This window comes from Amblyomma maculatum, chromosome 10 (genome assembly GCF_055883805.1).
Source record: "Amblyomma maculatum isolate TAMU_Amacu chromosome 10, ASM5588380v1, whole genome shotgun sequence".
NCBI lineage: Eukaryota > Metazoa > Arthropoda > Arachnida > Ixodida > Ixodidae > Amblyomma > Amblyomma maculatum.
Window position 1 is genome coordinate 102,100,597 of NC_139353.1, and position 72,089 is coordinate 102,172,685.

At 45.0% G+C, this 72,089-nt stretch overlaps 1 long non-coding RNA gene across 1 annotated transcript; it reads right to left on the reverse strand.

Moving 5' to 3' along the window:
- Nucleotides 1–17,800: 17,800 nt before the first annotated feature.
- Nucleotides 17,801–41,389, reverse strand: LOC146177151 (uncharacterized). Its single transcript, XR_014701264.1, has 3 exons — nucleotides 41,259–41,389; nucleotides 20,130–20,278; nucleotides 17,801–17,819 (listed from the first exon to the last, which is right to left on the reverse strand). It is a non-coding gene; the product is annotated as an uncharacterized LOC146177151 (long non-coding RNA).
- Between the last annotated feature and the right edge of the window lie 30,700 nt (nucleotides 41,390–72,089).

The following is a 72,089-nucleotide window of genomic DNA, read 5'->3' on the forward strand; positions in this document are numbered from 1 at the left end:
ACAATTGTCCTCGGTCGCTTAGTTGACAAAGAAGGTGTTCGACCAGGTCCCAAGAATATTGAAGCCGTCAAAAGTTTTACCGTGCCCAAATCAGTAAAACAGCTAAAGAACCTATGCTCGTACTTTCGACGCTTTATACCAAGGTTTGCAGACATCGCTTACCCACTTACGAGTCTACTGCATAAAAATTCACCATTCAATTGGACAAGCGAATGTGACTCAGCTTTTCGTCATCTGAAGGTTCTTTTGACCTCGGGCCCAATCCTCCGCCACTTCTGCCCATCAGCTCCAATTGAAGTACACACTGTCCCAAATGGTATCGGTATCGGCGCTGTACTTATACAACGCCATGGACGCGATCAGCACGTGATAGAGTATGCCCGCCGCTCGTTGAGTAAATGTGAAAGAAATTACACGGTTACGGAGCAAGAATGTCTACCCGTTGTTTTCGCTGTACAGCGCTTTCGTTCCTATCTGTACGGGAATGCTTTCACGATTGTGACCGACCACCACTCCCTTTGCTGGTTCGCGAGTCTTCGTGACCGCTGTGGGCGGCTCGCTCGATGGGCTTTACGCCTACAAGAGTTTTATTTTACTGTGGTGCATAAAGGCGGCCATAAACACTCAGATGCTGACTGTCTTTCGCGGTTGCCGCTTCAAACGACTGATAACGATTCAGACAATTTCGATGAATATTTGGCTCCAATTTCACAAACCTTCCCCGATCTCCGAGTTTTCCGAGCAACGCAACGACAACACATTAACTTCACTGTTTGATTCCGCCAACGATCCTATGAAGAACACATTTAGCATTCGCGAAGGAGTGCTTTACAAGAAAAATTTCGCCTCCGGGGGAGCACGTATGCTTCTTGTCGTTCCGGAAAGCCTACGTATCACAGTGCTAGAAATGACGCATGATGACGCCACGTCTGGTCACCTGGGAGTGGCCCGAACACTCCACCGCACAGAGCAGCGATTTTACTGGCCGAAGATGCGTTCAACGATCAAGCAATATGTAGCCAGCTGTGTGCAATGCCAGCGCTTTAGGCTGTCGACTTCAAGCCCACATGGAAAACTGCAGCCAGTCACACCTCCAACAGCCCCGTTTGAGCAAGTCGGCATTGACCTTCTTGGGCCTTTCCCACGGTCCTCTAAAGGAAACCGATAGATTCTTGTGTGCGTTGATTATTTAACCCGCTACTGTGAGACAGTCGCGATACCATCCACTACGGCGTCTGAAGTATCAAATTTCTTACTTCGACTCGTCATTCTTCGGCACGGCCTCCTGCAGTCATCATTAGTGACCGTGGACGCCAATTCACAGCGGACATTGTCGAAGAACTTCTTCGCCTCAGCGCCTGCAGTTTTCGCCACTCCACGCCATATCATCTCCAAACGAACGGTGTGGTAGAACGAACTAATAGGGCGCTTACCACCATGTTGGCTATGTACGTCGCTGCAGACCATAAGGATTAGGATGGCGTTCTACCGTTCATTACTCATGCATATAACACAGCGGAACATGAGACAACAGGCTACAGTCCCTTCTACCTTCTCTATGCTCTCACGCCTCGCTGTGCCCTCGACACCATACTGCCATTTTTCATTCATGACGAACCTTCTCTTGCTACCGCACTCTGCGGAGCTGAAGAAGCCCGCCAGCTGACCAGAGTTCGAATTTTATCTTCACAAGAACGTTCTAAGAACCGCTACGACGCCCGACACCAACAAGTTTCTTATGTTCCTGGTGACTATGTGTGGTTGTGCACACCTTTCCGTAAGCGTGGTCTTTGTCAAAAGCTGCTGTCACACTATACTGGACCGTTTGTTGTGTTAGAACGCATCAGTGACCAGATTTACGTCATAGCACGCATAAAGGCGAATGGTCGACGGTCACGGCAGTCGCAGGTGGTGCATGTAGCCCGCCTCAAGCGATTTCATTGCAGAGGATCTCTGTAACTCGCCCGACGGGCTTTGTCTTCGAGGAGGGATATGTCACGCGTCTTCGTAGAATGTCGCCGGAAGATGAAAAAGAACGGTCGGGTAGATCGGTGAAGAAGAAAAAAGAGCAAGGGCAGACAGAGGGACGTTTGTACACTTCGCCGCAGTCCTGTTTGGACCGATCCCTGTAAATAAACCCCCCGTGCGTACAAAACACGTAACAATATATATGTATATGTAGTGGAGACACAGGCAAATAATTTGGTACAACTATATACAAATTGTCGAAGACCATGTATATATATGTATGTTTGTATATATATATATATATATATATATATATATATATATATATATATATATATATATATATAGAGAGAGAGAGAGAGAGAAAGAGAGGAAACAGACATATATTTATGAAATTACATATAAAGAGTTGAAAACCATTTAAATCTTCTCTTGTACTTCAACAACCGCCTCCGGCGCGCTTTCTCATGACAGTGATTTTAGCGCACTAATAAGTTTTGTGTTCTTGGTTTCTGAATGCTCGTTAGCGGGAAACACGTCTTCATCGCTAGGTTTCTAGCATGAGATGCTCACGAATTAGTTATCGTAGGCAATCAGAACAATTTTGGTACTATTCCGGACTGTTCCACATCATTTGCCAAATTCATGCCAGTGTTTTAGCGCCGACTGTAAATTGAGTACTGCCAAGTGTGACGGGCATACGTAGTCCGACGACAGCTTAGTACGCTTGCTGTTATTGACGAGCCCGATTTCAGTGTTCTTCTTCGGGGCAGAAGTCAGTCCAATAAAATGCTTATTTTAGAGAAATACAATTCTCTTCGATTGCCGCCCACTGCCTTGTCACTATCACGTGGCAATATTTTGATGACAACCGTGATGGCGATTCAAACGGCGACGCCTAAGCTAACGTCAAATTTTCGTGAGAAATGAGCCTTACACATATGTGTTAGAAGCTAGTTTGTTGCTTCATGAGTGGAGACTGCTGTTTCTATATTCGAAATCTAATAGAGAGCATACATTTGCGTTTAATCATTCCTCTGCTTCCCCGAATTTCAACAGAATGTCCCATCAAGCCAATTGGGTAGGACAAAGTGTTTTGTTGCCCTGCGATTGTTCCCCGGCACTTAACACGCAACCCAGTCCTCATCGCAGTGCCGTACTTGGAAGGCTTTTCGGTTTTGATCTTTAGCCGTTCAGAGCTTTTGAGCGCGGTGTTGTGAGCTTAAAAATATTGGAGAATTTTCTTTTTTTAAGTTTTTTTTTCTGTTTATAGCTTGACAAAATTTACCCACTTATACAGGAAAAAACTTAGCAGAAACTGTAACAGAATTTCAACGCCTCTTAATACGTAGCCATGATTTATACGGCGCTATATTTCATACACTCTGGCATGCGCGCTTTTCATATATGACGTACTTTTAAAGAATATATAAGGTAACGGCACACAAACAGATTTGAAGCGATTATGAAATATGTAAAGTAGTTACCATTCTCTCGTGGTTCTCCCAAAAGGATGCAAGAGGGATGTGCAAAGAGGACTTGGAAAACGTTAACCCCTTTATGGTACAGGATACCTGTTGACAACACGGAGGAAACAGATAAATTATTTGAATAAGTATCAGTTGCCGCATTTTTGCCGAACATTCCATACTTCTAAAAGCCGAAGTGCAAACTAAAAGCGCCTGAAAGCCTTTGATATGTTTGTGTTTTGTGGATTCTCGGAGTTCACGGTGTCATACACTACACACAAACATCTTTCTTGCAGATGCGCCATGTAGGGAAACATACATTTTTACTAGCATCACATATTTAGCCTTGTCATTATGGCCATAAGACGAGTAGATTTCCCGCTTGAATAAATGTGGCACCGCATCATCATCATCATCATCACCAGCCTGATTATACCCAATGCAGGGCGAAGGCCTCTCCCATATTTCTCCACTTAACCCGGTTCTGTGCTAGCTGCATCCACTTGACCCCTGCGAACTTCTTAATCTCATCCGCCCACCTAACTTTCTGCCGTCCCCTGCTGCGCTTTCCTTCCCTTGGAATCCAGTTTGTTACCCTTAGCGACCATCGGTTATCCTCTCTTCGCACTACATGTCCTGCCCATGTCCATTTCTTCTTCTTAATTTCTACTAGAATGTCGGTAACTTCAGTTATTTCTCTGACCCACTCTGCACGCTTTCTGTCTCTTAATGTTACCCCTACCATTTTTCGTTCCATAGCCCTCTGGGCTGTCCTCAACTTAAGTAGAACTCTCTTGGTTAGCCTCCACGTTTCAGCCCCATAGGTGAGTACAGGCAAGATGCAACTGTTTTATACTTTCCTCTTGAGCGATACCGGTAAGCTGCTAGTCATAATCTGCGAGTGCTTGCCAAATGCGCTCCATCCCAATCGTATTCTTCTTGTTATTTCCTTTTCGTGGTCCGGATCTGCGGTTACTACCTGTCCTAAGTAGACATATTCGCCTACTATTTCCAGTATTTCGCTGCCTAATGTAAACTGCTGTTCCTTCCCGAGGCTGTTGAACATTACCTTAGTCTTCTGCATATTGATTTTCAAGCCTACCTTTCTACTTTTCCTGTCTAGGTCATCAATCATTATTTGCAGTTCATCCCCCGAGTTGCTTAGCAAGGCAATGTCGTCAGCAAATCGCAGATTACTGAAGTATTCTCCATCTACCCTTATCCCTAACTGCTCCCATTCCAAGTCTCTGAATACTTCCTCTAAACAAGCTGTGAATAGTACTGGGGAGATTGTGTCTCCTTGCCTAACACCTTTCTTTATGGGAATTTTGTTGCTTTCTTTATGCAGAACTATGGTTGCAGTGCAGCCACTATATATATATCTTCCAGCACTTTCACGTACGGCTCGTATACCCCCTGATTTCACAATGCCTGCATCACCGCCGAGGTTCAAACTGAGTCAAATGCTTTTTCGTAATCAATGAATGCTATGTATAAGGGCTGGTTATATTCCGAGCATTTTTCTATCACCTGATTGATGGTATGGATATGATCGATAGTAGAGTACCGTTTCCGAAACCCTGCTTGATCCTTTGCTTGATTGCAGTCTAAGGGTGTCCTGATTCTATTAGCGATTACCTTAGTAAATACATTATACGTAACAGACAGTCAGCTGATTGGTCTGTAATTTTTAAGGTCCTTAGAGTCCCCTTTCTTGTGAATGAGGATAATCTTTGCATTTTTCCATGCTTCCGGTACCGTCGATGACACCAGGCACTGCGTATACAGGGTGGCCAGTTTTTCTAGCACGATATCCCCCCCGTCCTTCAGCAAATCTGTAGTTATCTGATCCTCTCCAGCTGATTTCCCCCTTTTCATAGTTTCTAGTGCTTTCTTGACCTCGTCCTTCGTCACTGGTGGAACGTCTGACTGTTTTTCCCTACCGCCAATCTCATTACGGTCCTGACTACTTTGGCTACTGTAGAGATCTGTATAGAACTCCTCGGCTACTTTGACTATCTTGTCCATATTAGTGATGACGTTGCCCGCCTTGTCCCTTATCGCATACATCTGGTTTTTGCCTATGCCCAATTTCTTCTTTACCGCTTTAAGGCTTCCCCCGTTCTTTACAGCATGCTCAATTTTCTCCATGTTATACTTCCTTATATCGGCCACCATGCGCTTATTGATTAGCTTTGATATCTCGGCCAATTCGATTTGGTCTGTTGGATTGGAAGCTTGCATACTCAGGCGTTCCTTAATCAAATCTTTCGTCTCCTTAGACAGCTTACTGGTATCCTCTCTAACTATCCTACCGCCTACTTCTACCACGCACTCTGTAATGATATCTCTGAAATTATTGTTCCTTGCCTCTAGGGTAATGTCGCCATCCTCAGTTAGAGCTGAAAACCTATTCTGTAGCGAGATCCTGAACTCTTCTGCCCTCCCCCTCACCGCTAATTCGTTGATGGGTTTCTTTCTTACTAATCTGTTGCGTTCCTTCTTCAGCTTTAGGCTAATTCGGGACCTCACCATCCTGTGGTCACTGCATCGCACTTTTCCGATTACCTCTACATCCTGTACAATGGCGGGGGCGGAACACATTATGAAATTGATTTCATTTTAGTCTCTCCGTTAGGACTTTTCCATGTCCATATCCGGTTCTTCCGTTTGCTGAAGAAGGTATTCATGATTCGTAAGTTATTGCGCTCTGCAAACTCAACTAGTAACTCCCCCCTGCTATTCCCACAACCAATGCCATAGTCACCTACTGCCCTGTCTCCTGCCTGTTTTTTCCCTACCTTGGCATTGAAGTCGCCCATTAGTACAGTATACTGCGTCTTTACTTTTCGCATTGCCGATTCTACATCTTCATAGAAGCTTTCAACTGCCTGGTCATCATAACTACATGTAGGTGCATAGGCCTGTACAATCTTCAGTTTATACCGCTTATTAAGCCTAATTAAGATGCCAGCAACCCTCTATATTACCCGCTATATACTTATTGACAAGAAAACCTACTCCTAGTTGTCGCCTCTCTGGTAAACCTCGATAACACAGTACATGCCCGTCCTTCAGTACAGTATATGCCTCATTCGGCCTCCTAACCTCACTAAGCCCTATGACATCCCATTTCATGCCCTCTAGTTCTTCTAACAGCACTGCTAAACTGGCTTCACTAGCTAGGGTTCTAGCATTAAACGTTGCCAGGGTCAGTTTCCAATGGCGGCCTGTCCAGCGGAGCCAGGCTTTCTTAGCACCCCCTGCTGCGTCACAGGTCTGACCGCCGCCGTGGTCAGTTGTTCCGCAGCCGCTGGTGACTGAGGGCCGGGGTTTTATGGAGCTTATCATAGGAGGTTGTGGCCAATTACTGCACCAGGGTGGCCAACTCCTGTTCTGGTGAGGGAGTGCGTTGCCGGAGGCGTTCACCGGCATCAGGTCGCACCCCAAGCCTTTATATGCAATTCCATCGACACGCGGATTTTTTTTTTGTCCTCCGGTGGAGAATTGCGCGGCACCGGGATTTAGCCCCGGTCCTCTTGCATGCGAGGCGGATGTTCTACCGCTACGCCACCGCTACGCTGCACCGCAATAAAGGTTTAAATGTAAATGATATGAAATTGTTCCTTACCTGCACCCTCTATACTTCGGAATACAATTCTTGCCGGCCTACTTGGTTTAGACGGTCTTTGTTCTGGGTTTTGCTGCTCAACCGGCGGAAAAACTTCGAGCTCTGTAAGCAGTGAATTTTCTAAACCGAGAATGTTTTACCAATATATCTTTGAAGACCTATATGAGCCCTGCGGCTTAATAATATGTTATTGTTCCATCTTTACCAAAGCAGGTACCAAAGCATCTTTATACCATAAATATAATTTTACAGGACCATACTCCAGTTGCGGCAACCAGTAGGTTCAGAATATCTAAGAAACCAAACTTCTCAAAAGTAAAATGGGAAACAACATTTAAAAAACAGATTTTTCGAGAGCAGTTCTACTAAAGCTAAGATAAAAACCCACATGTTTGTCTCAGTGCTTTCCCATTGTTTTTATTTTTCTAGTGGGAGTATTTGTGCTTGGTTACCAGCCATTTTCTTCGTGATGAGACGATCGCTTGTCACGAAGCTTGCAACGAGTCTGCTTCATGCAGATTGTCAATGGTCAATAACTAAACCACTGTACTCATCACACGCATTTTGTTTGCCCGACTGCCCGCAACCGACTTCTCAAACATCATATTAGTAAAAACAATACATATATGTATGAAAACGAAATAACAACATTGCGATCCATTTGGTTAGCAAGACCTGCCTGAGAGTTCAAGAGATGTATTCAGTATGGTATAAGGCGAAAAAATTCACTTGCGATGTATAAACATTTCAATTGCGATAATAAAAGCAATTGCAATAAATGAACGTTGAGCGAAGAGCCACAAGGACGGATGATCATTAATAATTACCAGTAGTATCGGTGACTAGGCTTAACACCAGCCTATCTTCCCTGAAGGACGAAGGCCTCTCCAATTTTCCTCCAATTATCGGGCATCTATGCTAACTCCATCCAATTGGCCCTTGCAAACTTTTTAAACCTATTTACCCACCAAATTTTTGGCCGCCCCCTACTACACTTTCTTTCCCTCGGCACTGAACTGGTTAGTCTTGGTGACCGTACTCGAAGCCCACCCCTCATGTAATACACCTTAAATGGGGCCTTTGAGGATTCAATAAGTAAATAAAAATAAATAAATAAATTAGTTATCCTGTATTCGCACTACGCGCCCTGCCCATGCTCATGTCTTCTTGATTCGACTAGAATATCAGCAGCGCGAGTTATTTCCGTCGCTCCCTCTGAGCTTGATCCTAACGGACTATTGAAACCACCTTCATTTTATTCACTTTGCCCGGTCATCATCTGATTACTGTAATTTGGTAATTTATTGTAATTACGCTTTAGAAGAGTTTTAAATGAGCTAAAAACAAATTCTAAATTATGTGTTGATCTGCCCATTAGGTACAGATCTGTTTCGTTTCTTAATATTTTATTGCGGAATCATTTCATGCGCCTTAAGTAGCATCATTAGAGCCTATAGCAAATCATCTCGACAAAGCTTGCTACAACAGCATATCCTAAAGGCTTACATTTATACGCAAACTAACTTGTCCACGCCACGAATCGAATCACCATCCTATCGTGTGCCTGCCTAACGCGCTAACCACTACTCTACGCCAACTTTTTCTTTTTTGCCTGCCAACAAAGTACATACTTGCATAAAAGTTACTAGCCTACATTAGCTAAAGCGATTTATCAAAACTTTTTCATTTTGATGAATCCGTCGACCACATCCATCCACTGAGGCTGCTCAAACTGAATTCCGATAACATCTCTTAGCAATGTTATACTTTCAATGAAGTTGTCCCTCACCGATCGTACATTTTTTTCTGCGTGCCTAAATGTCATTTGCATTTTCCATGTGTCGTGGAGGCCTTGCACCGTAATTACGGCGTACGGCACCTCGTCACTTTGTATGGGTAGAAGCCGGATGCCGTAAGGATTAATGGGAAGTTATCATTCTTTATACCCTTTATCATTCAGCCACATTTTCACTTAAATGGTATAAGTGTGAAGCTTGAAGAAAAACGATTTGACAGTCTACTTAACCCTCTTCCTAACTGTCTTTAAGACGTCGTATCCTGGGCATCCACAATATATGTATTGGTGTATAGGTACAAGTACAAAGAGGTTGGCGAAATCCTGATACAAATATTTCCTCTGTACAATGCTAAGATATTCCACCAGAAATGGGCACCCAAAATTTGTAGAGCAAAAAGCATTTCTCTTAGAAATTCAGTGACAGCGCGGTTTTTGGCCGGATAACTAGCCACAACAAAATCCGGAATCACATTACTTAAGCGCAACTGCAGCATTGTGCGCAACAAAGGGTCTGTCTTATCACGCAAAAAAATCATAACACAAGTTGTCCCAGAAACAATTTCGTAAGGCCAAGGCCACCACTTTTCATAGGAAAAAACTAATTAGTGCGGCAGATTCGCTATCAATTTCAGCTCCAAATAAAAACTGCAAATATCCTGTGCAGTTTCTGCACATTCGAGCGGAAGATGTATAAAAAGTGCAGAATTGCTGAATAGCAAATTGCACAAACTTGCACGTGCGAACAGTAAGAGGTCGCGCCCTTCCCACCCATCCGCTTTATGCTTAGTCTTTTACGTTGTGTCGTTCCACAACTCTCTGCTGCTCTTATAATGCTTTAAGTGCTTCCCCAGAACCGTCGTCCACCGGATATTCACTGTGCCAACAACCCATGCTCTTCTCCCGATAGATTTCGCACCCTGTCTTTTTGCAGCAGTCGTCCGCAGCTCGAACGACGTTTTTTAGCCCTTTTTCAGATCAGTGCTATAAACGGCGTTACCGTCTACGTAAGCAATAGGGGGTTTTAGATTAGGGGGCCCCAAGCTTTGGTGTCCCCAAGGAGCTTGGGGCGTCGAAATGCGCATGCGCAGAACGTAAAGTACGCTTGGACTCTGGTTAACGCTTGGGGCGGCCTCTATTTTTCGAAAATAGCGTTCGCCCCAAGCCGCTGTTCGGTGCCTTGGGTTACGGCAACATGGCGGCAATCGGCCAATCGACGGCCGCTCGCCACCGCACACATTCGTCGTCGCCGCTCCTTGGTGTCGTGCGTTCATGGCAAGCGAAACACTAACGAAACTTGTGCTATGTATCATGATGCCAACATGACCAAATTTTAGCGATAAAACGCACCATATTATCTGATTGCTTCAGTATTTACCGAGCAGCTAGGCTTAGCGAGTTCACCTCGTTTGGTTGTCGTGGGGACTAGACGTCCTAAAGCGCGGAAGGTTCAATGCGGTTTCCCGGCTCAGCATGCATTCAGTATTGGTCGATTTGGCTTGTCTAACGAAAACGGTTTATATAATTGGTAGTTTTAATATAGCATTGTACAACGAATAGCACTTTTTAATGAACAAAATAGCGTTGTTGGCTTTTATGCACTTAAATGCTTTTTCTTGGTTTACCGCCGGGCGCTGGAATCGATTAACGCAAGCCTGGCTTCGCTGTGTCGGGAACACCCCTATTCTAAAACTGGTAATTACTTTTACATGCGTATACTGGAGAGTGAAACAGCAGACACGCTCATTATGGGTCAATGATAACAGAAGCGGCTCAATATAAACAGAAAAACGCAGACGTGAGGAAAGACAACCTTGCCTAACTTAAGAAGAAACAGGCAGACATTCGGATAACCGCTTATTCACGATGATACGTGCAACACAGTTTTCATACACCATCCGCAAATCTTGTGATATCACCGAGCCAACATTTACATGCTGCAACATTGCGAAAGGACTTTTATGCGACACTCTATTGAACGCCTTCGCAAGATCAAGCTGCGTCATAGCAACTTGTTCTACGAAGGCGTCACATCATTCAAGAACAGTTCTTGCAATGTGCATATTTTTTCCGATGGTGCGGCTTTTAATACCGCACGTTTGATGTGGCCCTACAAGGTTGTTTTATAATATTTGCACTCTTATGGCAAGAATCCTAATGAAAACTTTATAATCAACATTTGTAACGCTTATCCAGCGATAAGGCGAGTTCCAACGAACCTGTTTAAAAATCTGGTTGCACAAAGTAATGGAGCTGGAGTTCATTAAGATAAATATGCAAATGAACTAATAAAAATCAATAGAAAAATAAAACAATCACTAAAGATTACATAAATAAAGGAAAAGTAGACAATGATGTCGTAAAAGAACATCGACGACGATAGCGGTTTCGCATTTCTACAGTGCAGAATATGCAGTGCTCTGCCATGCTCACAATGTAGCGTTCAATACACACCAAGAAGTACGTAACACAAAGCGTTTATTCGGGAACAGTTTTAACGTTGCTTCTCCGTTCAGTAGACCTTTTTCTGCATATTGTTGGAAATGTTTACTCGCATAAGCAGCTTTATTTTTTATCTGTGCATTCTGTAATATATTCGCGGATTACACCTATATGTTTCGCATTTATCTTCGAGAAAGTGCTTAGTATTAAAAAATAAAAACTAACAACGAAATTACTTAATATCAGAGCATGGAAGCTCTTTCAGACCGCTTCGAAAGATTTCGAGCTGACATTCTGGTAGTGGCCCGCACAAAAGCTTCTGTTATTCGCAAGTTGAGGATTACAAATGGTTGGTTGGTTTGTGGGGTTTAACGTCCCAAAGCAACTCAGGCTACAAATGATATTGTGTAATCCTGGCTTATACTTTTAGAATACAAAAGTTTTTGTTTTGATAACTCACCTGCTGGAATCAACGTTCATTACATTTCCGCTTTAATATTCAAAACTTTCTTCAAATTCAGACATCATGAATGTTCAAAATAACATCATCATCATCAGCCTGACGATACCACTGCAGGGCGAAGGTCTCTCCCATACTTCTCCAATTAACCCGGTTCTGTGCTACCTGCCTCCACTTGACCCCTGCGAACTTCTTAACCTCATCCGCCCACCTTTCTGCCGCCCCCTGCTACGATTTCCTTCCCTTGGAATCCAGTTTGTTACCCTAAGCGACAATCGTTATCCTCTCTTCGCACTACATGTCCTGTCCAAGCCCATTTCTTCTTCTTGATTTCCACTAGAATGTCAGCAACTTGAGTTATCTCTCTGACACACTCTGTATGCTTCCTATCTCTTAATGTTACCCCTACCCATTTTTGTTCCATAGCCCTCTGCGTTGTCCTCAACTTAAGTAGAACCATCTTGGTTAGCCTCCACGTTTCAGCCCCATAGGTGAGTACAGGTAAGATGCAACTGTTGTATACTTTCCTCTTCATCGATGCCCGTAAGCTGCTAGTCATAATGTGCGAGTGCTTGCCAAATTCGCTCCATTACAATCTTATTCCTCTTGTTATTTCCTTTTCATGGTCCGAATCTGCGGTTACTACCTGTCCTAAGTAGACATATTCGCCTACTACTTCCAGTGCTTCACTAAATAACTTACTGCTGCTCCTTCCCGAGGCTGTTGAATATTATCTTAGTGTTCTGCATATTGATTTTCAAGCCTACCTTTCTACTTTTCCTGTCTAGGTCATCAATCATTATTTGCAGTTCATACCCCCAGTTGCTTAGCAAGGCAATATCATCAGCAAATCTCAGATTACTGAGGTATTCTCCATCTACCCTTATCCCTAACTGCTCCCATTCCAAGTCTCTGAATACTTCCTCTAAACAAGCTGTGAATAGTACTGGGGTGATTGTGTCTCCTTGCCTAACACCTTTCTTTATGGGAATTTTGTTACTTTCTTTATGCAGAACTATGGTTGCTGTGCAGCCACTATGTATATCTTCAAGCACTTCCATGTATGGCTCGTCTACCCCCTGATTTCGCAATGCCTGCATCACCGCCGAGGTTTCTACTTAGTCAAATGCTTTTTCGTAATCAATGAATGCTATGTATAACGGCTGATTATACTCCGAGCATTTTTCTATCACCCAGTTGATGGTATGGATATGATCGATAGTAGAGTACTGCTTCCGAAAACCTGCTTGATTCATTGCTTGATTGTAGTCTAAGGTTGTCCTGAATCTATTAGCGATTACCTTAGTAAATACCCTATACGTAATAGAAAGTAAGGTGATCGGTCTGATTTTTTAAGGTCCTTAGCGTCCCCTTTTTTATGAATCAGGATAATGTTTGCATTGTTCCATCGTTCCGGTACCGTCGATGACACCAGGCACTGCGTATACAGGGTGGCCAGTTTTTCTAGCACGATATCCCCCCCTTCCTTGAACAAATCTGTAGTTATCTCATCCTCTCGAGCTGATTTCCCCCTTTACATATTTTCTAATTCTTTCTTTACCTCGTCCTTCGTCACTGGTGGAACGTTTGACTGCTTTTCCCTACCGCCAATCTTATTACGGTCCTGACTTCTTTGGCTACTGTAGAGATCAGTACAGTATAGACCTTCTCAGTTACTTTGACTATCTTGTCCATATTCGTGATGACCGTAATGAAAAATTTAGCATGCTGTGAAGAATGGGGGAAGCCTCAAAGCGGTAAAAAAGAAATTGGGCATAGCGAAAAACAAGTTGTATGCGCTAAGGGACAAGGCGGGCAACGTCATCACGAATATGGACAAGATAGTCAAAGTAACATAGGAGTTCTATACTGATCTGTACAGTCAGTTCAAAACATACGAAGTTTAATATAATTTACTCACCGTTGTCACTGATCTCCAGGGCGTCTAGGAAGGTTTCGTGCTGTGAATTTTTACGTACTCTCAAAAGCACTTTTAGTGTCCTGTAAAAAAAAAGACGTATTTCTTACGTAAGTCTTCCGAAATTGACACTACTCTGTTGCTCCACTGGAAGTTAATCGTTTCCCTATTCCACCAGCTTTCTGTGCCAAGTGCATACAACTTATCCCTGAAAAATATGTTATTCTATCTGCATGCCTGAAACCCCAAATTGTTACACCAGCCTTCTTTTGAAGTCCAGGAAGTTTCACTTAACGATGACCGGTTATGTTGTCTTCGCATTACAAGCCCCTTATGTTTCGTGAAACTGACGAAAGTGTCAGTCAGTCCAATTATTTTCATCCCCTAAATCGCCCCCTTCTAGTTCCTAAAGTTTTGTATAAATATTCGTTGTGGTACAAGTTATAGAGTTTTTTATTATATGTCCAGCGGCTTCCAATAGGTCCCACATTTCGCTTTTAATGAATTACATCACTAAGAGGCATCTGTTATGCATTTGTTCTTGGTAATAGGGAACTCAAACACAGCTTTTGTCGCACAAGGATACCACCCCATATCTCCCATGGTGGAGAACATTGAAACGTTGTGATATCTGCGGCGCAGGCGCTCCACTAGTTTCCATGCAAGTGCAGCGAAGTGGTGATGCGAGGCAGCTTTTTCGCAAAGCAGAAAAACCCCTGCGCCAAAACAAAGCGCTTACGAAGTAGTGCTGTGTTTTTGACCACCACAATATCCCACAAAGCGCTACTATAGGACAAGTTCCTTTGTGATATTATACGTATTAAACTGTAAGCTTTTAATAGTAAAAATTACAGTGTTAACAAATTGATACTCACAAATAAGCACAGAGGACAGGCACTGACAATCCAACTTCCTTTTCGAAACAACACCACATATCATCATCATCGTCATCAGCCTGATTATACCCACTGCAGGGCGAAGGCCTCTCCCATATTTCTCCACTTCACCCGGTTCTGTGCTAGCTGCATCCACTTGACCCCTGCCAACTTCTTAATCTCATCCGCCCACCTAACTTTCTGCCGCCCCCTGCTACGCTTTCCTTCCCTTGGAATCCAGTTTGTTACCCTCAGCGACCATCGGTTATCCTCTCTTCGCACTACATGTCCTGCCCATGTCCATTTCTTCTTCTTAATTTCTACTAGAATGTCGGTAACTTGAGTTATTTCTCTGACCCACTCTGCACGCTTTCTATCTCTTAATGTTACCCCTACCATTTTTCGTTCCATAGCCCTCTGGGTTGTCCTCAACTTAAGAAGAACTCTCTTGGCTAGCCTCCACGTTTCAGCCCCTTATGTGAGTACAGGCAAGATGCAACTGTTGTATACTTTCCTCTTGAGCGATACCGGTAAGCTGCTAGTCATAATCTGCGAGTGCTTGCCAAATGCGCTCCATCCCAATCGTATTCTTCTTGTTATTTCCTTTTCGTGGTCCGGGTCTGCGGTTACTACCTGTCCTAAGTAGACATATTCGCCTACTAGTTCCAGTATTTCGCTACCTAATGTAAACTGCTGTTCCTTCCCGAGGCTGTTGAACATTACCTTAGTCTTCTGCATATTGATTTTCAAGCCTACCTTTCTACTTTTCCTGTCTAGGTCATCAATCATTATTTGGAGTTTATCCCCCGAGTTGCATAGCAAGGCAATGTCATCAGCAAATCGCAGATTACTGAGGTATTCTCCATCTACCCTTATCCCTAACTGCTCCCATTCCAAGTCTCTGAATACTTCCTCTAAACAAGCTGTGAATAGTGCTGGGGAGATTGTGTCTCCTTGCCTAACACCTCTCTTTATGTGAATTTTGTTACTTTCTTTATGCAGAACTATGGTTGCTGTGCAGCCGCTATATATATCTTCCAGCACTTTCACGTATGGCTCGTCTACCCCCTGATTTCGCAATGCCTGCATCACCGCCGAGGTTTCAACTGAGTCAAATGCTTTTTCGTAATCAATGAATGCTATGTATAAGGGCTGGTTATATTCCGAGCATTTTTCTATCACCTGATTGATGGTATGGATATGATCGATAGTAGAGTACCGTTTCCGAAACCCTGCTTGATCCTTTGCTTGATTGCAGTCTAAGGTTGTCCTGATTCTATTACCGATTACCTTAGTAAATACCTTATACGTAACAGACAGAAAGCTGATTGGTCTGTAATTTTTAAGGTCCTTAGAGTCCCCTTTCTTGTGAATGAGGATAATGTTTGCATTCTTCCATGGTTCCTGTACCGTCGATGACACCAGGCACTGCGTATACAGGGTGGCCAGGTTTTCTAGCAAGATATCCCCCCCGTCCTTCAGCAAATCTGTAGTTATCTTATCCTCTCCAGCTGATTTCCCCCTTTTCATAGTTTCTAGTGCTTTCTTGACCTCGTCCTTCGTCACTGATGGAACGTCTGACTGTTTTTCCCTACCGCCATTCTCATTACGGTCCTGACTACTTTGGCTACTGTAGAGATCTGTATAGAACTCCTTGGCTACTTTGACTATCTTTTCCATATTAGTGATGACGTTGCCCGCCTTATCCCTTATCGCATACATCTGGTTTTTGCCTATGCCCAATTTCTTCTTTACCGCTTTAAGGTTTCCCCCGTTCTTTACAGCGTGCTCAATTTTCTCCATGTTATACTTCCTAATATCGGCCACCTTGCGCTTATTGATTAGCTTCGATATCTCGGCCAATTCGATCTGGTCTGTTGGATTGGAAGCGTTCATACTCTGGCGTTTCTTAATCAAATCTTTCGTCTCCTTAGACAGCTTACCGGTATCCTCTCTAACTATCCTACCGCCTACTTCTACCGCGCACTCAGTAATGATATCTCTGAAATTATTGTTCCTTGCCTCTAGGGTAATGTCGCCATCCTCAGTTAGAGCTGAAAACCTATTCTGTAGCGAGATCCTGAACTCTTCTGCCCTCCCCCTCACCGCTAATTTGTTGATGGGTTTCTTTCTTACTAATCTGTTGCGTTCCTTCTTCAGATTTAGGCTAATTCGGGACCTCACCATCCTGTGGTCACTGCATCGCACTTTCCCGATTACCTCTACATCTTGCATAATATATAAACACCACATATAAACTTCAACAAACAAATGCTGCAAAAGCGTCACAATATATGCATAGCAGATTAGGCCTACTCTTTTTTAACAAAATTCAAAAGTCGACTTTATCTGCTAAATATCGATACAAATGATTCAATGATACATTTATAACCTAGTATGTGTATATAAGAGGCTTCTAGCAGCTCACTTCAAAGAGTGTTCCTGCTCCTGCCTGACATCTTAATTTCTTTTAACTTCTGTTCACAATTTGCCTTGAGATTGCACGGTTGGCAATGGACTGGTAGATGTAATTTCTGACTGTTTTTCAGAGAACGAGTATGTTCTATAGCCCTATAGTTCAGACATCGGCCAGTCTGCCCGATGTATACCTTTCCACGTGTTACGGGGATTTGATAAATAACCCCTGTGGCGCATTTGTCGTAGGGCTTTACATGCGTTTTGTGCCGCCTTGTTGTTTACTGACATTGCCCGTGACTCATCCGCACATGCCAGCCAAATTTTATGGGGCGGGGAGACCAACCTGACACTGTGTTTGAAGCGACGTTCTCTAATTTCTCACATGTCCGCACGAGGCCGAGGGTGTATCTAAGTTGCAGAGAAAGTCACATACCTTGTGCATTTTTTTTCCTTCCTACAATCGTAGAAAGAACAGCTTTCGCTTCAAGCGACGAGCACAGGAGAACAGAGAAGCTAATATGAAATAGGCTGGGCTACCAAGTCAGTTGGAAATCATTTGTAGCACAGCATCCTTCATGTCTGCTGCTATAATTTTCTGTGCGCGTCATGTTGGCTTGTTTGTCCTTAATTCATACAATGCACAAACTAGCCCAAAAACATAGTCTGATGAAGTCCTATCTGCGTTTTTGTACACACGTTTGCAGGCTAAGAATGCTATGCTCATCAATGCTGAATACTTTCGCAGCCGCTATTTTCACACCAGCAAACTTATTATCAAGTCAATTACGCTGTGCCGCAAATAAGTGAAAATCCACTTACACGAGGCCGTAGTTTTCTCTGTATCTGAAAGTAAAAATGCAATAGTAAAATTTGACATATATAAATATAAATTCAGAATGTAATGTCCCATTATTTCTAATTTTGAACCGTGAGGTCCCTAAATATTTTAAAATATAGGATGTAAGATTGCTAACTAGCTGTCTAAACTGCCCCTACGTGGATATTATATGATTAACCCTATTTCTTACGTTTCTAACTCTGGCGGAAGGTTATTCTTGTTATCGCTTGAGTAACAAGCATTCAGTATCACCCGTCACTTAAATTTGATAGTTTCATTCAAAACATTATAAACAGTGATAAAGCGAAGGGTTAGAATTTATAGACTTATGCCTACTTCAGGTAAGCGTAAAATTATGTGGTCATATACCCAGTATTTACCTCAGTATTAAAATGTGTGAAATTCAATGAACGTATTGAGGGTACAATGGTGGCAGCATGTAAGGTGCACCTTATTGCAAATCACATTTAAAAGCCCAGAGAGTCGAGTTTTGCACCTCTTATAATGTTTTAATGATGTCGTAGTGTTTGGAGTTCTGCCACAACCTAACCATCCAACGCACAAACGGTGTTTGTATTCAGTGTGTAAAACTTGAATAAACGGTGCTTTCTGAATACGAATTGCTAGACAGCACACCTAATAAGCTTTTAAATAAGTATTTTCAAATACGTTTGAATATATGTGCACCATACGCTTAACAGGTAGATACATAAAAAGGAACCACAGTAAGCGCAGCTAACCAAAACAAGGCACTGGCTTTGTGCATTTGCCGAATAAATTATGAGAGTATCGATGTCGAAAAGATATCAAATTGGCCTCGGTTCAGCTCAGCTAGGCAAGAATATATTTAGGGAAAGCATGTGTGCGTGATGCTGGGCTGCCTACTCCTTTCTAATATAATCTAATAACATTCAATCCTGTCTCATGCAACCCAATTCAGTCAAATTTAATCTTAGAAAAAACCGTGTAGTCTAATCAAAATTTGTTCAATCAAGCACAGATCATTCCATAAAGATACAATCCAACCAATCCTGTCCAGTTCAAACAAAAACTGTCCTATTGAGTCCAATCCAATGCAGGTCCATCTAATCTAGTTCAATGCAATCCTGTTCAATGCTGAGTACACGCTCACCCGAAATGCGCCGCTGACTAGCCTATTATCACCACGACTATCATCCTCGCAGTATAAAAGTAAATTTAAGAGGCGTTACTCACGATCCCACGCTGCGGTTACCCTTCAGTGCGGACGCAGAATTATGACCTCCAATAGAACGGCGGTAGCGGCCGTTGCTGTCCACGCAAACAGAATCAACGCCAACGATGAAGGATTACGAGAGTGTGCTACCTACGCTGCCCATCAGACGTGTTATTTCAAACACGATTTTTGTGCACGGGGACGTGCATATGAGGCCCTACAGGGTCGAGGACTTAAGAGACGCCCTCGCTGGTGCTGGTGCGTTCCCCGATATTGTGGTTTAGGGGGCGTACCAAATTAACCACATGTGGGTGGTAACCTTGGGCAGCGCGGAAGCCACAAATAATCTGGCCGCTCTGAAGGAGCTTCACGTCAAAGGGCGCCACTGCGTCATTTTTGATCCCGATGACCAGCAGGTGAAGCTGCGTCTGCATTGGATGTTGCACGGCGTCGCTGAAGACAGCATTCCCGCTGCTTTCGTGGTGTTCGGTTACTTGACTTAGGAGAAGCAGAAGCGCTTCCCCTCGGTCAAGCGCTTCACCTCGGTCGCTTCACGTCTACGTATTTTGCTGTGATTAGTGACGCTTCAGGCTTTTCGGCTGGTTGTATTCTTTTTCTTAGCACTTTGCCTCGTCTGTAGCTTCAGGCTCATCATCCGTGTGTGCTTGGACGTTGTGCGGTTGTCGACTGTAAGCTGAATTGCATTGAGCGGTGGTTTGTCTGTGTGTAAGGGCCTAATGTGGTTGAAGACCGAGCAATTTTCTTTCAATATATTGAAGAGCGAACCTGCCCAGACAGACAGCTTGTAGCCATTTGTGATTATAACTGTAACTTCAAATGGACAACGCAAGAGAATTGGGACCTTAGAAGGTATTCTGTATGGTTAGGCCATCCCTGGGGGCTCGTGACGTGAGAAAACCTAAAGAGCAGTGTTTGCCCGAAAGTTTCATCTACTAGCTTCGAAATGTCAACAGAAAGACCGTGATTTATACTTCACTTCATCACGATAAAACGCTGCGATGGGCGCAAATGATAAATCTAAAAATTAATAAAGAATAAAAGTTTCCTCGAATACATTGCATTTTTCGCCTGGCTGATGCGTAATTGCATGTTTACTTACATGCCTTGACCATAAAAGGAAATTGTTCGTATCACTGTTCCGTCTTCTCGAACTTTCATAAAATCTGACGCCATACACCGTGTGTAGCTTTGTTCCCAGCCACTTGGAGGTGCTCTAAAGAGGACAACTCTTTCTTGGGAACGAAGAATCTAGAAAAATGAGTACATTGATATAAATTCATAAAGCCTCAAACGGAAGAAAATATTTCCTTTGGCGTATCCACAATACCTCATTTCGTTTCAAAGGTATAATTTATAGCACAATTTATACAACCCAATCATATAACAAGCGCGATGGTAAATTGTGTATGGTCCAAGAAAAACCTGTACAGGGCTTTCCTGAACCGTATACAATTTACCATCGCGCACTAAATCCCTCCAATATAGAACTAATATTGATTATACCCAAAGCTGAGACAAACCTCTTAATGTTTCCTTCTGGAAGGTTTGCTGCCTACGTTAGTACGTGATGAAATTATACTAGTTATTGAAACAGAGAGTAGCGCAAATGAAACCGGCTGAATGATTTATGACCACGCTGCGGCGAAAATTCAGATCTTTATGAAGCAAATTATTTGGTTTTGTTCATACATTCAATGTTCAAAAGAACCTAACGCTATCAGAGACGCCCTAGCAGAAGGCGTCTGTGATTTGACCCCCTCTTACGTTGCAGCTATCAAGAAATAAATAATTGGTGCTGTCAGTCAGAAACTGCATTATCTTTGCTACAATAAGACGATGATGTAGAATAAATTTGAATATATAATCACAACTACCCTTTGCAATAAAATGAATGAAACTAGAATTACACTGTGCATAAGGTGCATCAATATTTTTTTCATTGTGAGGTAAAGTTCAAATATAAAACAATAAAAACTAATTACCTATCCTCAATTACTACAAAATATTAGTCAATCGGTAAGCTAGACGTGTTTTACAGAAGGGCTAACTGAGACATATGATGGTTCAGCATTTCACCATAGCACACTGTACTGAGGAAGACTTTATGCTATGCAGTATAATTCTCAGTTTGATCTTGGCTGAGATTGAAGGCTCATTCCAAGATAGCGAAGCAGTTCTGGTCTTTACACTTGGACTATTAGAGCTTCCGCTCTAAACTACTAGGGTTTATTGGAGTTAAAACGATCAATGCATAGAAAGCTTCTCCGCAGATACCGAAGTAAGCACGGACGACGACGGGTAATGCACACGGCAAAACTTTGTGGCAGTCTGTGCACGCGGTGAACCCCTGCGTCATATCTAGAACAGTCAATATTACGTCCCAAAAGAAATTAATCGGCTTGAAATCGATCCGCTTTTACTGTGTTTTTCCTTCTAAGATTCGTTTATGTCAGCTAAGACGCAACGCTCTTTGTGAAACGTTCACAGTGATTGCTTTTCCACTTCTCTTCTATTTTGGTATGTATCTACCTGCTGGTCAAGTGGAAGGCGAGTTTGCGATAGGGATTCAACCCGATGACTTATACCTTCATACGTATGCTGGTAATTAAATGTGTGTATTTGAGCAGTGGAAACCAAGCCATCCAATTTGGCTACCCTTCCCTAAGACCACCGTAAAGAAATAAATGTCTTCTATTTATTTTGCATTTATTATAATTTTATCGTTTTAAAAACAAGATTTTATTCGTGGAATAAAAAGACGGTAATAAAGTGACTTTTTGGTACACTCCTAGTGAAAATTGAGAGCTTCTCCTTCATTTTAAAAGCAAAATATTTTACTAGTGCGAAGAGAGGATAACCGATGGTCGCTGAGGGTAACAAACTGGATTCCAAGGGAAGGAAAGCGTAGCAGGGGGCGCCAGAAAGTTAGGTGGACGGATGAGATTAAGACGTTCGCAGGGGTCAAGTGGATGGAGTTAGCACAGAACGGGGTTAAGTGGAGAAATATGGGAGATGCCTTCGCCCTGCAGTGGGTATAATCAGGCTGCTGGTGCTGATGATGATGATGATTTTACTAGTTCCCTCTGTAGCGCCTTCGTTATGTGTGCCGCGCTCGCATGTTGGCCTTGAAACAAGGAGAAACTACGTGGCAGCTATGATGTAACACAGCCGCTGCCGCCGGAACCGAGTACCCACGCACTCGCTTGTGCCTAAGCCCGTGATAACCACGTCGTCACAGAACAGCAGCGACGCTGGAGCCGTAGATCTTGCTCTGTCCGATAGCTTCCGTTCCTCTTCGCAAGTTCCAAAGCATCGCAACACTTCTTGACATTTCAACGGCCGCAGTCGTCATGGATCATCAATGCGAGACGCCTCGTGAACTGTCCGAATCCCATAGGTTTTAAAGACGGCAGGCCCAGTCCGATCATTTGGTGGACGTAGCTTGCAGAGAGGCTGCCGCATAGACAAAAAGAGGCGAGTCTAGAGAAACTGCCGTCCATTTTCTTTTGGTTATTTAGGTTTAGCAAGGTTAATCGTTTTGCCTTAAATAAATAAAGAATGCATTTCAGGTCTGAATTGGCAGCCCCCATTGTCCGTTATGGTCTAGTCCCAAAAGCCAGATCGACCTCACCACGCCGACCGGTTACTGAAACATAATATCTAAAAACCGTGTGTGTGATGCTAGTAGTGTTATTTCAAAGTTATGTCAGTTCAATGAGTTTTAGTTTTGAATAATCTTTTTATTTATTACCTTCAATAATACATTGTGAAGGTGCAAGATTTTAGTGTCGGAAAGATTGAAGCCCGGGGTAAGGATAATTTAGTGGCGCCAACTGGCGCAGTTAACGTGCCACACAATTTTCTTTCAATTGTATTAGCGCCCCCATATGGTGCCACATGACCACAACATAGTCCCATACTCGTGTATAAACGATCACGACCAATTTGCCTGCTGCAGATCCTACTTGTAAACTGCTCTTTTTTCCTAAGACACTATGAGCTCACATAATGGATTCGCCAGCGGATGAACCCGACACGAGCGCAGCTACCAATCGTTGAGAAAGCTTTCGGCGAGAACCCGACCACCTTCAGATGCAAAAGGGGAGAATACTAATGTCAGAGGAAGACCAGGACGCTCCCTTTATCACCTGCGGCGACTTTACTAAAGGCGCTCAGAAATAGCAGCAGTTTTCATTCTTCGAGCTAAAAGTTCTTTGTGTCACAAATGGCGGAAACTCACTTGAAGTCCCTAGCAGAAGTGTATCTTCTATTGATAATATATTTGCGCAAGGCGATGTAACCAGCATCACCTATTTGCATACTACAGTTATCACATGCGGCTACTCTGCCGTCCTGCGAGATAGCCCAGCAGCAGCACACAGGATTAGATATAACTTTGCTTACAGTCTTTACGTTTTTGTGCCCATAGAATACGGGACACGACGCAGCATTAACGCAGGTAAACACAAGGCGTTCTAACTTTTTATGCTGTAATTTAGATGTACGCACACCAAGAGTGGATGTATTAGATATTTACAGAGGCGTATCTGACAACCGCGCAGAAGAACAACCTCAGGCCAGCGGCGCCCAGCACGAATCATACACACTTCATCGTCCTCGCGTTCGACACGTGCCACACACGAGCACAGCACTTTGTCCCCATCGTTGTCCCTTAGCATTACTCCCGGTGGTGAAAGCACCGTCCCGGTACTAAGTGGAAGACGGAGCAGGCGCACGGTATAGAAAAAGCGGGAAGACACCAGGTCGCCTCTCACTTGATTTAATCCCGGCTCTCCCCATTACTGTCAATATGCCAATATAGCACTTAATCTCTGACGTGCGCGCCCCGTCGTTCTGTTGCAGATTCTTGCTTGAATCTGCAACATGCTCCATGATCCGAGGTGAGAGGGAGCTCGAAGCTTGAACTGTGTCACCACAATGGCCTCAGATAACCACCATACGGTTGATGCGATGACTCAACGTATGGATGGGGTCCAAGATGCTGTCGTAAGAACTGCATATTCCGGTTGTTCATTGTGCTCGTCCAGTGTCTTCTTCAGCTTCGCGTCGTGGTTCCGTTGGTGATTCTAACGGCTCAAGATATTACATTCATTGCTGATCTTCTGAGCGTCATTCTAGCCATGTGTCTTCTTTAATACTGCACGATGTCCAGAGGGTTCGTTTCTGTTGGATGCAGACCAGTGCATCAGCTGTGACAAAGCTAACACAATTTTTAGGGATGTTTCTAGGGAAGGTTGATTTATCGGTTCGGTGTTTTCTTGAAGCGTGATAGCCTCGCTGCCCAAAACACTGATGTTTTCACGCAGCTCGTGCTGTGCGTCTAGCTTGAGGCTCGCTTCGAAAAGCTCCTGCTTGCTCTCCGTCATCTTGGTTCCGGTAGTGTAGGGCGCGCTATACTAATGTGGAACAACTGCCGCAACACAGACGGGGGGCAGGACATGGACGCCATCTGCTGGTTGGAGCCCTTCTCTCCGGCATGAAGGTTTTATTGTGGTTTCGTCCCACTACACTCCTGCATAATTGTCATTGATCTTGTTCATCTCAACACTCACGCATCTCACAAGTCTGACAGAAAACATTATTCTAACACAACACATGTTTATCAGCTGTGTTCTTTTTTTTTGCGCACTGGACGTTCTTTTTACCGATGCTTGTGAAAGAGTGGCCGCCAATTTTTCAGGCTGTTTGAAGATTCGTTGCCTGTCTTCATCAACTCTTTGCACTGTAGAAGTGTTTGCAGCATTGCAAGACTCAGTTCTCGCGCTTGCGTAGTAACATCGTATACCCTCTGCTCGAATTTCAACTCGGCATCTTTCGTGGGATCTACAGAGGTCGCAATGCCAAATAGAATCACTGCTGTGGGGTCCTCCTCTCGCACGTGCTATATAGAAGCCGCACTGCGAAGCTCTTCGACGGAGACAGGTTTTAGGCTGTTCACTGTCTGTCATATTTGTATCAGGTCTACTGTATGCGTTTCCATCGTTTTCTTTTTGTGGCTTCTGGGGGCCTCGAATCAAGTCGCCATATTTCATAAGCTCTTCCTTGCAAGTCTCGAACCCCCGCAGGCCGATAAAGTCCATTCGCTTTGATGGTGTCTCCGTGTGCATTTTGTCAGGCACACGATCCACACCTTGCACTCGCTCGTAATCTTCATTCGTTGGAGGCCCGAAAAGAGACTTACTTTCAAACAGCACAGAAGCCCCTGCTCGCCCTTGAACTTTCGTAATTAGCTCGATGCTTTCTTTACTGTCGGTGAGCCCCGTCTGGTAGGTTCATGATTGTAATACGTCTCACCCAAAGGTCTTTCTCACCGTGTAACGGGCACTCCTGGGTGGGCGGTGACATCCCTCTGCGCCGTAAAATCACCACTCCTAATGATTAATTCCGGCGATTCTTCACTGCGCTGTGCTTGCACCATAGGTTCTTTTGAGGTTGATTGGAATAAACGGAAATCGCGCACCGCTGTTAAAACGGTGGCACTTATGACTTTCCTCTCGTTAAGCTCAATGGTAGGATCGGCGGTTAAGTCGAAAGGTGGTTCGGTAAAAATTTGCGATAAAGCTGCATTCGCAGCCAATGTGGCTGCTGCAGGTGGCTCACCTGCGGGCTTCGTAAAACGGCTGCTGTCGAAAACGGAAGTAGGCGCCTCAAATCTAGGCAATAGCCTCGTACTCCTGTACAGTTGTGATGTGTTCTGCACAAACTGCACCTTTGAAAGCATGCATGTTCTCATTCAGAACGCGCAGACCGTGGTTGTAGCTTTTTACTCTGGCGTGAATATGCTTTAAGTCAATAGTCCATTAGGTCGATTTTAGTAGATTACTTGCCTCATGGCAGAGCCGGGACTGAAAATCTTTGAATCACGCGCTTCGCTATGATGCGGTTCATGGCGTATCGCTGAAGCCCTCTTTCCTCTGTCCGGCATGGTTCGATGGTGGAGCTCCTGGCATCTTTCTGCAGAATCGGCGTTCATTTAGCAAACTCCAGGAAGGATCGTTGGAGAAGCTCACAATAGCCTTCCGGGTTTTGGCACCATAAATTGTAGAAGGAACGCCCACCAGCCGATCATAGCCGTTCATTACTGAGGTCCCATAATGGCGCACACACTGCTCCTCGAGCCCCACGCCCTCGCGCTTCCCCAGTCCCAATCCTCGCCTTCCTTCTCGTCGTTCTGTTTGCAGATTCTGGCCTGAGTCTGCAATCCATAATACGACTTGAGGCGAACTACGTGAACAGCGGCAACGGCAGGGCGGGTGGATGACGTCAGAGAATCGAGGGGGCAACCTTATATGTCACATCGGTCACCTCACGGAGCACACGATAAGGGTCGTTGTACTGACGAATTAATTCCTCGGAAAGGCCGACACGCCGAGGAGACCAAACTAGTACGAGTGACCCTAGGTACTAGGCGATGCTGGCGGTCGTACACAGACTTCTGCTAAGTCAGGGGGCGGTGACACGGTTGCGAGCAATTTCGCGGGCCATAGTTGCTTTGGCGTTGGCGAAACGTGCGTACTCGGTGGTAGAGGCCAAAGATAGCGGCAAGTGTATCCAATGGCAATGCAGCATGTCGACCAAATAGAAGATAGATAGGCGAATATCCTGTGGTTTCATGCCACGACGAATTAGAAGCAAATGTTGTATAGGGCAAGACTCTCCCAATCACGATGGTATTATGCGACGTACATAGATAGCATGTCAGTCAGGGTCCTGCTCAACTGCTCGGTAAGCCCGCTTGTATGAGGGTGGTACGCGGTAGTGAGCTTATGCTGCGCGGAACAGGACCGGAGTATGTCGTCAAATATACGGGACGAAATGTAGAGGCCGCGGTCCGCCAGCAATTGGCGTAGAGAACCTTGATGAAGGATGATATTCTGTAACATGAAATTGGCGACATCGGTGGCGCGACCGCCATCAAGCGCTTGACAGAACTGAACTTTGGAAAAGGTTCGAGGAAGCCTAGTCTTACACGATGGGTAGGTTGCAGGGGTACGTCTATATGCTACAGAATTCCAGCAGGTAAAGTGGATGGTCGCTTCCGGCGTTGACAGAGGTCACAGCTGCCAACGTAACCAAGAACACTACGGTATAGACCGGGCCAAAAGAAGCAGCGTCGGACCCGATCGTATTTTTGTGAGACACCAAGAGCCCCTCGGGATCACATCGTCTAATTTCCTATGGACAGACGAACGGAGGAGCTGGATTGCGACGAGAAGGAGCTGAGGTCCGTCAGGGCGAAGGTTTCGGCGGTAAGGGATGTCATCGCGAAAAACACGAAGAACAAAGGGTTGGAGTGAAGGGTCTGTGGTGGCACTGTTGAGGCGATCGATTGGTGGACCCGTGGAGGTGGATTGCCGCTGCTCGTCCGCGATGTTAAGCATATCAGAGATAGCGACCAAGCATGGGCCGAAGTCATCTCCAGGTTCTGGCGGCTCCACAGCGTTAGGAGACAGGCAGTCAGCGTCTTTATGCAGACCCTCTGACTTGTAAAAAACGGTGTAAGAATACTCTTGGAGGTGCAATGCCCAATGACTAAGCTGGCTTGTCGGGCCCTACATTGAAGAAAGCCAGCCAAGAGCGTGGTGGTCGGTCACAAGCGAGAAAGAACGGGCAAAGAGGGAAGGTCGCAATGTAGGCATGGCCCAAACAAGAGCTAAGCACTTGCGATCTGTAATGGAGTAATTGCGCTCGGCGATGGACAGAAGGTGGCTAGCATATGCGATGACACTGACACGGCCTTGACCTTTGAGACGTCGGGCGAGCAAGGCGCCGATGTCATATCTACTGGCATCTGTGCGAGCTTCAGTTGGAGCCGACGGGTCGAAATGGGCCAATACAGGTGATAAGGTGAGCAAGTAGATCAGTGAAGAAAATTAGTTTTCTTGGGCTGGGCCCCTGATAAAAGGGGTGACTTTCTTAAAGCTTTCGGTGAGGGGACGCGCGATGGCAGCAAATGTTTTAATGAAACCTTGGAAATAGTAGTACAAGTTGAAAAAGCTTCGCACATCCCTAGATGATCGAGGAAGGGGGAAGACCTTGAAAGCTTGAAGTTTAGAAGGATTCGAAGGGCACGAGAAGCTTTAAAGTCTCGAATAGAGGAGTACATCATTCCCTTGAAGGTAGCTTGTGCATTGCAGAGACCGAGCGGCATGACTTTAAATTGATATTATCCGTCCGTTGTGAGGAATGCGGTCGTTTTGCGGTTTTTGTCATCGACAGCAAATTTACAACTCCCCGGATCAAAGGTCGATCCAAGTGAAAAATGTGGCTCCGTGAAGGCAATCCAAAGCGTCATGGATACATGTCTTGTATTCGTGATGTCACTGAGGGACAGGAAAGCAATGCAGCAATGCAGGAAAGCAAGGCTTAACAAGGGCTCTATGATGTCTTTAGTGTCTTGTCTACCTCCTGCTGAGTGATGCGTTCTGTACCGGACACTCTCTACGCACGTCTGTGGATAGAAGCGGCGTAACCGGTGTCTATACGGTGCATACCCACCAAATGCCGTGCCAAAGGGCGGTTATCGATGTCACAAATGTTACGAAAGGAGGAAAGAAGACACCTAGATTGTGAGCTTATGCTGGTAAAAGATCTAAAGCAATCCGTTTTGCGTGTTCGTCAGATGGTGAACGTCTGACATGTGGCGATGCGCAGAGGATTGTACACAACCTATAACAGCTGATGCAATGCGTTCGGAAGCAAGATACAGCGTAGAGAGCGACAAGCCTTGGCGAAGCGGCTGAACGTGTCATTCAAAGTTCAGGACTGGAAGGGACCCTTGATTGGCAAGCATAGTGACAACTGTAACCGCAAGGGCAACGTTCCCTGTGAGAGGTACAGTCGTGAGCAAAAGTGGTATACAACACTCAGCCGGGGGCGGAGCTCGAAAAAACTCATCCCGACTTTATCTAGGAATAGCTATACAAGATCGAGACAATGGTGGCGGTGCCCAACTTTATCTACATGCATGTGCCGATGTCGCTGTTCTTTACGCTGTCAGTAGATGGCGTTTAGATGCAGTGTTTGCGACCCTGTCACTGGCTGAGTGTTGTATACCACTTTTGCTCACAACTGTACATCAAGGGCTGGGGTAACTATGTACTCGCCATCGGGTACTAGTGAGGAAGCCGAGAACGATATATAGGTTGAATGTTTTTGCGGGTTACACAGGTTACAGCTTCGGGGCCCAGGCCGAGAAAAGCGACTGTAGATAGGCGGTGAACACCTGGATCCGGTGGATTCTCCGTAAATGGTAGGTCGTGTTGAACAACACTTGTGACACAATCCACGAGGTTATAATGTTCAGAGAAAGTCAAGGCCGATGATTACGACATGAGGGCATTGTTCAAGGACAGTCAAGAGAATAGAAGTATGGCGACTGGCATTTGCACGCGAGCTGTACACATTCTGACAACAGCAGAAGTACCGCCATCAGCAAGACGGACAACCGCTGAGGGGGCAGGATATGGCATCTTCCTTAGGTGACGGCGGAGACGGGCCTTCATTACGGACGTGCGCTCCCCTGTTGAGCAGAGCTGTGACAGGGATCCTGTTCACTTCAATGCTCAGCATGTGCAGTAGGGCCTAGAGAGTTGGAGAGTTTTCCGGTCGGATCATCAGAGCAGCATCACCTCATGACGCGGTAACTATCAGTTTTTCATCGGCATCTAGCATACGCGTACGGGTCAGGAATTGATGTGCGGCGATATCGGGGTGACGGCGAACGTTTTATGGGCATGATCTAAGCGTCGGAGCTTGTGAATTGCGGTTCAAAGTGCCATGAAAAGCAGCAGGATTAGACAGAGTTCGAATAGCGGTGGTAGGCCGATGACGGAGGAGTTTGGTAAAATTGAGAAATCTGGCCAACTCGGAAGCACTAAAAGCAGTTAAGCTTGTTGTAAAGTGTTATCCACTCATTTGGATTGAGGCTGCGGCGAGGATAGTACGGATGTCCAAAACCGACTGCCGGAGACACTGTGGGCATCTGGAGACCTAATGGTGCATATAGGTTGTGTCCCGAGATAGGCGAATTTGTACCGGACAACAACCTGTATAAGGAATACTGTAGGGATCCCGTCCGGTGCCGGTAGTTGGGAAACTGTTGGAGAGACTGCTTCTAGTTACGCCGCACAAGTCGTGTCCACAATATTTATCCTCCTTGCTCAACAAATTTCTCAGCACATAAATTCCTAGCCACACGATGTTGCCTTCAGCCTCAAGAATATATCTTCATCATCATCATCATGTGCAGAAGCAGCAGCAGCCTGATTATACCCACTGCAGGGCGAAGGCCTCTCCCATATTTCTCCACTTAACCCGGTTCTGTGCTAGCAGCATCCACTTGACTCTTGCAAACTTCTTAATCTCATCCGCCCTCCTAACATTCTGCCGCCCCCTGCTACGCTTTCCTTCTCTTGGAATCTAGTTTGTTACCCTAAGCGACCATCGGTTATCCTCTCTTCGCACTACATGTCCTGCCCATGTCCATTTCTTCTTCTTAATTTCCACTAAAATGTCCGTAACTTGACTTATTTCTCTGACCCACTCTGCACGCTTCCTATCTCTTAATGTTACCCCTACCATTTTTCACTTCATAGCCCTCTGGGTTGTCCTCAACTTAAGTAGAACTCTCTTGGTTAGCCTCCACGTTTCAGCCCCATAGGTGAGTACAGGTAAGATGCAACTGTTGTATACTTTCCTCTTGAGCGATACCGGTAAGCTGCTAGTCATAATCTGCGAGTGCTTGCCAAATGCGCTTCATCCCAATCTTGTTCTTCTTGCATAGCCTCCTTTATACACTCTGTGCCTGGCAACTCCGCGCTCCGCGGCCGTACCGCCGCTCCTCCTCTGTTGACAAGTTACGCCGCTGGCTAACGAGAGATGGCGATAGCGACGTAGGGTCGCCCTCACCAGGCGAGTGCCGGGTGCGCCGTGTTGCAAAGCGCTCCGGATAGCAAAGCGCTGCCGCTTTCTCGCTGTTTCGTGGACTGTTTTGCTGTGTGCAAGGTCATGCTTCTACTTTTCTCTGCCTCTGGGTGCTGCAGGAATACAGCATTTCACCAACTGGTAAATGCCAGATTTGCTTTGTCCTTCTGGCGATCGCTGCGTAGTGTTCAGCTGCTTTGAGGCTTGTAAAAAAAAGTGACAGCACCAAACAATGTGCTTATTAATTGTCAATACTGCAAGAGTAATGTTAGATGTGCGCCTGTGCTTTCTGAACTGCAATGCTAATTGCTTCCCTCCCTAGCTCCTCTGCGTAGTGTTTTAGATGTGCTCCTGCGAAGTTTTTTTTTCTGCATTATACGCTCGTTACGAAATTTTGGGATCAAATGGAAACACATGGTTTACCTTCTGTGAAGATGACTACTTTAAAGTGAGTTAAACCGCATCGTGTAAAGCCTGTATTGTTATTCTTGTCAACTAAATCGCTGTCCCTCTCTAGCATCGGAAACCGCAAAACTTTAAGGCTTGTGAAAAATATTGACAGCACCAGAAGTGTGTTTATTACGCGTCAGTAAGGTAATATTAATATTAAATGTGCAGGTGTATTTTCTGGACTGCGATGCTAACTTCTTCCCTGGTTAGCTCGTCTGTGTGGTATTTTACATGTGCTCCAGCGCAGTATTTTTTGTTTCTCTAACTGCGCAATTCTGTGAAAAATAAAAACACAAGCTTTGCTTATTGTGACGATTATTTGGAGTGATCGAAACAGAAAGATGCAACGCGTATATTTGTCATTCCCTGTTTTTCAAGTTAAAAAAAATGTTTGTACGACGCACTAAATCATTGACAGTAACAGCTGATACCAAAATTGTTCTGCTTACAGATCTCAATAGCATACTGCGATGCAGTTGTTCCAATAATCTGTAAATCAAGCTGGCTTCTGTGCTATCAGTGACAGAAGTCACCGTAAACATTTTTCCCTACTTGTGGCAACTATTCATCACATCACTTCTACATGATACTCTTGTAGCCCAATTGCTGTTGTGAAATTTGTAAATAAATGCTAGTGCCTTTCTTCTTAAATTTTGTTTTATTGCAGAGTAGACTAGCATTGTAATTTTTCTATTACCATTGGCGCTAGCGTAGCAGTCATGCAGTTTTTCGAGCCATGCGCAATTTCTTGAAACTGCCTGACATAAAATGTTATATAACGTTGGTGTTATTGCCTAACAAGTATCATGATAACTTGTTATGCTTATTGGATGTCGGCCTTACAAGTCAATATGCTGAATATGCGCGATTCATGCTTAGGAACAGGTATCCACTAGCGAATAACAGCGCTCCCGCCCCGCGCCGACGTTCGTACGTTCGTGCGTTCGTAGTGCCACCATCAGCGAGGGGAGCGGCAGCGCCGCGCAACTTTACCCGACGGCGCCGCTCCATTGTTCGCGCGGCGCGTTGATATGCACAGAGTATAAAGGAGGCTATGCTTCTTGTTATTTCCTTTTCATGGTACGGATCTGCGGTTACTACCTGTCCTAAGTAAACATAATCGCATACTACTTCCAGTATATCGCTACCTAATGTAAACTGCTGTTTCTTCCCGAGGCTGTTGAACATTACCTTAGTCTTGTGCATATTGATTTTCAAGCCTACCTTTCTACTTTTCCTGTCTAGGTCATCAATCATTATTTGCAACTTGATCCCTCGAGTTGCTTAGCAAGGCAATACCATCAGCAAATCGCCGATTACTGTGCGACGTCGACAGAACGCTTCACATGAGGAAAACTAGAGGCCGCAGTTCATGAGGCGAGAACTGCGACCCAGTCGAACTTCCCAAGTCCTCATCTGCCGCCGACAAACCTAATTGAAGTTTTCGTCGAGGGTGTTGCTCTCATGGCTCTAATTGACACTGGTGCTGCGATTTCGGTAATGGACGCAAAACTATGTCGCACTTTAAAGAAAGTGAAGACGCCAGTTGCGGGGCTTTCGTTGCGCACGGCCAGCGCTCAGCATATCAAGCCTTTAAGAGCGTGCAGCGCTCGAGTAGTTATACAGAATTCCCTTTATACGATTGAGTTTGTCGTGCTGCCAAGTTGCTCGCACGCTGTAATTTTAGGCTGGGATTTCCTGTCGCGTCATGCTGCTAATATCGATTGTGCTCGAGCTGAAGTGGGGTTCTCGACTGTGCCCGATCCCTTACCAGACGCTGATAAATCGAAACCTTGTGCTAAAGCCCTCGTGGCCGAAGATATCGACCTTCCTCCCTGCTCTTCAGTGCTTGTTCGTGTCGCTTGTGCCTCTATTAGCGATGACACCGTTCTCTTCACACCAGCCCATACTATCCTGCGCCGCAAGTGCCTTCCATTGCCCTACGCAGTGCTCGCTATTTCCGCTGGCCTTTCCATGTTATGGGTCTCTAACCCATTTAACTACCCTACTGCTTTGCGCCATGGCGAATGCCTCGAAATGGCGAATGCCCCGCACCTCCACCAAATGTAAGAATGGGGGGTTTATTCAGCAGATCAACAGGACTTGATCAGCAGGACTGAGCAGATCAGCGGCGAACACAGCGGCAGCGAACACAGTCAGATCCAGCGCGCGCAGCGATCACGATGCCACTGACTGGCATGTTTCTTGTGCACATCTTCCTCTTTACAACTGAGGTATTCTCATCTACCCTTATCCCTAACTGCTCCCATTCCAAGTCTCTGAATACTTCCTCTAAGCAAGCTGTGAATAGTACTGGGCCTAACACCTTTCTTTATGGGAATTTTGTTACTTTCTTTATGCAGAACTGTGGTTGCTGTGCAGCTACTTCCAGCACATTCACGCACGGCTCGTTTACCCCCTGATTTCGCAATGCCTGCATTACCGCCGATGTTTCAACTGAGTCAAATGCTTTTTTGTAATCAATGAATACTATGTATAAAGGCTGGTTATATTCCGAGCATATTACTATCATCTGATTGATGGTATGGATATGATCGATAGTAGAGTAGCATTTCCGAAAACCTGCTTCATCCTATGCTTGAGTGCAGTCTAAGCTGGTCCTGATTCTATTAGCGATTACCTTAGTAAATACCTTATACGTAACAGACAGTAAGATGATTGGTCTGTAATTTTCAAGGTCCTTAGAGTCCCCTTTTTTATGAATGAGAATAATGTTTTCATTCTTCCATGGTTCCGGTACCATAGATGACACCAGGCACTGCGTATAGAGGGTGGCCAGTTTTTCTAGCACGATATCCCCCCCGTCTTTTAGCAAATATGTAGTTATCTGATCTTCTCCAACTGATTTCCCCCTTTTCATAGTTTCTAATGCTTTCTTGACCTCGTCCTTCGTCACTGGTGGAACGTCTGACTGCTTTTCCCTGCCGCCAATCTCATTACGGTCCTGACTATTTTGGCTGCTGTAGAGATCTGTACAGAACTCCTCAGCTACTTTTACTATCTTGTCCATATCCGTGATGACGTTGCCCGCCTTGTCCCTTATCGCATACAACTGGTTTTTGCCTTTGCCCAATTTCTCCTTTACCGCTTTAAGGCTTCCCCCGTTCTTTAGAGCATGCTCAATTTTCTCCATGTTACTTCCTTATATAAATGTTACTAAATATTCAACATTAACAAATATTGTTTTAGTTCTGAGCCTTTAAACATCAAATATATATAAAAAGTGTATCAATGTTTCATGGCATGACCGAACAAGGTGATATAATTTATTGTACTCTAAATAGCGAAACTGAGGATTATCAGTTCCTGCGATTCCCAAGATGCGGGGGGGGGGGGGGGGCGGGGGCATCGCTGGTAAATGTTTTGATTGAAGTTTGTTTCCAATAAACAAGCGTTTCGTAATAGTGGAATGGGTATCTATATTTCTCTTTGGTCTAGTCTAAATATGAAGAAAGATGCTTCAGTGGGAGCAGCACAAAAGCATTTTATTCCAGACCGCTTCAAAATATTAACACATAACAATGCACGGCGGGTAAGTGCACGATACCAGATCGCATGGCTGATATAAAACATGGCTTTTTTCCTGATTCAAAGCTACACGCGTTTTGTTACGCTATCGTTATTGGATTCTTCATGTCGATGTACTGCGTTATCAATGTGATTCGACGGTTGAAGTGGTGGTGGTACGGGTGAACTGCTTTTTTCAGCAAGCCAAACATTCGGATAGGCTTGCGACAAAATTAGATTTTAGATATTCCCGCCGTCAAACATGAAGTACAAATTATTCGACAACGCAAAATTTAGTATTCCATTTTTCAGACCAGTATTAACTTTGACCCAGCAGTTACCACATACTATTTATGATTCGCCGCTGTCTTTGCCGCTACCACCAGAGGCGCTGCCCAGCCACTTTGTCCTAATTCTCTTCAGTATTCCGCCTTGTTCGATCATTTTCAGCTGCTTTGACGCTTCTCTTTATTATAGCAAACAGTATTGGTAGCGCTTAGGAACAATTAATCTTCGAAATTTTAGAGCGAAAGCTTTACTAGCCACATCTAGCCGAGTTCACCTGCCCGGCAAATACGACCATGAAGTGGATGTCTGGAGGAGTGTGTCCCACGTGATATGCCGCACGGCACAGCGCCACAGCTGAGCTTAGCGTGGCCGGCAGCGCTCGATCAGCTCGTATCTATGCTGCATCTCGTGTTTTGTGACTTACCTAAATAAAACCTCAAGGCGTTTTCCTGACGTTCTGTTATAGGTACAGAGGAGCCACCTCCCGGAATCACTACTTAGACTGCATATTGGACACCACGCAGAATCTTATGATCTACTGCATTGTGGATGTCACGCACAATCTTAGATCCTTAAGACGCAGAGTGGAATATATATTAATATAGCTTGCAGACGCACTGCCGCTTGACAGTTTTAGCTATGGGAGAAGCGAATCGACAGTCTGTGGATCCGGGATGGTGTCGCAAAGGATGGGAACTCTAATAATACGGATTGTGTTGCACTAATGCTAAGTATTAGCTTGCTTCCATATAACCAAACCGGGAATGAATGACGAAACATACGGGGTTGCCTATCAGTGCAACCTGGATTATCGACAGAGAATTACCAAGGATATCCAAGCTTTCAATTGCATAATTTGGCTTACTCGAATGAAGCCGCAACCTTTCTTTTTTGTTGCCTTGGATACGCTGAATCACTCGGGATATATCATCGCCGGGTTTCTAGGCTACGCTGAAGAGATCTAACCTAAGACGTGCTCTACAGTGTTTCTCAATTTTTTTCAGTTTTAATACTCAGTCTCATCGTATGAGAGCGGCGACTGACGCTCTGCGCTCTTGCCTTAACATGGCCAGGCAAATGGTCTCGCTTCAGATATTCAAGTGCTTCCAGCTTTTTCCATCACATTTCTCATATACTGCTTACAAGAGCGCTCTAGTACTATCATAAACTCTGCACATGCCTGATTAGTGATCAAAAGAGCTTTCCATTCGATGGTGAGGTCTAAGCTATAGCAATTTGAACACTTGTACAAGGAGGAGGAGTAATACTCTTGTTTGGGCGAGTTGGTTAATCTTTGAAAGGTTATGTATATTTGCGCAAAAAACGGGACACAAAATGGCACATAAACGACATGTACGACAAGGAGGAGGAGGAAGATGAGGAGGTAAGGCAGGGAGGTTAACCAGTAAAAGCAACCGGTTTGCTACCCTGCACTGGGCGAAGGGGATGAGTGGATATAGAAGTTGTGAGAGAGGGATAGTTGAAGTTAATACAGTCACATAACAGAGACGCCACATCACATCACGTTACAGTCATGTCATAGCAAACTCATAGTCTTTCGACTAGGCCTTTGCTTCTCATAAAGCGGAGCAGTGCCTGGGAGGGCTTCACCGCAGACGATCGCCGTGGCCAGGGACCTAAAATCTTAGTTTCACTCAATGGGGGTCGATCTAGATGCTCCAGCGAATGGCACATACACTGCCTTTCCTCACTGTATATAGGGCACTCACAAAGAATGTCCCCTATAGACTCGTCGCATCCACAGTTTGTACATGTAGGGCTGTTTGTCATGCCTATCATAAAATAATACGAGTTTCTGAATACTACACCAACCCACAGGCGGCACAGCAAAGTTCCTTCGCGTCGGGGTAGGCCAGGTGGAAGGCCGGCCTAGTACCACTGTCCTGAAGAATACGTGAGCGCACACTGATGTCGCCGAGTTTGTTGATGGCGGTCAATCTCTCCAATGCGCTCCGCTCCATGATATCAAGGGCAATTATGTTTTGTAAGGATTCACTCTAACGTCTTTTATCTTTCCAGGGACGAGGCTTTCAAGGAACACAGACGTGACTTGCCTGTTGAGTTGATTCAGACTGTCTGTTGGCGTCTCTGGCACAAACAAGACAGTGTGTGTCGGAGGGCCTCGCGTAGTGATGACCGTGGATGTGTTTGATGAGGACGAATCTTGTCGTCGGTGTAGTCTTCGCAGTTTTTTCTTGCTAAGCACTGGCACGAACCCATCGTCGTCAGCCGAAGAGTCATCATTAGCAGGCGAGTACAGCACGGTGACCTGGCTGCCTGCGTCACTCGAGTTGTAGAGGCGCTTCCTCTGGGCGACCGCTGGCGACGCACCGGGTTCTACAGGCTGCCCCTGAGTGTTCACTTGCATCGCCGTGAGAAAAAGGGAGTGGAAACTCCCGCTTTTTTCACAAATTCCAAACAACAACGGAGACGGCAACGCAGCATTCTGGTAAAGAACAACTTCTTTTTTCCTGAACAGTTTGAAAGTTTAGCATTGTTAGCAGTAATCGTCCATAGTGTTGTCATATCTGACAGGCTTTGTTTTGGCTCTTTTGGTGCAGACTCTGAAGTAGCCCCTTATAAAAAATGCGGCTGGCGTGTTTCTGATATAAAAATGTTATGCATCATGACGCTTTTCGCAATGTCAGCAAGTACTTTGCAGTTCTTTATCTCGCCAATTTACTTTTCTTTCTCTTATGACGGTATTTTACCACAATTGACAATGACGCTGAGTAGTTATGCGTCAAACGTTAGTGTTTTCTTCGGTGCGGTAAAATTCACTCTTTTTTTTTTTGAGCGGATTTGCATAGCAGCTTGTGCATCAGGCCTGTCTGCGCAAAAAGAGGCTGCTGCGTTTCATTTCAATGCAAACACGCCGCCAGTCGGTCCCTAAGGTCGTCATTTGAAACATGCGGAACGGCAATATTTCGCGAGATGTTTTCGTTCACTGGAGAAATCACTTATGACTTCATTTTCATGTTTCATTTGTCGATTAAGCCAACAAAGCTCTGCGATGAATACGTTTGACATCTGAACATTTTGACATCTGAACATTGCATATTGTCTCTATATTTAATGAGGTCGCTTAAATTGATATCGCCTGACATGCAACTCAAATGTTATACCTAACGGACACAGCCTTTGTTCCACATGTGGCAAATTAAAGCATGAAAAATTATCCTCTACACTCGTATCAAGATGAGGAAGACGTGGGAAGATTTTCAGAAGACCCGAACGAGATAGATAAGATTAAGATCTGTGGTTTATCAATAATCGCTTGGCAATCGATGTGAGGCGTGATGGGTTACTGATGGTCAATAAAAAAAGATATTGATCGAATATTTGAAAAACAAAAATAACTAAAATATGAAAAATAAAACGCATACCAAACCAAACAAAAGAAAACTAATCATAACAAGATAAGAAGGTTGCTTAGAAATTGAGTGGTAGTCCATGCAGATAAAAAGCGTTGGGGCTTGCGCCGCTAAAATTTTAACGACACGAAAGCATTGACAACTTATACAAAGCAAATGTAGTAGAACATACATAGCCAGCATTCACGAATATATATCAGTAAGCAATACTCATGCGTAAAGCAGACTACAAATTCAACCGAGAGCGCAGGTGTGAAAATATAGCGGAACATTAGTGCGATACCAATGGTACAGTCCGAGGTTTTTCTTTAGATCGCTGGGGTCGTTCACTTGCCACGAGCTCACCTCTTTAATGTCAAGCACTTTGAAAGATATGAAAAGCGTGAAACAATGACATAACAAGAAAGTGCCGGCCGCAAGTAAAACGAAAAACAACGGATTTACAAAACAATGCAACATGCTACTAATTAGCAGCGAGTCATACGGCAACTTGAACGCTTGCGAGACTTTCGCAAGAGACACATTTTGAGACAAGCAAGCTAACTTCATATCGCTGCTGGAACTTCAACGCCGACAGCGAGACGGTGGCGATAGATTCTTCTCTGCTTGCTTCGTAAACATAGTAGCATTGCAAAGTCACACTAAGGTCAATATATCATATGCATATGTAGGCGGTTCAACAAGAGTGTAACTGCGTTAAGTGTGATGTAACAGTAGTTGAATATATTACTTACCCCTTTTTAAATATACAATATTTTTGAGTAGTAAATATTTATTATAAATATTTACTATTTACTTTGTGATACGTATTATACGTTTGTGTTGCTTTATAATTTCTTTGAGTGTTTCTCCACAGATCGTTGCAGTCAAAATAAACTGCTTTCGGGCTAGTCCGTTTGGCACTATTTTACTTCCGCCATGGTGAGATTGCGATGAGACAATGTGTCTGGCTTCGTCTTCGTCGGGGCTCAGATGAAGAAAAGTCTCTTATCCACCTACGTTTTCCTCGTCGCGTGCTGTCGAGATACCCTGTACTCTTCCTAGGCTAGGCGCGCTTACCGGTCATGCTCGCTTGGTGCGCGCTTTCTCCATGATTTGCAGCACACAAGTTGTACACTACGTTTCTAGAACAGATAATCAACCCCGGACCAGCAGCAGGTATTCTCAAGGACATATAATAAAATTCTTACAATATAAACTTACCTCAACTAAACGGGGCAAAGAAGCCTGTGCTCGCAAACAAATCCTCACCTGATCACCTGATTAAACAGGTGAACTTGGAGTGCCATGATCAACCAGTCGCTTTAAACATGCACAAGGTCGCAACTTTCCGGTCTAGAGATTTAACGTGGAAAAACGCCACCACTCTAAGCCGTCCTTAGTTTACCATGGATTACTGATGTGCAACGGGCGAATCCCTCTTGCGCCACCAATGAGTTAGGCAGTACTCCCTCGCTACATTGCACCGGCGACGACAGCAACGCGGATAATCCACCAACAGACACAAAACGGAGCTCTAAAATACTATCAGTGTTATCAGATGATCTCATAAAAATCTACGGACTTAATGGCTCTTAGGGATTCGTGAAATTCAGACACGGGAGCGAGCTATATTACACGAAGCAGGACGAGGTAGTGAACTCGCTGGCAATGACTGCCAGTGTTGCAAAGCTGCGGAACAATACCTCAGAAATTGTGACTGTAGTATATTATCGAAATATGCCGGTACAGCCCAGGCTCCCTTACCTTTCGCACTATAAGCACTTTCCATTGGAGCTGTCTTTTCTTTGCTCAAAAAAAAAAAAGAATCTACAGTGTAGACATGAATTGGTCTATCCCTAATCCGATTTCTCTCATTGCGGCTAAGCATAGATAGCGGAATGATTGTCTGTATAAATATCTCACGAGTGCGGTGCATGTTCACTAGTAGCGATATCATCTAAGTGAATAACTTCTAAATGTCTTTCCATCAGTATATCCATCTTTTTAATGCGAAAGGATTTCATGACTCATTAGTGCCAAGATTATTATTTGTAGACAATGTGTCCGCACGAATTCCCAAAGAAGAATATGCCTCAACTGAGCTCCATACTCATGCCATAATGAATAGATCAGCTTCCACTCAAGATGATAGCATTATCGCCGTTACCAAATATCCTTCATGATAAGCTGCAATACACCATCACGCTGAGCAGTGAACGTCTTTTTTTTTTTCATGAGCTTCCATCTGTGGCGCTCTTTCTTTTATTCTAGGTAAATGCGCCATACGCATACGACATCTAACCGAGTGCGGCCGAGGTCCCCTACCGTAGTCTCGGAAGAATCCATCTGGCGGTGTGAGCAAACTTGCAGTGCTTTCATTTTCCTAAACGTCTTAAGGCTTCACTGAACCCGAAATTCAGTCAGTGGATGGCCATACAATCCGCCCACTTCCATAAGGCAGTGCCATGGGTCACAACTCCGACAGCCAATCTTCCGAAGATTGGATTTATTTCTGTCGCAAGAATGCAAAAGCAAAATATTCAAGCGTTGTAAACATACAAGCTATTCGCTTTACTAATGGATTGATGACAGAAACTGAAGTTTGTATCACGCATCGGAAACACCAGAATTCTACATACCGGCGACGCTTTATAGTACTTTTCTAAGTCACTGTCGCTGGTCAAGTGGGATTTGTCGTGGTCATATTCCGCACCAACCATAATCGCATGTACAAATATAAGCAGTTTCAACAACATAGTGATTTATTCTGACGCCTTAGTTTCACAGGCCTTTTATTGAGTAGAAGAGGTCGTTTAAATAATATTTTCTGACATTAATGTTCGTCAGGAGATGAGGTACTGCATGTGGGAGCTTATTTAATAAAGCATACACAATTTATAATGTTATTTTATAAAAGGCGCTAGAATCGCTAATGGACCCGGAACCTGTTCTGAGGAGGGCGAAATGACAAGCAATTAGAACTACATGAGGAGTGAAAATGTGTATTCAGAGAAAAAATAAAGAGGAGTCTGACATTTGTTAGGTTTGCTGGAAAGGTTGTTGGTCTGCTAGAAAACGCCAAAACGTTTTCAAAGCCTGACAGAACAGCCAAAAAAGGTGAGAGTATCTCATCGTAAACCTTCAAATTCTACCACTCTACCAAATTATATCGTATGAGTGTTTTAGGATCCTATGTGTTTTCGATTTCACCGCAAACGACTGGAACATTCTGATCGAAAGAGCAGGAAATTTTCCATCCATCCTATTTACTTCAGCCTCATTTACACCTATGGTCTGTGAAGTTCGCACTGGATTCGTTTTTCAATTCTTTATATATTTGTTGAGCTATATTTTTAGTTCTTCAAGTGTTCCATAATTTAGTTTTATTCTTGCATTTATTTATTGCGATGGCATAATATATTTTTCCCACTACAACAGTGCTTCTCGGGGTCGATTACTTCTCTACAACGATCTATAGCAAAATCTAGGTTGCCATACAAGTGGCACTTGCTATTGATGCCAAATGTATAAAGGATGTCATGAAAACAAATAATATTTTAAGTTGACCATAAGAAATGTTTAGAGATGGCAATTTGAAAACATTAAGACTGCCATCATAGGCAAACACAAGCCAATAAAATATGTTAAAGGCTTTTATATCGCGGATTATGCCATAAACATTTCATAAAAATGGTATAGCGATTGGTTCAAACGCTTATAGCCGGGCGTACAAAAAATGTTGTATAGCTGTGCATAACAAATTTTTGCATTAGGTTTTTCAGAGACCCGTAAAGAAGTAGGCTGGGATAAAGTAGATATTTAACTGCATGTTAAATACTGTATGTTAAAGGACTATACATACCCAATTTTGGGTTTGTTTTTTATCCTTTTTAATGATGCCTAATACAATAATGTAAACAGGTCACTACGTCATATTCGCCTACGACAACTGAATAATTTGTAATAGAATTTCTTTTCTCGCCTCTTTCGGTTTCAGCAGTCAAGCGATGGCTGGGAAGCCAAAATGAGGTCTAGGTCACGTGAAGCATCAAAATGCAGCGACATAATCATTCCTGTGATGTTTGCTTTCACTACAATGATAAAGCCAGCCTGCTTCAAGTACAAGAATTACTACCAGTGAAGAATAAGCTACTATATCGCCGTTTTTTTATGTCACGCGTCAAGACTTGATTGTGACGTCCAATATTTCGGCTGCTGAAACTAAAATGGATAAGAGAAGAAAATTCAATTATACACTTTTTAGCGGTCGTAGGCGAAAACTGCGGGCGGATCGGTATAGAGCAATGGATTGCGCATCATTAACAATAACAAAAATTGCATCAAACTTTGATGTCTACAGTCCTTTAGCTTAGATAACATGAAAGAAAACAAACTTGCAGCTCGTCCTGAATTTTCCATAGAAACGACATGACATGGTTGCCTCGGAAGAGGTACGCACGCGGCTCACCGCTCATCAACGAAGACCCTGGGAGAATTTGGTTTCCAAACAAATTCCAATAAAAAATTACTATACATCGTAAGTAAAATGCTGCTATAGAAGCTTTGGTGCAAAACTATGGACGGTTCATGTTTCAAATACGGAACTAAAATCTGCTCCTATATTTTTAGTTACCTTCATTGTTCCATTTTGCGTTCCTATGCAGTACAAAGTGACGGTTGTTGTTGATGCTGTAGGAAGAAGGAAAAGAAAATGCACGGGCCTGCTACTGGCTCTGTAGCTGAGCCACCTCCGCTGCTTCGTGCAGACAGAAGAGAAAATAAAGAAGAAAAAGAAGAGGGAGATAAAGACGCGCGCCGCAACAACGGCCGTTGTCCACCACCGAAACGGTGGTGGGTGCAATGACGGCCTACAACAGATAAAAATTCTGTGGCAGTCTAGCCCTCGCCGCAAGCGGAGGTGACCTACCTGCCCCAGCGGGAGCGCTATCCTACAAAGTGGTGGTGGTGGTGAAAAAAGTTATATTTGGGAGCCTTAACGGATTACATGCTAATGACGGGTCGGCTCTTGGCTGCGTGTTGTGGCCGGAAGCTGGTGCTTCCCAGCGACACCCAAAGCCCAGTCCGTCAGCCGCTTTTGAACGGCCGGGTCAGAGCTGGACACCGCAGCCTCCCATCGCTCGAGGTCGGAGAGTTGCCAAGTGGCTGGAGGGTGGAATTCCGAGCATTTGATCATAATATGCTCAAAATCAGCTTTAGGTGCCCCACACAGGGTGCACTGCGGCGAGAACAGTCCTGGATGGACCAAAGATAAGAAAGCAGGGGATGGGAATGTACGGGACTGAAGCTGGCGCCACGTCACCTGTTGTAGCTCTGTCATAGATTTATGAGGAGAAGGGTAGATGGTTCTTTGATCACGGTAATGGAGAGAGATTTCGTTATAGGATACCATGCGCTCGCGAGCATCTCCCAGGCAGTGGCAGTCCCTGCTCGGCTGACGTATCCTCGAGCAAAAGAGTGAGCTGCTTCGTTGCCTGGGTGACCCGTGTGAGCGGGCACCCATATTAGTTGAATAGGGTGTTAGGGTGGGGGGAGAGAGGCGAGGAAACGGAAGGCTGGGGTAGAGATCCGAGCGCGGGCGAAGTTCCGTACGGCGGATTTAAAATCGCTAAAGATGGTTGTGGCTCGGGTGGTAACTATGGCGAGGGCAACCGCCGCCTCCTCCGCCTCCAGGTAAGTGAAAGCAAAAGTTGTACCGGCCGCGACCAGTTGCAAAGAGTTGGAAACAGCGCTGAGGGCGAACGCTGGGCGGGAGGGGTATGAGGCAGCGTCTAGGTAAACGGTCTCTGGCTGGAAGCCATAGTGTTTGTGAAGAGCTTCTGCGCGTGCCTTGCGGCGAGTGACATGGTGCTCTGGGTGCATATTCTTTGGCAGGGGATGCACCTTAAGAACGCGATGTATCGCAGGGGGAAGTGTATGTTGTGTAGAGCAGTTACCGGGAGGTGAAAGATGGATGCGAGCAAGGATGTTCCGGCCAGTGAGGGTAGATGATAATCGCTCCAACTGGGCTGAGCGGTGGGCTTCCGTGAGCTGAGTTAGGGAGTTATGGATGCCCATGTGAAGAAGGCGTTCATTGGAAGTGTAGCGGGGTAAGTTGAGGGCGGCCTTGTACACCTGTCGGATAAGGGCGTTAACCTTGTCTTCCTCCACCCGCGTGAGGAAAAGGTATGGGAGCGAGTACACAACACGGCTCAGGAAAAATGCCTGTACAAGGCGTCTGAGGTCATGCTCGCGCATGCCACGATGGCGATTGGCTATGCGGCGAATGAGGCGGATTGTTTGATGAACCATCACCGTGAGCTTAGTGATGGTTGCGGTATTCTTGCCATTGTTTTTTATCAGAACAGCAAGGATCCTGATGTTGTCCACTTCTGGTATCCGGGTGTTGTCAACTGTCAATAAGATGGGGGGAGGAGGGCCTTTGTCTGTACGACACCTAGGAGGTCGGAGTATGAGAAGCTCCGGTTTGGTAGGGGAAAAAGCCAAGCCGACATTTGCGGCAAAAGATACTACAATGTCTGCTCCGGCCTGCAATGTATTTTCCATGGCGCCGATGTTACCTGTGGTGGTCCACAGTGTAATATCATCGGCGTATAAGGAGTGGGAGAGGCCTTCGCCGGGTTAACCGGCGAGTTTTAAGTGGAGAAATATGGGAGAGGCCTTCGCCCTGCAGTGGGTATAATCAGGCTGCTGCTGCTGCTGCTGCTGCTGCTGCTGCTGCTGCTGCTGCTGCTGCTGCTGCTGCTGCTGCTGCTGCTGCTGCTGCTGATGATGATGATGATGATGATAAGGAGTGGAACAGGGTAGGGATTTGGTTGAGGGCGTGTGCCATGGGGTGACGGGACATGTGAAGGGAGGTCTACAAATAATCTCTCCCCTTGCAATCTGAAGATTCGTAATGTTATTTTGCCAGGTCAGGGAGTCTGTCGGCTGAAACATTTAAATGATCCGTTACGCTGCAGAGGGAGCCGCTTTCCACTCTCTCCGTACAGAGTCTCTTTTGCGTAGATTTTGTGTAAATATACACGTGTACGGTAAACGTAATCAATGTCAAGGTATCCATTCTTCATGTTTTTTTTCTCAGGCAACTTAAGCGTACTAAGCGGTTTTCGATCAGCTAGACAGAGTGTGTACCGCACAGCTACAGCCGTAAATAATAAACGAGACAGATCGCTGTGGCCACAGAGTATGGAACAATGTGGGAGCTGTAAAATATCGACCTGCAAAGAAACTTAAAAAACAGAAAGCTTAACGGCAGAACAGTGATGAAAATTTTTGTTCGTTAGAGTGAGTTTTTTCACACCTACCGAAATATTTGGTGATAATATATTGCAAGCCACGTAGAAGCTTATACCTTAAAAGAGAGAACAAAATAATCTGATTCCTCCACAATGTTTATCCTCCTTGCTCAACAAATTTCTCAGCACATACATACCTAGCCTCTCGTCACCTTTAGTCTCAACAATGTACATTAGAGGTTATATTCAGGATGCGGAGAAATAATTCTATTCTCTCCTGAATAAAACTCAACATTGATTGGCATATGCGGTTAAAAAATGCTTACACACGCACGCACACACACACACACACATATATATATATATATATATATATATATATATATATATATATATATATATATATATATATATGTATATATATATATATATATATATATATATATATATATATTAATATACTCTACTCACCTATGGGGCTGAAAAGTGGAGGCTAACCAAGAGAGTTCTACTTAAGTTGAGGACAACGCAGAGGGCTATGGAACGAAAAATGATAGGGGTAACATTAAGAGATAGAAAGCGTGCAGAGTGGGTCAGAGAAATAACTCAAGTTACTGACATTCTAGCAAAAATCAAGAAAAAGAAATGGACATGGGCAGGACATGTAGTGCGAAGAGATGATAACCGATGGTCGCTGAGGGTAACAAACTGGATTCCAAGGGCAGGAAAGCATAGCAGGGGGCGGCAGAAAGTTAGGTGGGCGGATGAGATTAAGAAGTTCGCAGGGGTCAAGTGGATGCAGCTAGCACAGAACCGGGGCAAGTGGAGAAATATGGGAGAGGCCTTCGCCCTGCAGTGGGTATAATTAGGCTGACGATGATGATGATATATATATATGCCCCACCGGGGTGGTGCAGTGGTAAGACGCCCGACTACTGTCCAGAATAACCGGGTTCGAACCCGACCTCGGCGGCTGCGTTTCGATGGAGGCGAAACGAAGAGGCGGCCGTGTGGTGTGCGATGTCAGCGCACGTTAAAGGTCCCCAGGTGGTCGAAATTTGCGTAGTCCTCCACTACGGCGTCTCTCATAGCCTCAGTCGCTTTGGGACGTAAAACCTCACAAACCAAACCATATATATATATATATATATATATATATATATATATATATATATATATATATATATATATATATATATATATATATATATATATATATATATATATTATATATATATATATATATATATATATATATATATATATATATATATATATATATATATATATATATATATATATATATATGTATATATATATATGCGTGTGCGTGTGTGTGTCGACGCAGCGCAGTTGGAAGAGCACTGGACGCTATATTCGGATGTCGTGGGTTCGACTCCCACCATCGGCCCTTTGTTTTTCCTTCCGCTTTTCATTTAATATTCTTCATGCCAATAATCACCATAACACGAATCTTATCAAGTACCAACAAACATAAAAATTCCCCAATGTTTGCCTTAGACTCTTGGACTGTCAGCACCTTTAAAAAACTGTAATAACGAGACCCTCATTGTATATGTATATATATATATATATATATATATATATATATATATATATATATATATATATATATATATATATATATATATATATATGGGCACTATTTGCTTAAGGGCTATTTCAATCACTTTAATTTCGTGCAATGCTCCACTAGAATATATTGCGAGGCATTCATATTAAGCTGTTAACAATCAACAAGTGGTCTCCGTTCTTCAAAGAATGTCAGCGGCGAATGCTGCTGTTTTGCGTTTTCCGGCGGCTATTGCAATAAAATATAACGGGAGAGCAAAAATAGAGAGAAAGGGAGGTACAGAAGGCATTAAAACCTAAATGTTATCTTATACGCAGCAGTAACATGGAAATATGAGCTAGTTGGTTCATCTTCATCACTTTTTCCAGCGCTGCAACTGAAGACAGGGAACAAGAAGTGACGAACGGACAAGCTCTTGTCCTTTTGTCTTTTCTTGCTCCCTGTCTACTGTTTCAGCACTGGTGAAAGTAATGAAGGTCATACACAGCGTGGATAGATGGAGGTCTTGAGTCGAAATTTAATCTTTTGGCAAGTGACCCAAAGCAGCGCTTCTTTCTTTATGCCTTTATGGAACAAGATAAAATCGCAATTGCTTCATTGCAAATGTATGCCTCGAATTAGGTCGATTAAAGTATCGCGAGCGCAGAAAGCGCAAAAGAGACGGTGATGTAGGAAGGACAGAAACGACAGCTCACTTTCAAGTGAAACTTTATTGCTTGTCCCGTGATAATATATGCGCGGGCCACAACGGACGGAAGAGACATTCACGTAAATAGATCCGTGTGCTCTACAGCTGTAGGCGACAAGAGAGACGTCTGTGCCGTGTGCCCGAAAACCTCATTTCCTTCGCTTTGAATACCACAGAATCACTACTAATAGAAGCGTCATCTAAACTCGAGATTTCAGCGGCTTCTGAATTTCTCGGTTTAGCTCATTACGGTGCTTCTTTATGACTCTCGTTTGAGCAAAGAGTAGTGTGCAATTTTTACAGTCCCTGAAGTGAATGTCCAGATGCCTTTTTATTGTTCCGTAAAGATTATTGTGATGCTCTTTGAGGCGCTTACTAAGGCATCGTCTCGTTTGCCTGATATGTTTGCCACATAAAAGCAGAATTCTGTACACAGCGCCTTCTTTAGAGGGTTAAAATTGATTTCAATGACGAATAGACCAACGTGGCGCAACACACGGAGCGTTGTTACCTTCTTGCGTATCTTCCCCACCTTGTTAATTCCGAAAAAGCAACTCTTATATTTACACGACATCATATTTTTTTTTTCGTTTTCAGTTTGTGTGAGAGACCATGAAAATATGGAATCACTGTTACTCATGCTTTTTTCTGTACGTTTGTAGATGGCGCCTCTTCCTCGTTCATTTTGCTCGACTTTAAACGAAAAGAATTGTTTCTACTGTTGCGAACAGCAGCTCCGTGGGATATCGGGCACTCACTACCCTATTGCAAAACCCAACGTCTCCAGTGCGAAACCAGTAAGATTTTCGCGCTGGTTTTGCACTGGATCTCCTGGGCACGCTGGAGGTCTGCGATATTCACTGGAGCAGTAACGGCAAGACACTGGCTGCACTGGTGCGATGGGAGAAAAACGCTGGGGTTGGACTTTTGACGCTGGTTGTGTCGCTGGCATCAGCGATGCACTGGTAGAAGCGCTGTATGTGCGCTGGGGCCGCACTGGTCCCAGAGCCCCAGTATAGCCAGTGCGGCCTGCGGCGTCAGCCAGAGTAGCATCCCTCAGGGGCCAACAGGGCAACAGCGTACTTTCAATCGACCATCGGGGGGCATATGAAAAATATGGCTCAAGCAAGCGCTTTTTGCTGCGAAGTCGTTGCGCATTTGTAAGAAAACAAAGGCCGTATCTTTTTCTAGAGTTTCCATGTCTCCATAGGTCGTTTCGAGCGTTTCGAGAGAGACACTGACCGCCATGCCTCGATCTCATGACACACTGACGATTAACGCACAACTAAAGCTGGAATTGAATCATGTGGGCTACCATGCATAAGCAACTTCAAAGCTGATCTTAAGGGCACTCTAACACAATGATTACTGCCAAAATGTTCAATGCGGGCTCAATCGCAGGCGAGCGTAGCCTGCACCACGGCCCAGTATAAACAGCAGAAAGAAAAACTAAAACCAGGAAGAGAGTAGTTTGCCGAGCGACGGGCCCATGAGAGAAAAAGCAACAACATACAGCGCTTGTAATACATAATATTTGGCGTGTTTCTCAAGCTTTTGCGCTCCTTCTTACTCTGCGTATCAAGTAGCCGAGCCCTCGGTCATCGCAATGCTTCCCGCAATGTTTACATACAAATAAGGTTTAGTTACACGCAATTAGGGTCATCGCTGCGGCGCTTGCCGGTATTGACGCTTGGTTGCACTTTTTCCTTGAAGGCTTCTACTAAAGCTCCGTCTTCAGCGAAAATTACGCCTACGGTAGCAGAGCACCACCCAAGAGCCGGCGTTGGTAAATTTGCCAGCGATGTCAAACTTCGCAAGTCAAAATGATTCCAGTGCCCAAAATAGCGCGCATAGGCACCCAGAACATTAGTTGCAAGTCGTGAGAGCAGACAGCAAGCTAAAATGATCAAGAAGTTGCAATTGTTAGAGCGGTAGCAATGGCCTGTAGACTGCGAAACATGAAGTCCCAACCTTATAAATGCGGGTCATGACATAAAATGCACAAATGTTTCAAGGAAATCCAGTTCTCGGCGTGGTCGAGTGGTTAGTGTGCTGAGCTTGTGATTGATATGTGCCCAGGGACTTAGTCCGAGGCGCGTTTGGTGCACTAGTTTTTTTTTTTTACTTTTCTTTGGTTTTTTTATGTACCTAACTTATTTTGTTACTTTTTACTTTTTAATTTTTATCCCCCGCCTTTTTTTCTCCGGGCGAACAGTGCCACCAGTGCGGAGCGTCCCAGTATGCCGCGTCCCAGTGCGACCAGTTTCCAGCGTCATACTGGGACCATAATCAGGTATGGCGCTGCGGCGCTGGCACCCAGTGGCACTGGTTTTTGCAAAAGGGTAGGCATCGGGTTTGGTAAACCAAGCTGTCCTTCATGGAAAGGAAGCATGAACTTTTAAGGGCATTAATATAGCAAAAGTTGACTGCGGCTCTTTTCACCAGGTTAGATTAATATGATGCAATTATATTCAATCGTTTGCTGTTTTGGGGTTCCTACGTCCGGAATGTATGACTAGGTGAAAACGACAGCTTGCGGCTGTTGTATTGAACGGAGTACGGCCCGTAGCTTACGTCACCCGTTTCGTAAATCAGAGCTGCCTGCTCTCTTGGCGATAGCGATGAAACCGCTACAGCTTCAGAAAGACGAACACAAGGCGTTTTTATGCATTATATATGGGGAATATTTGCGCCAAAGTCGGCATGGGGCCGAGGACTATACGCTAGACACAACTGCAGTCGCCCAACGGTGGCAGGCGAAACTAACGACGCGCCCCCTCCTTGAAACGGCATGGCACTCGATAAACACATGTGTAGACCTCTCTCTCCGAAGGCATTGTGCTGGCTTAACTAGCGTGGAGCAGGCGCTAGCCATCAAATGGTCCAATCCGAAGGCAGCACGCGACGGCATCCAGAGAGCTCCAATCAGCGAGCGTGCTGTTCGCTACCGTCAAGTCTGCAGCGGTAGGAAGTTGACTCGCCGCTACAGGACCGGGGCTAGGATGTCTTTCATTCCAGACGTGTCTGATCATGTCGACCGCCCGATGCTTCCTAGCAATGCGCTTCTACCTTGAGGAGCAGCACCGAAGCAGCCAACGAGGCTCTCAGCAGGCGAAGCTTGACGGTTGTTGTAACGAACGGAGTACGGCCCGTAGCTTACGTCACCCGTTTCGTGAATGAGAGCTGCCTGCTCCCTTGGTGGTAGCCATGAAACCGGCTCAGTTTCAAAAAGATGAACACAAGGCGTCTTTATGCATTATATATGGAGCATATTTACAGTTGAGCGGAATCCGGGCCGCTCGTCCTGGCACGAAAAGGTCGAAGAACCTTATCTCTTTATCTTTAGAAAACTCAGAGGTTAAGTTCAGTGAAGGAAGGCACTTTTCAAAAATAGCTTGAATGTCAGGAATATTTACTTTAAAATTATAAACTTTAGTGTCTATCAGGACTAGAAAATCATCTATGGAACGGAAGCAGTGCACAAAATTCGATCAATAGAAATGTTTTGTGAGCTTGCCGTCCTTTTGTGGTAAAAGCGATCACTTAACAAAGGTGCCATGCATGAACCTGTGCATGACCCTTGTATTTGTAGGTAGATTTAACAATTCCAGGTGGCAAATGTGGACGTAATTTAGGTTAATAACAGTTCTAAATACCCTGTGACGGACAGGCTCTGCTTCATTCTTGAACGCCAAGACACCTTGCTGGTCAATACAATCTTCCATGCACGAAAAGAGCTCGTAATGCGGTAGCGAGTAGTACAGATCTTTCACCGGAAACGAGCACGCCATTCGACATTTGTACTCATGAACGTCCAAAGACGATCACATGCCCTTATGTTTTTACCTGGGACGGTTCGTCTAAGGATAAGGAATTTAGGATATTCTTTAAATGGGTTGCCACGGAGCTCCGCCACGTGCCTTTCTCGGCAACAGTTACTCGAAACAGGCAGTGAGATTTATGTGTCTTAGCGCTAAATAAAATCAATTGTTTCCGGTGCACAGTCGAGCAAAATAAACGAGGACGGGGATCAATTTATAACTCTTCAGAAAAAAAAAAATATTAGGGCTTTCATACATTCGTGACCTCTCACTCAAATTGAAGAAAATCGGAAGTCGTATTAATATGTGGCTTGCCCTTTCGACACCTAACAAGCAATGGAAGACAGGCAAGCTCCCTTGGTAGCGCAACTTTACTCTATTAGACACCAACATCAACTTCTACCCTGTCAGGAAGCCGCTGTGTACACAGTTCGGCTTTCCTGCGGCAAACAATTTATTGGGCAAACCGGGCGATGCCCCAGTTAGTGCCTCAAAGGTATTACAATCATGGGCATTTACTGTAGGGACTGTAATATACGCGCCCTACATTTCGCCCAAACAAGATTGACAAAAAAAAAACACAGTAATCAGCTAACCCAAGAAATTATAGAAGCTGCTGAAATGACGAGGTTTGACGACGTTCGTGCTAGTAGCGATTCGTTGGCATAACAGCGCAGTAAATAAGGTTTTTGGACACCAGGCAATGACGTCACTGCTGTCACCCTCAACTGTAGATAGCATGTATAAATATACGCGTATGCCATCATCTTTCTTCTCTTGTTTGTGCCTGGTGTATATATTTTTACGAGACTAGAAGGAAGCAAAGCTTAAGTTGATATCAGCGCTCGTTGGTGTCCTTGCTACGTCCCCTTTTCTATTTTCAACGCCGATGCTCCGATATTTTCAAAGTATCGTGCATTTTGAAGGTACTCAATGCTGAAGAAAAGGTCAAATAATAAAACCACTGTGAGACGTTGGGTTGGCGGTGCTCGCTCAGACGGTAGCACAGGCTCTGATACATGGCTTGTAGTACCGCCTCAGTTCCCTACAATGCCCCAGCCCCTCAGCTTCAACCACATTACCAGATTTCCTTTCTTTAAAACTGAAGCAGGCAAAGGTAAGCAGGTGCTCGCGAGGTGCTTTACGTTTGAGCACCAAGTGCGTAGCACGAAGCTGTTAAGCCTTTACCTGACACACAGAGAGTTATGAACAAAGCTGAGACGCAAGGCGAACAAGCAGTAGAGGGCTGCACGCACTCTTCCATCCTCCCCCTCTTTGCCATCCGCCCCCAGTCTCTGCGGTGTTCGATTCCCGTCAAGCAGTGCCCTCGTTGTGCTGTCGCACGCAATAATTTATGCACAACCCAAAACGCCTGGGCTCCGCGTTCCGGCTCTGCTAGGCGGCAAGAACACAAGCTAATAAGGCCTCAGTCGCTAACCACGTTCTTGTAGTTACGGCCTCTGATGGAAAACAAATACATGTTTTATAACAGACAGGAAACTGTCTTCCACTAAACGTCTTTTATGGAAACAATATTACGTTCAAATGTTTATGAAATGCACGACATGAAAGCAATGACTGCAATTTTCCAGCACAGTTAGAATAACAAATTGCACGTTGTCAGTGTTTTTCGTGAAAAACATTCTAGCAAACCTTGAATAAAACCTGTAAAGATATTGTTAAAAAAATCTCTATCTTAAAAACAAAAAATAATAATATTAGCCACTTTCTGTTAAAGAAAGATGCTTGTATCTTTTATCTACAACCAGCCGTAGTTCTCTAGCGACGCCAGTAAAACTTGTGCTTCATAACTATAACTCCAGGATGTTTGAGCTAACGCGGCTATGGTACACTCTTACACGCTGATAAAAGGCATCTTCATTGAATATAACATTGCGGCATGCTCGTGTGCGTATGCAGATAGGCTTTTCTCATTTGCGTCGCTTATAGTACGCCCTTATCGCGCTCTTCCCGGACTAAATCACATTCAGCCAATTTATTTTGTTTACCTTTTAATAATATGCAGAGCTTCAAAAGTTTATTATCGCACCAATGGTAATATACCTGCTTAGTTCCCCAGACGTACGCAGGTTGCACTTTTGTATTTGTATGTACATCAAGGCTTTCGAAGGTCGGTTCACTTGAAGAGCATTAATGTTTTCAAGAAATATTTCGCTAGGCTGCTAGTGGAAGCAATCGCTTAACTGTAACCATGGCTTCAGTAAGGAAAGCTGCCCAAACAGTAAATCCGTACGGGCGTATTCGTTAAGCTCTTTTAGAACACACTACGCTATAGGAATGCTCTAAGGATTCCAGAAAGCACGGTATAATTTCCTAATGCCGCTAATCGTATTACCAACTTTATTATGCTAGGAATTGAGTGATGTATCGAAGCATCGACGATAAAGTACCGTGTATCTGTATCGAAGTCGATTTCAATCCTGTATATTGTATCGGTATCGGAAATGCAATTTTCTAGGGTATCGAGTATCGTTATCGAAGATGCTTTTTCGAAGTACCTTGCCCAGCCCTGATTTAGTGTTTATTGAGCTTCACTATTGTAGTAGGAATCAATACCTTTCAGAATTGAAATGTTTGAAATTTCTTCAAACCTGCACTCTTCTTCCTGTTTTGAGGAAATTTGCGCCTGGGTAGATTACGACGTGTTGATACATATGTGGAGAGGCGTTGGCTGCCGATAGTTTTATGACCCACTACACTGCGTAAAACGAAAAGGTGGCAATTAATTAATTTGCCTGTTCATTGGTTTTCAATGCATGTTACCAACACAAGTTTCGAATCCCCAACGGGTCAGGTGAAGTTGGATGTGGAAGTGCGTTCTAGGTTTCTATTTTTGGCTTCTAAGGGAGATTCGTTTGGAACGTTATACCAGATGTCGAGTACCATTGGTAAGCGGCCTCTCTTGGACATTAAAAGTGGCTGCTATTAGGAAAAGAAGGTGCGATTTACAGTAGAGGTACGTGATGCTAAGCTGAAGCTAAGCTTCTTGTGTGATTAGGCTCACGCCTTAGGTGTTTAGTGATCTTTGAGTTCGTGTAAAGGGTAAAATTAGTCGATGACTTTTTAACGAATTCTAGTGCCGGACGCTTATACCAATTAGGCTTGTTATTCGTTTGTATCAGTGGGCCTAAATTGGGTGCACGCGACTTCTTGAATGCGTATTTTGGTGCAACGATCGTGTTTTTTTGTTTTGTTCTGCGTAGAGACGTGTCGAATTTGGATAAAGCTCCAGATGAAGTTAAATATGCTTCAGTCTACAGCTGGCACTCCAGTTTGTATCAGATAGAAGAGGTATGCCAAAATAATGAGCATCCGCTGATGCATGAAAAAGCCTGAATATTTTCCTGGAGGCACATTTTCGTTATTATCTAGAAGCTATACGCTGCTCAGCTCTCTCCACAGGGTAATTACTTTCATGCAATCAAGGTCCTGCCCTGGTCTCCTGGGGCAGCTCCGGTAGATATTTGCCATGAACTGTTTTTCCAGTGCCCCGAGAAATTGAGGAGAACCTGACCATGGGATCTACTCATCATAAATTCCATTTATGATGCTCCCCCGCCTCACTTATGCGAGATAGGAATAGCGCGGCGCCGGTCATCAAACGCGGTCCAGAAAACCAAAGACACCGTCCAGCGAGACGCTTAAAATCACCAATATAAGGGAAGTCGACTGAGGACACTCAGAAAGGGCAAAAGTTGGTGCACAAGACGTTAGATCCTTAAAGTAGGAGACCTACAATCGATAGATGTATCTATGCATCTATAAAGTGGTTGCATTGGTCGACACTATAGCGAATTATCGAGATTTAGATGAGACATTAGCGGCCATCCTTGAAAAGCGGTGGGACCGTAGTTTAGTCGCAAACTCACACATCTTACAGACGTGATGCAAATTCGTTGTCATAATGAGGCGAGAATAAGTTTCGAACTCCGATTTTTTGTGAGCAGCAGTGAGTGCTTGCTGAACATTATTTTTCCTTAGAGTATAGTGGTATTGATGACCTCGACAATCTTACTGTCGACCTGGAGAATCAAACTGACATATTCTAGCTTAGGAAGCTGACGGTAATATTGAAAACCACCAGTGCCACCGTGCTCTTTGAAATATTATCTAGGGACTTTAAAATATGCCACGAAGCAGTGTTTTGCTGGAACGCTAAGCCGGATTATCCACATGACTGGAATGCTGCCATTGCAGTCCAGGGCTCATATAACTTCGCAATGACCAATTTAAGATAATTAAGCCTTGCAGGATGCCTGCGTGGAATTCTCACGGGAACATAGGAAACCATACCACTGAAAGCCAATAATGGAAGTTATGCTGAACTAGCAGACCACAGGACATGTCTTTTTTCGTGCTGGATGTTTTTTGTTCTAACACGTTAGAACAATTTTAATGTATCCTTGCAGACACACTTCACTTAGTAAGGAATAAAGCACAACTGTCGACCGCTAATGGCATATACCTTGCTTTGCCTCCGCATTGTCCCCTTAGTTCACCCTAATCTATTTAGTTTGACATGCCCTTGGGGTGATTTTTCTTTTATATGCAATACAAAATTTAATGAAAGCGCATAATACACAGACAGACAAGGTTAGAATACAGGACTGACTTCCAGTAGCATCGTTATTTCAAGAACAAAAAACAAATAAGAGGAGCCGGACACGCAAAAAACTATTGGTTCAGTATATCTGGTGAAAAGATATTTAAGGCCTTGTATAGATTTCTGGATTTGTTATTGATGCATATAGTTCCGTTCGATGAAAACTTCTTCAAATATTTTTCCAGATCAGTTATTTTTGCGTGCAGACATAATAAACACACGAGTAAAACAGGCTTAGCAGAGCGTGGTGAGCAGCACAATATATACTTTAATAAATTGTTTATGATGCTCAGCATTTCATTCGAGCTCCCTATCTTTATCAATTTTGCTGCGCTCAGTATATCCTGCAAAGGAGCAGCTACAGGAGAGGGAGTTTGGTATATGAATTCTCAGCAGTTCATTCCTCACTTGTGCGTGGTACCGTCATCTCTTTCTTTCTTTTCTCTTAATATACGAGTGCAAATGCACGCTATTGAAAAACCATGTGTCAATTTCACACCGGATTCAGTATGCTGATTTATGGTATAAGATGAAACGGTTTTGGAGAAAACAGCGACCCTGTTCCGAAAGACAAAAACATTGAGAGGTATCGAATTAAAATTCTATATTCCATAAACACAAAAAATATAGAAAAATCAAAAAGTATTTTTGGGGTTCTCTGGGAATTCGAACTATAGTCTTTCCATACCACAGCTCAATAATCAATTCTTTGCAGGATGTTTTGCCTCACTAAGAAAGGCGAAAATAATGAGGGAAAACTATTCCACAACGAGTTCATGTTGTAGAGATCATATCTTTCCTTATTTAGCGTAAGTTTGAGGTTTCTCACTTTGTTTCGTTTCTTCCAAATGTAGATATTTTTGCTGCTATTTACCGATCGCTCTTTAAGACATTTGTTTTTCTTTATTACCGACTTTCGCTTGGGACAGGTACAAAACGTAATGGCAAAACACCGTAGCAACACACTTACGGACGTGACATGTTGACATTTTTTTTCAACAACATTATTTCATCAAGCACTGCAATTCATTTTGGCTGGTCAGGAAGTGATCGATGCTCATTGAACCGTATGATACTTTCAATGAAGTGTTCACGTACACATCGCACTTCGATATCTGCGTTGTTGTACTGCGTGCTCGTTTTTCGCAAACTATAAACGCGCAAGAGCATCAAAAGGAATGTCACCTCTTTGTATAGGGAAATACCCTATTCCGCAGATGTGTAACGGAAACTCTTTCTTTAATGTTCGTAGAAATATGTGCCAGAAAAAATCGGCTCCCAAAAATAACAAAAATGAGTTCGAAAGTTTCCGTTTTTTTACAAATGAAACAGTTAGTCGACCCAGGTACAAAAAGGGTCTTTGTCACGCATTCACGTGTTTACTGATAATACATTATTGGGAAACATGAAGACAAAAGGGCTTTACTGATGGTAAGTTTGGCATTCCTTTAACACTATTGCGAATGCCTCAACCTGAGCCTCCGCAGTGCGGCAAACGGTAAAGCGGCACCTTGGCATTATCTCGACCAAGTCTTGTTAGAGAGTTTCCGTAGTGGTATTACTCAGGTTATCCACGAAGAACCATGCGTGCAACATCATGTAAGAGAGCACAACTTCTCGCATATACCCCCTCACTGCATAACTCATAATTTCAGACGAGTGAACTAATTCGGGCAGCAGATGGCACAATGACTGTCATTAAAAATACATCCTTTTCATCCCGAAGGAGCATAAAGCGCAATAGAACCTCTTACAAATATATATGCACTAGACCAAGCTCCGCTCATGTGATGTTAGGAAGATAGTGAGAGACCGGAAAGCGTGGCATGATATGGTCCATAGGGTCCCAAAGTGTCGGACACGACTGAACGACTGAACTGAATTGACTTACTCGACTTGACAGTTCCCATGTAGAGGCCCATATGAATGCGACAAAGACTGGATGAGTGTTTTGAATATTGCCTCGCGACGCACACAACACAATCATCACATACCATATTTTAGACATAAGAAAACAGTTGCAGTTGATGGCGCGCGATCACATTGACGGCTGCCGCCCCTGCCATGCTGTGGCCTTTTCCTTGTGGCCTGCTCTTTCCAGTAGGATTCTGGATTCTGATAACACTTAAGTGGCAATCCTATGTACATTGCAAGAATAGTTGACTACTGAAGTTAGCAAAAGTAACCTGGTGTTTCCTCAAAGTACCCGTGCAAAAACCACAGCTTTTCTTCAGGTTTATTTGTGCAACAGCTGATCTGCAGTAGTTCTGAACAACCGCTGCATTGAACTTACATTTTACTTGTACAAATTACAGCAATATCATCTACATAAGGTAAGTCTGATATGTGCAGCCTGAAACAAAAATTCTGTTAAGCGTTCGCTTGTTAGAGTTGCTAAGCAAAGCGGTTCGAGGTAGGAAGCGAACAGCTGGTGCGATAGAGGAAATCCCTGTCTCCCTGACTGTGAAATTAAAATATACAATTCATAACTCCCTTCACTATTAAGAAGCCTACTTTGGAATAGTGTACAATGCAAAATTGATCGTCGTGTGATACGCGATCAAATGCCTCCAGAAACAAATCTTTAACCAAATTGAAATGTATTAAAATTGTGATATGATTTTCAATTGTTCTTGGTGATTCAAGCTGTTTATGCCATGCTGTCGATATTACAAATTACCATTGCGAGACAAAAGTGCTCAGCTCTTGAATTGTATTCTTCAGGAGCAGTGATAGAAAGACAGTTAGGGTTGTCAGAATGGGTACTTGCCTGCAATACATGCGATTACGAGGCGCCAGTCATACCCATTTATACAGAGCATATATTTCACTAGAACTCGGACCCATATGTGCCATGCACGATGTTAAACCTGTGCAGTTCAGTGGCTCTTGCTTAGTTCTCGCAAGCTTTGGTGGAAATTGGCAGAAAAAAAGATTTATTGCAACCTCTGGTAATTTAATGTGCTACTGCCAGAGGAAGATATCTTCGTTAATTATATGCAGAAAGCTATGGAAAGACTTTTGACAGGGCAAACAACACACCTTGCTGTCGCGTGGGAAGAAGTTAAACAGTTCGAAAGAGTGAAAACATTCGAGAAAAGCAGCATTGCGTAACACAAAGAATAGCTAAATGAAATAGAGCTTAAGGAGCAGCTGCAGTCTCTAATCAGTATTGAAAACACCCAACAAGGCCATTATTCGAAAGAAATTAGAGATATAAAACTCCAGCTTGAAAGTATGAACACAGATAGGTACAAAGCGGCTGTTGTTTTTGCATGAGTCGAGACGTTCTTGGCAGGCGAATCGCAATCGCAATTAACAAATACGGCAAATAAACGGAGAGAATATTTCGCCTGAAAAGCTTGTTATCAAGCGCGTCATCACCAATCACTTCAATGAGCTGCTAGGACATGCGAGAGCTAGCAATAGATGAACTTAAGTCAGATAAAATGCTGGCCCCGATGGTATACGGTTTACCTTTTACAAAGCATTTATGTCTATTTTAGCCCATATTCTTTTTAAGGTTGTTGTGGAAGCATAGCAGAAAAAATGCGTTCGTTGTCGTCTACAATGTCGCATTTAGTTCTCGTGCCAAAAACTGAGGAACCAGAAAAAAACGTCTCTTGGATGCGCTGTTATCGTCGGTTAAGTTCTACCAATTCAGATTACAATATATTTATGGAGGTTCTGGCTAAAAGAAAGCACAATGTTATTACCACGCTGGTAGGCCACATCAAACTTGTGGTAATAAGGGCCGTTCCATCACTACTAGCACACACATAGTTAGGAATATATTACAATGTTCTAGCGTGCTGGGAGAAAAACTGACGCTGACACAGCCAGATCTTGCGCTTTAAAGATGCTAAAGCTTTTCTTTTCTAAAACGATAACCAATGCTCGCATCTTTATATTGTAACGAGTACAAGGCAGCGATCACTGATCGGAACATTTCCACGGACAATATTCAGTTTCGTTCTCTTTGTCCTCTGTTCAGAGAGGTACGCGGCTCTACCCTGCTCTTCGAAAGCAGCGACTCAACGCTGGGAGTGTCCTCAAATTATGCACAGAGGAGAAGCAGGGAACACAAAGCTTCACACGCGCAAAAGATCACTGCCTCTCATATTACGGTTTCATCCGCATTACATGTACAGTTTCAGCACTTCAGCGCCTACGTGTTCTAGGTCGTTGACCTCGAGCAACAACTTCGTAAATCACGTTACTAAGACGCCGAATGACCTCTTATGGCCCAAAGCAGGGGTGAAGTAGTTTCTCGTAGAGGCCTCGACGGCGCACTGGTGTCCACACCTGTACAAGATTGCCAGGTTGGTAGTGAACGTCTCGGTGTCGGAGGTTGTACCGACTGGCATCGCGATAATGTTGTTGAATACGGCACCGTGCGTGCTGGTGCGCTTCTTCGGCCCGTTGTAGAAATATCTCGACGTCTGTATAGGCGTTGGTGACACCGTCGCCATGACTTATGGGTAGCATAGCGTCCAACATTGTCGTGACGGGACGACCGTAGACTAGCTGGAATGACGCAACACGCGTCGTCTCCTGTTCAGCCGTATTGTACAAAAAAATTGCGTAAGGAAGGACTTCATCCCACGTGCGATGTTCAACGTTGACGTACATGGAAATCATGTCTGCAAGCATTCTATTGAGGCGTTCAGTCAGTCCGTTTGTTTGCGGATGGTAAGCAGTAGTCCTACGATGACTTGTGCGGGTATGAGTGAAGAGAGCCTGCATTAGTTTGGCCTTAAAAGCTGTACCGCGGTCAATAATAATAACCGATGGAGCACCGTGGCGCAGTACGATGGCCTTGAGAAAAAACTGGTCTACTTCAGCAGCAGTTGCACGGGAAAGTGGTTGTGTCTCGGTATATCGCGTTAAGTAGTCCGTCACTACTACTATCCACCTGTTCCCTGATGCGGACGTTGGGAAAGGGCCCAGAAGATCCATGCCTACTTGCTGGAAAGGGGCTGTTGGCGGAGGTATTGGCTGAAGAAGCCTTGCAGGCTTCAGTGGAGGTGTCTTTCGCCGCTAGCAATTTCGGCATGTTCTCACGTAGTGCTGGACTGAAGGCAGCAACTTAGGCCAATAGTACTTTTGCCGAATGCGTGCTAATGTTCGCGTGACTCCTAAATGACCACCCGAAGGCTCATCGTGGCATGTGTGCAAGATTTCTGGCCGGAGGTCGGACGCCACAACGAGAAGAAAGGTTTCCTTGTGCTAAAAGTTTATATAGGACGCGATTGCAAATGCTGTAGGAGGATAAATCCCTTGCGAAAGCACGTGGGACAGTTACATCAAGGCCTTCGAGATGCTCAATAAGCGGGTGTAAACCGGGGTCAGCCCGTTGACGCTGGGTCATGTCGGTGGTCGTGACTACAGCAAGAAAAGAGAAGTCATCGTCTTCTCTGTCGGGAGGGGTAGCATCAACTGGTGCACGCGACAAGCATTCGGCGTCGCTGTGCTTACGGTCGCTCTTGTATACAACCTGTATCATATCTGCTTGTGCGCGCATTTATCTTTGCTTCTTAGCACACACTTGCCGACCCTTCCCTTCGTGATAATCTTTCCTTTTACTCTACCCTCTCGCCCAACGTGGCTTTATAGACGATGCAATAAACGCCTTCGGCCATTCGTACCCTTGACAGGTACTGATGTTCGTCACTCTGTCAGTCACAATGACGGTACATGGTGTCAGAAGTGGGATTGAAGCATCGCACCTAAGTGAGAAGTACGGATAGGCCATGGACAGCGTCAAGCCACCAGAGTCGCTACACATAACCGGAAATGACGGAAGAACTGGAAGCTTTTCAGGCAGCGATTTGAGGTCTCCTCGATTTGCCTGCCCTTTCGGCACTAGTTCTCAAAAGTGCCGTGCTAGTGCTGCGCCAGTGCTTGCGGTGCGAGTGCAGCGCGACGCTAGCGCTCTTCGTGGCGCGGCCAAATCGAGTGCCCAAGTGCAGAAGTGCAAGCCTTGTCGTCTGCTGGGCCCGAGTCGAACACCGGCGCGGTGCCACTCTCCTTTGTTTGCATTGGATTTTGCGTTTGCTACTTGCGTGGTTCGTGGATGAACGTGTGTGAAGTGGTTCAGTTAGCCATGGAAATTATGCAGGACGACGAGTTCGGCGCCGAGTTCGAAGCTGCATTTGCCCTCGAGGCGTGCAAGCTTCTGCGTGTGAACCGCAACCGCAGCAGTGGTTATTTCGAAAACATTACCTCGAGGTACTTCGACTTCGAGTTCAAAAAATTCTTTAGGTTGTCCCGAGAGACCTTTGACGCTGTGTGCGAACGCTTCAGGCGCTCTTTCCCATATCCTAAGGCTGTGAGCGGACGACGTCAAATTTCTGCCGAAGAGACCATCTTGATCACTCTCAGTATCTTGGGAGCCAGACTAGCATGAACTCCGTGGCAGATCGATTTGACGTTACAGAGTCGTCTGTTGTGCTGTGCTCCGGAGAGTGCTGGACTTCCTTTTTGAAATCAGCGAAGATGTGATCGCTTGGCCAGACGATGCTGAGATGGCCCGTATAGCGAGGCATGTTTCCTGGCTAAGAGTGGCAGGAAAGGCCCTCGTAACACTGTCGGCTGTATTGATGGGAGCCATGTGGAAATCTGCAAACCTGAAGAATCCACTGCTTCCTATATCAATAGGAAAAAGTGGCCAGTGATCATTCTGCAGGGAATCTGCAACGAGAAGAACAAATTCCTTGATGTGTTCATAGGGTTTCCGGGCTCTGCGCACGACGTACCCGTGCTGAAGGAAAGCTCCTTCTCAGAGGCCGCTGGCATATGTGGAGATGAATATATACTACCTACATATATCTGCTTACCCACATCTTCCGTGGCTGCTGACGCCCTACAGAGATAACTGAGCAAGCTTTCCACCATGGAAGAAGTATAGCAAAATAGCCAGCAGAGGGTATCAATAAAGAACACGTTCGGGCTTGTGAAACAACGCTTCAGGCGGCTCTATTTAGTCGATGCAAAAACCATCCTCCAGTGCTGCAGGATTGTGCTGGGCGCCTGCGTGCTGCACAATTAGTGCAATACGGAGATTTCAAGGCCGAATTTGCCAATTTTCATCTCGACGACGTGGGCAACCAAGATGTAGGGATAATTTCGCCAGCGTGCTGCGAGAGCTGAAGGCAAATGATTGCTCGTAACCGGTGCTGAAAACAGCCTAGTTGCGAAATGAAGCAGTAGCCATAGTAGAGTGTTGTTTACGCCTTCTCTTTATTGTCGCGAACGGCAGCTATTAGCTCCCGCAGCAGGGCCATTCTGTCTTGGTGGCGTCTCTCCCTTGCAGTCTCTGCGTCTCTCGATCATTATCAGAAGCAAAGACTCCACTGGAGTGTCCTTGCGGCGGCGCCTTCTGCTGACGCTTGGCAGTGGCTGATTATCAGCAGGCTCCCCCTGCATGTCTTCTTCACTGAAAATTTCATTAGAATGAGCTTTTTTTATGCTATAGCCAATAAAAGCAACTCAGTCTGAGACAGCGTCCTCTTGTTCAGGAGCTTGCTGACTTACGACTTTTACCTGCGTCAGCAGCACAGTCGGAGTGATGTGGTGCTGCTTTGCAAGCACCTCCGACAGCTCGCTGGAAAGTTTAACCCAGGTTTTACAAGTTATAAGCTACAGGCGAAGAAGACATTAAATATGCTACTTCTCATAATCACAGTTCGCTCTCGAGTGCCCCGATGAATTGTTCTTTATTTTTGTTTTCTTGTATCATCGCTCTAGCGACTTCCACTTATTTTCCACTTGCAGATAAGTCAGACCGTCCCCAAACTCCGCATTAATTGGTGCAGCAAGTTTGTCCCACATCATCTTCGTTCTGTATGGGTTGGAGCAGAGAGTATAAACAATACAGTTTCCGTAGCTTGGGTAATGCACGTGAATGTAAGGGCGCTAGCAATTTAAGGTGCAACACCGATGTTTGGGCCCGCTGGTATTAATCAGTCTCGTAAATTACTAGCAGCACATAAAAAAAAAAACGTAGAGCGCAGTATTCTTCTTCTACTACATCGTCCTGTCGTGTGTGTTTCTTCGTCCCCCTTCCCCCGCTCTTTTTTTGTGCTGCGAACGTTTTAAAAGTTAAGGTAATTTAGTTTTCTTGGTTAAAATAAATTTATGGCCTAGTTTAACATGCGGGTGCTATTGCAAATAAGTTTTTGTTCAGCATTCACTACAGAAGCTTACCTGAGTCTGGGCCTTTTCCCCACAAGCTCATTTAATTCTTTATACTGTGAAATATAAATAAAGCGTTTTGCGCTTCTCCCACACTTCCCGCTCATTATCGGGCGGCAACTGTGCATTGGCGCTTGCCTCAGGGTCTGCAGCTGCTTCGGATGACCGCCTTCCGGAACCGCAGCCTCTATTCCTTAGCTGCCGTCTATGTAGAAAACAAAAGTTAGATGGATCCGCAAGTGATTACTGGACGGACCGCATGCCTGCGCTTTCAATCCGCAAAACACGTGTCTCTCACCTTCCGTCTGATACAGCAACCCTCCTTGCTCTCCGATGACGTGGAAGGAGGAGGAGGTAAACTTTATTAAAGAAGAGGTCGTAGGCGCGGGGTAGGTTGGCGTTCCCGTCCCCGCGGTGGGCTCCTCTTCTAGGCCGGACGCCAGGTGGCCGACCGACGATGTCGTTCGGCGACCTCTTAGGCTCGCTCCGTGACTCGGAGTTGAACCTCCGGGTCGGAGCTGAGCAGCGCGGCCCCCCACTGAGATTGGGTAGAGAGCTGCAGACTCTGTGATGGCTTGTCTTGATTACATGAGTATAGGATGTGTGGTGTGTCTGCCTTTTGATGTCCACAGAGAGAACAGACAGGGCTGAACTGCTCTGGGAACCATATGGAGTACATGTACGGATTAAAGAAAGTGTCTGCTTGAAGCTGGCGCCAGGTGACTTGTTGTGTTTTACTTAGAGATCGATGTGGTTCTGGGAAGATTTGTCTTTCTTTCTTGAAGTGGGTAGTAATTTCTTTGTAGGTTGTCATCCGCTCCCTAGCCGATCTGAGCTCAGGGCGGCGCACCTCCCGGTTAACTACGAATCCTCGGGCAAATTGGTGCGCTGCCTCGTTCCCAGGATGGTCCGAATGGGCAGGGACCCAGATCAATGTGATAAGGCGGGTATGGGAGATTTTTTGTAAGATTTTGATGGCTGCGGAGTGGGCCCTTCCTTTTGCAAAATTTCGAATTGCGGTTTTAGAGTCGCTAAGGATGTATTTGGCAGTGGTGGAGGTAATGGCTAAAGCTATGGCAGCCTCTTCGGCCCCCTCCGGAAATTTTGTTTTATTGATTGTCGCCGATGCGAGGGGAGAACCTCGATGATCGACAACTGCCAGGGAAAAGGCATCTCTGTCCGCATGTTCTGCCACGTCCACGTGCGCCGTGTCTTTCTGTACTGAAAATCTTTCGTGTAATTTTTGTGCTCTAGCCCTTCTTCTGTCCGTATCATATTCGGGATGCATGTTTTTAGGCAGAGGACGGACTATTAATTGCTCGTGCACGTGTCTTGAAATCGGCAAAGTGTGGGCCCGGGTCCCTTCATATTCTATTCCTGCTCTTTTCAGGATGAAACGTCCCGTTTCAGTGCTTGACAGTCGTTCGTACTGTGCGGTGAGGTGGGCTTCCACCATTTCCGCTAAGGTGTTATGAATTCCTAACTTTAGTAGTGTTTCATTTGGGGTATGACGAGGGAGGTTTAGCGCAATTTTATAGGACTGCCTAATTAGTGAATCCAGGTCGTCTCTTTCTCTAACTGTGAGGGTGACGTATGGTGTAGAGTAGATAACTCTGCTAAGAACGAAGGCTTCTACTCGTTTCCTGGTCTCAGCTTCTTTAACTCCTCCACGCCTATTCGCGATTCGTCTGAGGATGAGGGAAATTTGGTTGACGGTGTTTTCCAGTTTCTTATTTAGTGTGTCGTTTTTTTGGTTTGACTGTATGAGCATTCCCAAGATTCTTAGTGTTTCCACTTCTTGGATGGCTGCACCTTCCACGTAGATTTTGATCGCAGGCGCTTTATTCTTTCTTTGACGCTCTGGGTGTAGAATGAGTAACTCAGATTTCTGGGGGGAACACGCGAGTCCCGCGGCTTGCGCCTCCTCTACGACTACGTCTACCGCTTGTTGTAGCGTATCTTGTATCGTGGCAATACTCCCCTTGGTGGTCCAAAGGGTGATATCGCCCGCGTACAAAGAGTGTTCTAGGTCTGGGATTCTTGCGAGTTCGTGTGCCATTTTGATTAGGGTTATATTGAATAAAAAGGGGGAGAGGACCGATCCTTGCGGAGTTCCTCTATCTCCTAAAGTGAAGGTGTCGGATTCGATAGTGCCAATTTGAATTTTAGCCATCCTATCGGAGAGAAAGTCTTTGATGTAGTTAAACGTTCTTGCGCCTACATTCAGCAGTGAAAGAGATTCTAGGATTGCTTTGTGTTTAACGTTATCAAAGGCTTTGGTTAAATCTAGGGCTAGGATTGCCCTGGTACTCCTTTCTTGCTCATGAGATAGGACTTCGTTTGCTAGTCTTAGCATCGTATCCTGTGTTGATAAATGTGGTCTAAAGCCGACCATAGTGTTTGGATATAAATTCTCTTTTTGCATGTGGGACTGGAGTCTGTCTAGTATGACGTGCTCTATCAGTTTTCCTATGCAAGAAGTAAGCGAAATAGGTCTGAGGTTTTCGAGCGCGAGCTTTTTGCCAGGTTTTGGGATGAATTTAACGATGGCATGTTTCCAAGACGCTGGGAGTTTTCCCTCCCTCCAACACTCGTTCGCAAAGTCCGCGAGGGCTGTGATAGAAGCATCGTCTAGATTTCTGAGTGTCTTATTGTTAATGCCGTCCTCTCCTGGGGCGGATGTTGTACGTACCTTAAAGAGGGCTGCTCTTATTTCCGCCATTGTTATGTCAGCATCCAGGATGGAGTTAGGCTCTCCTTTATAATTGGGCAGGGACTTCGTCTCACGGGTTGTGCCGAGGTATTTCTGCTGTAGCGTGTCTATAATATCCTGATCCGTGCCTGGGTCTATGTTTAAAATTTTGGTGATTTCCTTTTGAGTGGTAGCTTTGTTGGATTCCGGATCAAGGAGATGCCGCAGAAGATTCCACGTCTGCTTCGTGCCTAGATTGCCATTCACATTTTCGCAAATATGGCTCCACTGCTGTCTCGCTAGTTCTGCGGTGTGGTGTTGAATTTCTTTCGTGAGTGTGACGATCCTGTTTCCAAGCTTTTTGTTATATTTTTGCTTAAGCCATCTTTTTTCTAGGCTCTGCCTTGGCTCCCACATGTGCGTAAGTCGGCTGTCAACCGTATTTACGTCTAAGTCATGTGCTAGTTCCTTAGTGGCCTTTCCCACATCCGATAGGAGGGTCTGTGTCCAGTGTTCTAAGTCTATGATTGGTTCGTTGTTTTGGTCGCGGATAGTCCTAAGTTTGTCCCAGTCGGTGATTTTGTTTTTTCTGGGTTGGGGTTTGAGATTGGCAATGGTAATTTTAGACATTATGATATAATGGTCACTTCCCAGATTTTGTCTGGTGTTGCTCCAGCTTAAGTCTGGGAGGTTTTTGCCTATCGTTAGGTCCGGGCACGTGTCCCTCGTCACGCTGTTTCCTATCCTAGTAGGTTGCATGGGGTCCGTGTATTGGGTGAGCCCTCTTTGCTGGATAAAATCCATTAGGGCCGTTCCTTTCCTGGACATGGTTGCGTGTCCCCATTGCACGTGTTGAGCGTTGAAGTCGCCCACAATTAGGGCGGGGTTTTGGCCTGCGATTTGGAGGGTTTTGAGTATAGCGGCTTTCGCTGGTCCAGCCGGTGCCCTGGGGTGGCTGTATGCGTTTAGTACGAACATAGAAGAGGAGTTTCTTCTGCTAGGCAGAATTTCAATTAATATACAATCGAGCTCTACGTTTTCAATCTCGTGGTTAACCACGGTAAGATTTCTATGTACCAACGTAGTGGTTAAAGGCTTTTCTTTGATGTGACATGGCAGAACCGCCCGGTACCCTGGCAGTTTTAGTCGAGACATTCTGGGTTCTTGAATCGCTATAACGTCAGGTTTTTCGGATTGCGATTGAATGTGTAACTGGAGATCTGTTTTTTTGTTGCGCATAGACCTGCAGTTCCACTGCCAAATTGTTACGGTTTTAGGATTGGCCATTTTACTGGGATATATCGATTGGCGCCCCTTGAGCTAAAGGGGGAAGCCGGTGTAAAATTTCCTGTAAAACGGTGTCAATTACTCCGAATTTGTGATTTACATCCTGTATGTGTTGTTCGAGTCTTTGTGTTAAATTATCAACTCTTTGGGTTAGACTATCGAGTTTCTGGCTGTGCTCCTCCACTTTTTGTTCGAGTTTTGGGACTCTATCCTCCACTGAGGTATTTCTTACGTCAGCTGCTACTGCTGGTTTTTTGCGAGGTGTTTCTTCCTTGCTAACTACGCTTACTGGGGTTTCGACTGAGGCGGTCACAGTAGTTTCCATTTCTGTGACTTCCGGCAATGGGAGTGGTTTCGGAGGTGGGTCCTTAGATATGGCGGGTGCTTTTAGTTTACTATTTTTCTCCTCCAAGTGTTTGATTCTATCCGTGAGAATTTGAATGTGATGGAGTGCCTGATCTAGTTTAGTCTGTAATGTCTGCAGCTCCATCCCCTTCCCATGAGAGGCCACTCCTGCCCAGCTCACCTGTTTCGGCCCGGGGCTCTGAGTCCGGCTGCTAGTGCTGGCGCCTCCTCCATTGCTGCTGCTTCCGTTGCGTCCGCTGCTGCTACGTCCGCTACGGCTGCTGCTGCGTCCGCTGTCCAGGGACGGGAAGGAGGTAGATGTTGGGTAGTCACATGTCCGTGATTTGGGTCTTGATTGGTGCTCCGACATTTTCTTTTGGTGTCGTTGAAATCGCTTCTTGCAGCTGTTATCGCCTGTGCGGTGCCCTCCTCCGCAGATAATGCAGACCGGGTCGCAGACTTCTTCTTTCAGGTGTTGGTTTCCGCAGTACGGGCACCGTTGTTGCGGTGGCTCCGGACATACGTCTCTTCTGTGACCGACTCTTCTGCAGTTTGTGCACACCTCTACTTTAGGAATGAAGGGGTAAACTGGGTACAGGACTCCGAAGTAGACGATGCTATCTGGGAGTTCGTCCGCGTCGAAGTGAAGCAGGAGGGACTTTGAAGTTCTTCCCATGGAGCGTGCTTGAACGATGTCGGGGTTTCTTTTTCGGAATTCGGTCATCATTTCTTGGTGCGTTTCGCCATCGTAAGCCCTATAGATAATGTCTTGCAGGGCCCTGTCCGGAGGGGCGATGTACGACGTCATAACAATGTCTTTGTCTTCTATTTTGATTTGCTTCACTGCGACGTAGCGTAGTGCGTTTGCCTGCACCGGCGTCGATATGGTGATCACATTTTTTGCAGAGTTGGTTCTAGATTGGTCGTTTTCGGCCGCGGACGCGGTGACGCCGCTCGCTGTTGCGATCGCTTGTCTGATAGATTTCTCGGTGTAGCGCGTGATGTCTACGCCACCCGTTGGTCTGTAGATGATTTTATAGTCCTTCTCCGGGAGTCGGGGTAGCGGTTTCTTCGGATGTAGCGGAGGGAGAGGTTTCGCCTTCGGTTTCTCGGACTGCTCATTTTTCTTCTGAGGTGTTTATGACTCAGCTTTGGGGTTCTTGGTACGGTAAGAAACAATTGTCTTCCAGTCTGGTGTTTCGAATTCGGCTGGAGAAGCGTTCGTCCCAACTACGGTGTATTCCATGACTGCCGCCGTGGCGTTCGCGCCGCACTAGGCCTGGCGTTCGGGTAAGCAAGGGCGCCGGAGCGACGCTGGATTTAGACAGTCGGAGCTCGGTCTCCCGAGCTCCGATTTGCGTAAAAAAGGTCTTGAAATGTGCCTTGTACACTCACGGTTCTTGTCCGTGTGTCGCAGTCGACGTATCCGGGTGTTATCCCTTGTAGCAGGTGCTCGAAACGCGGAGCCCACACGGGGAAAACCTCCCGCTCTTTACCATTTACGGGCACGCGCATGTCGTCTGCTGCAGAACTCGTGCACTACGTGAACTGGCTACGGCGCGCGTGCAAACGTGCAAAGAACTCGTGCACTAAAAGGCCTGCACGATTTCAAATCAAGTGCAACGGTGCTAGTGTCGTGCCCTGCACGCGCCAAATCGAGCACCAAAGTGCAGCACTTGTGAACTCGTGAAGAAAGTGCAGCCAAATCGAGGAGACCTTTGAACTGTTCTTGAAAGCAACAGAATGCACTGAAAAGCCACAGACGCCTCTTCGTTTCGCCGGGGTGGTGCAGTGGTAAGACGCCCGACTACTATGCCGGAGTATCCGGGTTCGAACCCGACCGGCGCGGCTGCGTTTCGATGGAGGCGAAACGAAGAGGCGTCCGTGTGCTGTGCGATGTCAGCGCACGGTAAAGATCCCCAGGTGGTCGAAATTACTCCTTAGCCCTCAACTACAGCTTCTCTTTCCACTCTCACTCCCACCTTCCTCCCTTCCCTTACCTAAGGGTTACCTACCACCCAGCTCCTGCGAATTCTTACTGATTATTATGCTCATTAAAACTTTTCTCTCTCTCTCTCCCTTACGGTGCGGTTGAGGTGTTCACCGAAAACAAGTGAGACAGTTACCGCGCCTTTTCCTTCCTATAAATAAATCAGTCCTTTTGTTTCGCCTCCATCGAAACGCAGCCGCCGAGGTCGGGTTCAAACCCGGGTACTCCGGCACAGTAGTCGGTCATCTTACCACTGCACCACCGCGGCGAAGAATCCATTTCAAACGTCGCTGATGCCTGTTGTACTAACGCCTCCTTGACATCTTGGTCTGCGTCTGTTTCCTGTGTGGTGCGGCGTTCGAGCAAGCGGCAAATGAAAGGCACCACACGGACGCCTGGATCTGCCGGCAGGCTGGGTCAGCGGCGCGTATGCATGAATCGCCTGGTGATGTCAAAACCTGTTGCACGGCCGCTCGATGGAAGCGCACTGGAGCGCTTCCATCGAGTGGCCGTGCCTATTGCGACGGTACATCGTGCGCTCCTTGTCTAACCCAACGAGGACTTCATTAAACGCATCAGAGTTCAGCGGCGTTCTTCATCTCGTTTAAAGAAAAGAAAAGGTGCAGTATCTGTCACGCGCGGAATCTCGCTATCATCATCACTGTAGACAAGCGGAATTATGAAGAGTGTTTCACGATGTGAAGCTTGAGAGAGAGAGATAGAGTACTTAATTGTTTAACTGAATAGCGTGGGTGGTTTCCTCAGTCCAGGACACCATTGGCCTGGGCTGTCTCCCGGGCCCTGGTGAGCAGGCTGCGCTGCTCCGAGAGACCCGTGTGGACCAGCTCTGCCTCCCAATCCGCTTGGCTGACCGCTCGAGCTTTATATTTCTCTAATTTCTCTTTTCAGTTCCATATCATGTGAAGGATGTCCGAGACTTCACCGCAAGCAGTGCATGAGTTATTTTTGAATTTTTC